This window comes from Melospiza melodia, chromosome 17, assembly GCF_035770615.1.
Source record: "Melospiza melodia melodia isolate bMelMel2 chromosome 17, bMelMel2.pri, whole genome shotgun sequence".
NCBI classification, from domain to species: domain Eukaryota; kingdom Metazoa; phylum Chordata; class Aves; order Passeriformes; family Passerellidae; genus Melospiza; species Melospiza melodia.
This window is the reverse complement of record NC_086210.1, coordinates 12,311,741-12,380,327: the sequence shown is the minus strand read 5'-3', so window position 1 is coordinate 12,380,327 and position 68,587 is coordinate 12,311,741. Positions and strand designations below refer to the sequence as shown.

Here is a 68,587-nt window from a genome sequence, read left to right as displayed (position 1 = left end):
CCGTTCCCCTTGCCTAGCCTCCAAGAAACAGTTCCCCGTTCCCCTTGCCTGGTCACAGACCCCTTGTGATACATTCCTTGGTTCACAAACAAGATCATTAATCCTCTGCTTATCTTATTCTAAGAGCATTGTATGCTGCCTCTAGACAGGTTAGCATTCTTACTTTCTTGCACTAGTTTAATTATTTATTAAATCCCTAAGACTACCTGCTAGGTTACACACAAAACTCAACACACTTTTCAACGGCTACAAAACTACTTTTTTTAACAAACCAGTTCACACACAACTCACTATAATTCAATATTTTGCTAAATTTCATTTCTTTTCCAACAAGCAGCCTAGGGCCAGGCTTCAATTCCCCCATGAGTCACGTGGCTTCCCCAGCCATGCCTGCTGGTCCCTCAGAGCCTTTGAGGCCATGGCAGTGCACTTCTCTGGGGAGCCTGGGGACATTGCTCTCTCTGGCAGCTTTCCAAGTCTCCCCGTGCCTCCTGCAGGTGCCTGCCTTGGTGAGGTACATTCACCGATGGCTCCTGGCCAACGATTCTGCCGAGCACAGACTGGACAAGGCCCTGCTGAAACTCACCAAAGCACACCCGGCTGACGCAGTCGTGACGCTCCTGCGTGTGGCCCCGTCCTGTGACAGGTATGGGGCCCACCTGCCCAGAGGGCTCAGGCCTCCCAAGCCCATCACCCTGTACCGCCTGGCCCAGCTGTCTGAGCAACAGAGAGTTCCAGAACCCTCTGGCTGCTGCCTTTCCCAGCCCTGGCATGTCAGCCCCTGAGCCTGCTGCCATGCTGCCTTGCTGCCCCTCAGGGCCTGTCCTCACAGAGCTGGGCTGCCTGGCTGCTACCAGCAAGGGCCAGTGGGCAGAGGCAGAGCCGGCGGTCAGCCCGGGCCCCTAGGGATGCCAAGGCCACGATGCTGTGTCTGAGACCCCCCATGAGACAGAGCTCTAACCCCGCAGAGCTGCCATCTCCATGTGGAAGACCATCATGTGCTCGTCCAGGACTGCCGAGCCAGTGCAGCTGATCCTCCTGGATGTGCTAGGGAGCTGGCCAGAGTACAGCACGTGCACCTCGGATGGGGACAAAACGGCTGTCTTTGCCCTGGCTGTGAGTTTCCGCAACTGGCCTTTGCTGGCCCCAAGGCCGCCTCTCCAGCAGCTCTCCATCCTCCTTCCCCCACTGCATCTGCCTGCCTCAGGCGCTGGCCAGAAACCTGGCCCAGGGGCAGCTTCAGGCCCACCAGGCCCCGTGCTCCCCCTGCCTCTCTTCGGGCCTCTCCCTGCCACGCTCGGGCCCTGCCACACGGACACCTCGGCACTGAGCGCTGTCTCGGGGGCCTTTGTCCTTTGCAGGCAACCGTGGTGATGTGGAAGATCCTCCAGGAGTCCTCTGTCCCATGTGTAGTGAGGCCATATTTCCCCCGCCTTTTTGTTCATCTGCTCTTCCAAGTGTTCTCCAGCACAGAAGAGATGCCACTGGAGGTCCAAACCTTCTGGAAGGATTGCCTGGAAGAGCACGGTCTTGCCACCAGCCCCAACAGGTGCTCCATCCCACTCCTCCTGTCCTTGACACGTGGCCTGCAAAGGAGCCAGTGCTGCCAGTATGACCCGGGCTTTGCTGTGCACACAGGTTTGCAGTGCAGACTCTGAAGTCCCTGCTCTGCCAAAAGCACTACAAGGATGTGGAGGTGTCAGTGGAACGCAAGCGTGGCTGGGACATGCTGCTCTGTGCTGACACCCGCCACTATGCTGTGGGTCTGCTGGCCAGGTGAGACTCTCTTTCTCCCCATTGATTCTGCCATTTGTGCTCTGTGCCCGAGCTGTCCCACACATTCCCCAAGGCCCTGGGACACACTGAGGGACGGCTAACGACACACTGAGGGACGGCCAAGCAGACTGGAAAAGGCTGGGAAGGGAGAGAGCACAGGAGGAGACACCTCCTAAAGGGCCCACGTCCCCTTGCAGGGTGGTGGTAAAAGACCACCAGGCTCTGTAAGCCTGTCCTTGGAGAGATTTGCTCAGCTTCCTGGTCCCTTTTTTGCCCTCCTAGAGAGATGCGCCATGCTTGTCATCGGTTGTGTTCCAGTATTGCACTCCACCTCCTCTGGCTGCTCAGCACACAGGAGCCACACTGGGATCTGCCCGCCCTGGCATTCCTTGTGGAGGTGAGCCGGGTGTCCAGCGCTGCCTGGCTGAGCAGCCTCCCAGCTCTCTGCCCTCTCGTGGCAGCAGCCGCCTGGGACGGTGCCCGCAGCCTGTGCTGCTGCTGCTGCTGCTGCGTCCTGGGCCCAGCCCTGTGCAGCTGCGGGCTCCTGCCGGCCGGCTCCCCCGTCACTGGCCTGTGCCTTTCAGGTCCTCGTGTGCCTGGATTCTAATGAATGTGGCGACAGTGTTGTGAAGGTCTCTTCAAGGTACCTGCAGAGCGAGTGCAGGGAGAGGCGTTGCCTGGCGCTCAGGGCCCTTCTCGAGCTCATTGATGATCCCTCAATGGTGAGAAGGGGGCAGTGGCTGAAGCTGCGCTGGGAACTCAGTCACTTGGCCTGACCTGGGCTTTGGGCACTGGGGCAGCTGCTCCCAGCTCTCCTGCCTCCTGCTTCAGCTGCCCCAGTGCTTCAGGACAGTCCTTTGGCCTCTGGGCCCTGTGGCAGTAGGGTGGGACTTCACAGACTTGTGTTCCGCACAGGCCGAAAGAATGTGGAGCTTGACCAAAAGCCTCATGCACCTACTGGGGGACAATGATGCAGAGATAGCTGGGATGACACTCCTCACACTCAGCTTTATACTCCTGCACAAACACATTCTGCTGTCAACCCCCATTGCCATGCAGCTGGCTGAGGCACTCCTGCCACTCTTTGACCACGTAAGGCTCCGTGCCCCCAGCTACAGCCACAGGCTGCTGCCTGGAAACTGTGTGCCCTGTGCATTTCCAGCCCTGTGCCCAGGGCGCCCTGGAGGAGCCAATGCTGAAGTGTTTTTTCTTTTTTTTTTCATCTAGGATAATAGCCAGGTACAGCTGCTCTCCATAAAACTCTTCCAAGACATGATGGAGTATTTGGAAGAGAGAGAAAAACCTTTGGAAAGCCCTGTGCAACAGAGCCTGCTTCCACTCTTCTTCCACTGCAATGATGAGAATCAGCATGTGGCAGAGGTGAGGACTCCTGGGCTGCTGCTGTCCGCCTGGCAGGGGGCTCGGCTGCCTCCTGCCCTGCGCCTGCTGGACCGCAGCCTCCTCCAGGCCATGGCAGGGGGAGGCGGGTCCCGTGCCCTGGGCTGCGGGGCCATCTCCGCGTCTCTGCTGCTCTCCAGGCTTCTCGGGAAACGCTGCTTTATGTGGTCAAGTTCATGAAGAAGAGGGATCTCAAAAAGCTGCTGAAGGAGTAGAAACTGTGGAAGTTCAGCAAGTGCCTGGTAAGGATGGCCCGGAATCCCCAACTCAGCCAGGAGAAGGCCCCTGAGGGCGGTGCTCAGTGTGCGGGCTGGGCAGCTGTGCCCATGCGCACTGCTGCAGCCAGAGGCCGCGCGGGCTCTTCTCCAGGCTCCCGTGGGCCCGAGCCGTGTGCCCATGGAGCCCCGGCCCAGCGGGGCTGCGGGGCAGGGGCGGCACCGCGGCTCCCCGGGCAGCAGCCGGCTCCCTTCCCCTCCCCTCGGGAGCCCGGCGCCAGCGGCTGCTGGCCGCGCCTCGGGGCTGTGCGGGCAGGGGAGGCCGGGGCGAAGCGCAGGCAGCGCCCGGCCCAGGGGCTGAGCCCGCGCCAACCCTTCCCTCCTGCCACTCTCTGCAGCTGGCAGAGGACAGGAGCAGAGCGGCCGAGCACCTGCGCCGGGCCCTGCGCTACCTGGAGAGCCCACAGGAGCCCCTGCGAGAGGCGGCCATCAGGTTCATGGGTGAGTTACGAGCCCGGGCTCCCTCCCCAGCCTGCCGCAGCTCGGCCCCAGCCCCGCCTGCTGCCCCGGCAGCGCCAGCCGGGCCCGGCGCCGTGGAGCCCCGCCTGGCCTGGGCATTGCTGCTGCCGCCCTCTGACAGCCGTGCCCTGGGGCGACAGCGCGCTGCATGGGCTGAGCTGAGCGCTGCCGGGCCAGCAGCCCGTGTGGCCACAGTGCCGGCAGCGCCGCTGGCAGGGAGCTGTGCCGCTGGGGCCGTGACAGACTCTGTGTTCACAGGCATGGCCGGGCGGCACCTGAGGGGGCAGCAGCAAGAGCTGCAGCGGATCTGCACTGGTGAGTGAGGGCAGCGGGCTGACAGCGGGGGCTGCCGGGGGGAGCTGCAAGCCCTGCCCCGGCTGCGGAGGGCTCTGCTCCCGTGGGCAGAGCACACGGAGATTTCAGGGCCACGTGGGCCATTCGTGGCCAGCAGCTTCGGGCTGATCCCCTTGCTCCCTTTGCTCCCTCCTGGCCATGGCAAGAGCCGGCTTGGGATGGCACTTGCAGGGGGCTCTTCCTTGGCTCCCTGCAGCTCCAGCTTCTGACCGTGCCCCTGTTCCTCTCTCTCGCAGCCCTGGAAGACAAAACGAATGACGTCAGCCTCGCCGTCGGAAGCCTGGCAATTCAAACGCTGTGCATCCTCAGGTCAGGAGAGCGGGCTCCCATCTCCATGTTCCAGTGGCTCCAAAATCACCTGCGCAGGGCGTGAAAGACATGGCCCCGTCTGTCACAGCTCGGCTGCCTGCCCTGCCAGAGCTCTGTGGAGAGCTGATCCCAGAAGCTCTTTTTGTTGGGGCCACCTGAGTCAGGTTTTATTTTGTTTTTCATCAAGAATTTTCTTTTCATGCGGATTTCTAGTCTATAGCAGCAACACGGGGAGAAAAGTTGAAGTGGAGGAAAGTTTAGTGTTTTCGAGTTCAAGATCTAGGAAGAAATCAAAGTAGTTACAATGCTAAACAAGAAGATTAGGATGCAGTGCTGTAGGTTTGTGTGTCATAGCATGATTGGCTAAGGAAGCTTACACTGTTAGCATGATGTGGGGACCCAGGAAATTCCTCTGGCTGCCCTGCAGGACTCGAGAGCCTGTCAGAGGGCTCAGAGACCTTGGCACAGAGCCCAAGACCCCCGTGCCTTTGATTTAGCACTTGGAAAAAACAATCACCAACCTTGTATGAAGAATGACCAGCCACAAAAAATGAAGTAGAATGATAGTGAATTTATCCCAGAGTGGAACAATAGATTTTGAGGGTTTTTAGAATGGGGCTTCAGGGGGCAAGATGGAGGAATCTGGGCATGTCCAGCCTTTCTCCTTCTTCTTCTTCTTGGCCTCCATCTTCTGGTTGATGTTGGCACTTTGAGATTGGTCTAGAGTAGAAGATCACTGTCTAACATAGATGATAGGGATTGGAAAGTAATTGTAAATATTGTACAGGTAGTTTTTAGTATAAAAAGATAACACCACCACAGGGGAGGCAGAGTGCCTTAGACTGTCTTGCTGAGCAGACCTCAGCAGGACAGGAGAAAGAATTTTATAGATAAGATACAATAAACAACCTTGAGACTGAGAAATTAAGAGCTCTGACTCCTTCTTCAACCACCGGGCTGGGACAAGAGACTTTTTAACTTATCTCAGGGTCACTCTGACCAGCTAGAGACCCCGAGAGCATGAGTCCGTAAGATGAAATCTTGAAGACTGGGTCCAAAACATAAATATCCTTGTTGGCCGTGTCTTCTTGGCCAAGAAATCCTTCAAAGCTCTTGTAACTACAAGTCTTGCGGCCCTGTGAGCCATGCGGTGGAGATGTGAGCCCAACTCAACCTTCCTGCCTATGTAGAAGAGAAAAAAAAGCAATGGCATCATCTAAAAAACTCAGAGGTCCACTCTCTAGCTTGTTCCAAACCCCTTCCAATCCCCCAAAGTGTGATTTAGCTACAAATAGATGACAAGGACTCTTAGGGCTGCCTCTTTGACTCCAGAGCGGCTGCTTTAGAATCTTTCACATAACCCTGTGTACTTAGGTGCCAGAAATGGATAATTTGAAGAAACTTTCCCAACTGACTTGCATGGAGGCTTGTTTGAAGGGTGTTTGAATGGAAAGCCTCCCAGCAGAGGTCTGGGCTTTGGCCTAGCTGTGTCCCCTGCTGATTGTGAAGTGTGTCATCAGCTGAAGTGCTATCTGGGCTAAAAATATCATCCAGTCAATTGGACTTGCTCTTTTTGGCCTATAAAAGCTGGACCCACTTTTGGGGCAAATTTGGAGACCTCATCTATGGGTGGATGGAGCACCTAGGATTTTCCCAGTTGTTGGGAATGGTTCTCCAGGTCCCTGGAGTAAAACGGGGCTGCCCAGCAACTGCGCATCTGCAAGATGACAAACAATTGTCTTGGTTTGAAGAGAGAGGTGTCTGCTAAGGAAGGCAGAAGTCTTCTCTGAAATGGAAAATGTAAATCCCCTGCCTTCAAATGATTCTCATTTAGAAATTCAAATGCTCTCAGGGAAAGATATGGGGATAGGCCTGAGCCCGCAGAGCAGGGCGGCCTTTGCTTATGGTCTGAGCCCTTCCTAAAGATCCTGTCAGGCTGTCTTAGACACCTGGGGCCAGGGATTCCTTCCAAGCTGGGCCACTTTGGCTGGCCCGGGGCCAGCCCCAGGGCAGGAGGCAGTGTGTGCAAGGCCCCTGGGTGGCACGCTGCAGCACGGTCACCGTGCCATGGAACGCAACCCGGTCACCAAGGTCCCTTTGTGACACGTGGGAAATAGAAGTCTGCCCGGGTGCTGGGAACAGGCAACGGGGCACAACGGGACAGAGCAGTGCTGTGAGGAGCCCCCACACAGCGCACTCATTCCCGTCTGACCAGGAGCTTTTCTGCAGCCTTGTTCCTGCAGCTGAGCTCGAGGCCAGAGCACAGGACTCGGTGACCCGTGGCCTTCCGAGGCTTCTCTTCTGCAGCTGCCCTCAAGGGCAGAGCGTGGGACTTGGTGCCCCAGAGCTTTCCCAAGGCGTCTCTCCTGCAAGTAGCTCCTGTCACAGACATGGAGCAGAGACCCCCGAGAGTGCCCAAGATGGCCTGGGTGGAGGAGGAGGAGGAAGAAGAAGGACCTGGAGCAGCCCCAGCACAGGAGACTGAAGAGGTGGTGCCCTTCCATCCACCGCAGGAGGGTGAGTGGCAGAGCTGGGTTGCAGGGCTGGAGCCTGCAGCCAACTTGGCCCCATGCCATGCCATGCCATGCCATGCCATGCCATGCCATGCCATCCCCTGGGGAAATGCCCACAGACAGGTGGGAAGAGGGGCCGGGCAGACACCCCACAGCTCCCTCGCTCCATCCCCCTGGGTTGTCGGTTTCTTGGCTGTTTAGGTGGCCTGGAAAGGCCCAGAGTGGCCTTGGGCAGCCCGGCGCTTCAAAGGACGAGGAGAGACTTCTGATCTTGTTTCGGTCTCAGTGTTTATTAATTGTTTATCTAAAAGATTTTCTTTCAGCCCAACAGAGGTCTGCACAGCAAGTCAGCCATGGGCACACTCCCCAGCCTCTGGGGCGGTCACTTATCTTTATACTCGAAGTTACGTGTACAATATTTATAATTTTTCTCCAATACCTTCTACTCTTATTAACCGGTGCACTTTTAGTAAAGACCAATCCCAAAGTGCCACCATCACCACAGAAGATGGAGGCCAAGAAGAAGAAGAAGAAGGACAGGACACGCCCCAATTCCTCCATCTTACTTCTCTAGACCCCCCTGTACAGAAATCCTAAACCCTGTGTATTATACTCTAACTAACTTATCCCTTCACCATTCACCCCAGTGAAATCCTCCCAGTCCTCATACAGATGTTATCTCCTGTGTAGGATCAAAGTCCAGCCACCAGACACTTCTGGCAACATTCCAGGACTCCCGAGCCCCCCAAGGGTGGTCTCGGTCTCTGCACCTCAGTCCTGAGGTGCTGAGATCCCACATCTCCCCCTTCTGTTTGCACCAGGAAAACTTCTTTTGCTATCCGATTCATAGTGTGTTTTAAACATGCAAATATGCATGGGATAACAAGTATGAGGACTGGTAGAATTATTAAAACATAGAACTCTACCCTTAAAATTCCTCTCCAAATGGGAGAGATGTCAAAGAACTCTGCCCTTAAAATTCCTCTCCAAATGGGAGAGATGTCAAAGAATTCTACCATACATTTTGCTTTTGCTGACTAATAGGTATATTACCCCCATTGCTTACTGCAATGAATGAAAGAATGATGCAGATAAGCATCATGAAACTCATGGCTTCGCTTCTATGTGAAATCATTGTTCGCTTTTCATTCAGGACCTTAACAGAGAATTCCCCCAAAGTCCTTAGTTTCTTTTTATTTCTCTTCCGAGTTGTCTTGTGCAGTCTGAGTCTCGACTCCTGTCTGAGTACTCGTCTCTTTGTTTCTTGGATCTTGTTTCTCGGATCCGCGTTTTCATGTTCTCGCACTTGAAATGGTTTCACGTGTCGTACCGACACCCACGTCAGATCTCGATCTGTGGAGACACAAGCGAAAGCCTTGCCCCCCACTAGGTGGCGCTGTCACCGGCCTCCCCAGGTCGGACGACAGCATGGGCTCGACTGCCCCTCGTCCTGTCGACTGCCGTGTTCGTGATCTCGTTTGAGACCGTGTCTGCCTGGCTTTTAATTCAGCTGGAAATGGAGCTTGAATACCAGAACGTCCCACTTGAAGGGAAGGGACTGGGACTCCGAGAGTTTTCATCCAGAGGTACCAAGTCTGAAGAGGGTGTGGAGCCACTGGGACATAGGAACCCGAGCACGGCCTCTCCTCGCCCGAGACGTCACGGGCCCGCCCCCGCCCGCGCTCTACTCTCTGCGCATGCGTGCTCTCCGAGCCTCTCCCCGTCTCTCCTGGGCTGACGTCACTCTCCCCTCCTTGTTCCACCTCCCAGGTCTCCTCCCTCCGTCTGCCCCTGACTCTGTCTCTGTGTCCATTCCTCCTGCCGGTGTGTACGGTCTGCCCCCCGCCGGCACCCGGGCCCGCCCCGCCCCGCAATTCGAGCCGAATTTGTCCTGCGGGTTTTTGCGAGTTCTGCCCGCCGCGCGCGTCTCCGGGACGGCCGCCACCCCCCGGCGCCGTGCTGACAAAAGCCGCACCGGGACATGTGTCTCCCGGTATCTCTTCACCCACGCTGCCCGTCTGCTCCGCCGCTACTGCGCCGTGCCCCCGCGAGGAAGCGTCCCCCCCCGATCCCTTCTCTGTCCCCCTTCACCCCCCCCTCCGATCCTGACTCCCCTGTACTCTCCGGAGTTTCAGGACGCTTTAGGAGTTTCCTGGGGTTTCTGGGTTTTGGGACCGGGGGCTTTAATATTATTTCTTGCTCTCTTTCTTCGAGAGCCCTTTCCCCCTGGCTTCTTAAGGCCAGAAATAATTTTTTTCCGGAGCTTTGCTCCCCCACCCTTCTGCTGAGGATGCCGCAACTTTTCGTTGCTCTCCCAGTCTTTTCGACTGAACCGATATGCTTTTTTCTAACATTACTCTTGCCGGCGAGAGCAGCTTTGACGCTGTCTCGTCTTTTTTGTCATTAAGAAATATCAGTGCCTATTGATTTCCTGCCAAAATCCCACTTTGAATAGCAGGCATGTTTCGGCCAGTGGGTAATTAAGCCTTGCCCACAACAATAGCTGTTTTAATACTTTCTTTGGGATCTCTTCTGTGTGTGTTTGAGCCACGCCTTGTAAGGCGGACAAAATTTCCCGTTGTTCTTGGGAGAGTGTGCAATTATGTTCTTATATTTTGACCTTCTCACCGAATCTGTCGTCAGAGCTGTCCGAAGCCTCCCGTCTCTGTCCAGCAGGTCACAGGAGGAGGATCCGGAGGCGCCTTCCGGTTCCGATCCGGGCTGCTCTGCTACGAACTGTCTTCGGTAGAAGCTGAGAGATGTAATTCTCAGTGACTGCTGTTTTTTGCAGACTCTTCTGGCTGTTTTTTTTTTTTTTCCTTCTTCTTTTCCTTTTTTCTTCTTTTTCTTTTTTCTTCAGGCTTCCCTCCTCAGGAGCTATCAGTGCTCTCCTGAGAACTCGTCCTAGATCGAGGCTGCCCTCTTTGCTTTTCAGCTCTTTAGCTCTTCAGCTCTTCAGGGCTGATCCCCCCCCGAAAGGGTTAGTGGGGAGTAACCCACGCAGCGAACGCCACTTGTCTGATTTCTTTGTTTTTCTCTTTTCTCGTTGACCTCTTAGGCTGATTTATGCTTGATTTAGGCTTTTCGGTTTTCTGTTTCTCCCGGCTGTTTTATGTCCGGAGATAGCTCAGGAATGCCACTTGCTCGGTTTCTCGGCTGTTTCAAAGACCTGGAATTCTCAGAGTGGCCTTGGACAGCCCGCGCTTCAAAGGACGAGGAGAGACTTCTGATCTTGTTTCGGTCTCAGTGTTTATTAATTGTTTATCTAAAAGATTTTCTTTCAGCCCAACAGAGGTCTGCACAGCAAGTCAGCCATGGGCACACTCCCCAGCCTCTGGGGCGGTCACTTATCTTTATACTCGAAGTTACGTGTACAATATTTATAATTTTTCTCCAATACCTTCTACTCTTATTAACCGGTGCACTTTTAGTAAAGACCAATCCCAAAGTGCCACCATCACCACAGAAGATGGAGGCCAAGAAGAAGAAGAAGAAGGACAGGACACGCCCCAATTCCTCCATCTTACTTCTCTAGACCCCCCTGTACAGAAATCCTAAACCCTGTGTATTATACTCTAACTAACTTATCCCTTCACCATTCACCCCAGTGAAATCCTCCCAGTCCTCATACAGATGTTATCTCCTGTGTAGGATCAAAGTCCAGCCATCAGACACTTCTGGCAACATTCCAGGACTCCCGAGCCCCCCAAGGGTGGTCTCGGTCTCTGCACCTCAGTCCTGAGGTGCTGAGATCCCACACTGGGTTATCCCAGGGCTCTGCCTGCCTGGGGAGAGCAGGGCTGGGCTGTGTTCTCCGGCCTCTCCCGCAGCCCCTCAGCTCTGGCTGCGCTCCCTCTTTGCCAGATGAAGCTGTGGAGCGCACACAAGAGCAGGAATCCAGCCGTGGCCGCTTCCACAGAACAGCGCAGGTACCTGCAGCCACCTCCACCTGGGCTGGGCCTGCTGTCCCTGCTCAGCCCAGCACCGTGTGTGCAGCACGCCATGCAACATCCCCGGCTTCTTGCCCTTCTCCTACAGCTCGTTTGCGACTTCATCCGGAGCATTCGGCAGGAGAAGACCCGCACCATGGGCACTGGGCTCAGAGCTCACTGTGAGCTCCTCAAGCATGAGACCAGTGCCGCCCTGCTGGATTTGCTCCTGGAGAAGGGTGTTGCCAGGCCAGAACAAGTAAGCAGCCTGGGGCCAGGCTTCAATTCCCCCATGAGTCACGTGGCTTCCCCAGCCATGCCTGCTGGTCCCTCAGAGCCTTTGAGGCCATGGCAGTGCACTTCTCTGGGGAGCCTGGGGACATTGCTCTCTCTGGCAGCTTTCCAAGTCTCCCCGTGCCTCCTGCAGGTGCCTGCCTTGGTGAGGTACATTCACCGATGGCTCCTGGCCAACGATTCTGCCGAGCACAGGCTGGACAAGGCCCTGCTGAAACTCACCAAAGCACACCCGGCTGACGCAGTCGTGACGCTCCTGCGTGTGGCCCCGTCCTGTGACAGGTATGGGGCCCACCTGCCCAGAGGGCTTAGGCCTCCCAAGCCCATCACCCTGTACCGCCTGGCCCAGCTGTCTGAGCAACAGAGAGTTCCAGAACCCTCTGGCTGCTGCCTTTCCCAGCCCTGGCATGTCAGCCCCTGAGCCTGCTGCCATGCTGCCTTGCTGCCCCTCAGGGCCTGTCCTCACAGAGCTGGGCTGCTTGGCTGCTGCCAGCAAGGGCCAGTGGGCAGAGGCAGAGCCGGCGGTCAGCCTGGGCCCCTAGGGATGCCCAGGCCATGATGCTGTGTCTGAGACCCCCCATGAGACAGAGCTCTAACCCCGCAGAGCTGCCATCTCCATGTGGAAGACCATCATGTGCTCGTCCAGGACTGCCGAGCCAGTGCAGCTGGTCCTCCTGGATGTGCTAGGGAGCTGGCCAGAGTACAGCACGTGCACCTCGGATGGGGACAAAACGGCTGTCTTTGCCCTGGCTGTGAGTTTCCGCAACTGGCCTTTGCTGGCCCTAAGGCCGCCTCTCCAGCAGCTCTCCATCCTCCTTCCCCCACTGCATCTGCCTGCCTCAGGCGCTGGCCGGAAACCTGGCCCAGGGGCAGCTTCAGGCCCACCAGGCCCCGCGCTCCCCCTGCCTCTCTTTGGGCCTCTCCCTGCCACGCTCGGGCCCTGCCACACGGACACCTCGGCACTGAGCGCTGTCTCGGGGGCCTTTGTCCTTTGCAGGCAACCGTGGTGATGTGGAAGATCCTCCAGGAGTCCTCTGTCCCACGTGTAGTGAGGCCATATTTCCCCCGTCTTTTTGTTCATCTGCTCTTCCAAGTGTTCTCCAGCACAGAAGAGATGCCACAGGAGGTCCAAACCTTCTGGTAGGATTGCCTGGAAGAGCACGGTCTTGCCACCAGCCCCAACAGGTGCTCCATCCCACTCCTCCTGTCCTTGACACGTGGCCTGCAAATGAGCCAGTGCTGCCAGTATGACCCGGGCTTTGCTGTGCGCACAGGTTTGCAGTGCAGACTCTGAAGTCCCTGCTCTGCCAAAAGCACTACAAGGATGTGGTGGTGTCAGTGGAACGCAAGCGTGGCTGGGACACGCTGCTCTGTGCTGACACCCGCCACTATGCTGTGGATCTGCTGGCCAGGTGAGACTCTCTTTCTCCCCATTGATCCTGCCATTTGTGCTCTGTGCCCGAGCTGTCCCACACATTCCCCAAGGCCCTGGGATACACGGAGGGACGGCTAACGACACACTGAGGGATGGCCAAGCAGACTGGAAAAGGCTGGGAAGGGAGAGAGCACAGGAGGAGACACCTCCTAAAGGGCCCAGGTCCCCTTGCAGGGTGGTGGTAAAAGACCACCAGGCTCTGTAAGCCTGTCCTTGGAGAGATCTGCTCAGCTTCCTGGTCCCTTTTTTGCCCTCCTAGAGAGATGCGCCATGCTTGTCATCGGTTGTGTTCCAGTATTGCACTCCACCTCCTCTGGCTGCTCAGCACACAGGAGCCACACTGGGATCTGCCCGCCCTGGCATTCCTTGTGGAGGTGAGCCGGGTGTCCAGCGCTCCCTGGCTGAGCAGCCTCCCAGCTCTCTGCCCTCTCGTGGCAGCAGCCGCCTGGGACGGTGCCCGCACCCTGTGCTGCTGCTGCTGCTGCGTCCTGGGCCCAGCCCTGTGTGGCTGTGGGCTCCTGCCGGCCGGCTACCCCGGTCACTCGCCTGTGCCTTTCAGGTCCTCGTGTGCCTGGATTCTAATGAATGTGGCGACAGTGTTGTGAAGGTCTCTTCAAGGTACCTGCAGAGCGAGCGCAGGGAGAGGCGTTGCCTGGCGCTCAGGGCCCTTCTTGAGCTCATTGATGATCCCTCAATGGTGAGAAGGGGGCAGTGGCTGAAGCTGCGCTGGGAACTCAGTCACTTGGCCAGACCTGGGCTTTGGGCACTGGGGCAGCTGCTCCCAGCTCTCCTGCCTCCTGCTTCAGCTGCCCCAGTGCTTCAGGACAGTCCTTTGGCCTCTGGGCCCTGTGGCAGTAGGGTGGGACTTCACAGACTTGTGTTCCGCACAGGCCGAAAGAATGTGGAGCTTGACCAAAAGCCTCATGCACCTACTGGGGGACAATGATGCAGAGATAGCTGGGATGACACTCCTCACACTCAGCTTTATACTCCTGCACAAACACATTCTGCTGTCAACCCCCATTGCCATGCAGCTGGCTGAGGCACTCCTGCCACTCTTTGACCATGTAAGGCTCCGTGCCCCCAGCTACAGCCACTGGCTGCTGCCTGGAAACTGTGTGCCCTGTGCATTTCCAGCCCTGTGCCCAGGGTGCCCTGGAGGAGCCAATGCTGAAGTGTTTTTTCTTTTTTTTTTCATCTAGGATAATAGCCAGGTACAGCTGCTCTCCATAAAACTCTTCCAAGACATGATGGAGTATTTGGAAGAGAGAGAAAAACCTTTGGAAAGCCCTGTGCAACAGAGCCTGCTTCCACTCTTCTTCCACTGCAATGATGAGAATCAGCATGTGGCAGAGGTGAGGACTCCTGGGCTGCTGCTGTCCGCCTGGCAGGGGGCTCGGCTGCCTCCTGCCCTGCGCCTGCTGGACCGCAGCCTCCTCCAGGCCATGGCAGGGGGAGGCGGGTCCCGTGCCCTGGGCTGCGGGGCCATCTCCGCGTCTCTGCTGCTCTCCAGGCTTCTCGGGAAACGCTGCTTTATGCGGTCAAGTTCATGAAGAGGAGCGATCTCAAAAAGCTGCTGAAGGGGCAGAAACTGTGGAAGTTCAGCAAGTGCCTGGTAAGGACGGCCCGGAATCCCCAACTCAGCCAGGAGAAGGCCCCTGAGGGCGGTGCTCAGTGTGCGGGCCGGGCAGCTATGCCCCTGCGCGCTGCTGCAGCCAGAGGCCGCGCGGGCTCTTCTCCAGGCTCCCGTGGGCCCGAGCCGGGTGCCCATGAAACCCCGGCCCGGCGGGGCTGCGGGGCAGGGGCGGCACCGCGGCTCCCCGGGCAGCAGCCGGCCCCCTCCCCCTCCCCTCGGGAGCCCGGCGCCAGCGGCTGCTGGCCGCGCCTCGGGGCTGTGCGGGCAGGGGAGGCCGGGGCGGGGCGCAGGCAGCGCCCGGCCCAGGGGCTGAGCCCGCGCCAACCCTTCCCTCCTGCCACTCTCTGCAGCTGGCAGAGGACAGGAGCAGAGCGGCCGAGCGCCTGCGCCGGGCCCTGCGCTACGTGGAGAGCCCACAGGAGCCCCTGCGAGAGGCGGCCATCAGGTTCATGGGTGAGTTACGAGCCCGGGCTCCCTCCCCAGCCCGCCGCAGCTCGGCCCCAGCCCCGCCTGCTGCCCCGGCAGCGCCAGCCGGGCCCGGCGCCGTGGAGCCCCGCCTGGCCTGGGCATTGCTGCTGCCGCCCTCTGACAGCCGTGCCCTGGGGCGACAGCGCGCTGCATGGGCTGAGCTGAGCGCTGCCGGGCCAGCAGCCCGTGTGGCCACAGCGCCGGCAGCGCCGCTGGCAGGGAGCTGTGCGGCTGGGGCCGTGACAGGCTCTGTGTTCACAGGCATGGCCGGGCGGCACCTGAGGGGGCAGCAGCAAGAGCTGCAGCGGATCTGCACTGGTGAGTGAGGGCAGCGGGCTGACAGCGGGGGCTGCCGGGGGGAGCTGCAAGCCCTGCCCCGGCTGCGGAGGGCTCTGCTCCCGTGGGCAGAGCACACGGAGATTTCAGGGCCACGTGGGCCATTCGTGGCCAGCAGCTTCGGGCTGATCCCCTTGCTCCCTTTGCTCCCTCCTGGCCATGGCAAGAGCCGGCTTGGGGTGGCACTTGCAGGGGGCTCTTCCTCGGCTCCCTGCAGCTCCAGCTTCTGACCGTGCCTCTGTTCCTCTCTCTCGCAGCCCTGGAAGACAAAACAAATGACGTCAGCCTCGCCGTCGGAAGCCTGGCAATTCAAACGCTGTGCATCCTCAGGTCAGGAGAGCGGGCTCCCATCTCCATGTTCCAGTGGCTCCAAAATCACCTGCGCAGGGCGTGGAAGACATGGCCCCGTCTGTCACAGCTCGGCTGCCTGCCATGCCAGAGCTCTGTGGAGAGCTGATCCCAGAAGCTCTTTTTGTTGGGGCCACCTGAGTCGGGTTTTATTTTGTTGACTCCCAGCATTTTTCTTTTGCTGCCCAGGGTCCGTAGGGCATAGGGGAGGAGGGGGAAATGGGTGCTCGCGCTCAGCCAGTTGCCCAGGCGTGCAGTGGGCCAGGTGAAATGGCCAGAAGCCCCTTGGCCTTTGGTGGTTCTGCTGAAGCCTTTGTGCTGCCCAGAGAGCGGCTGGGCAGGGGCCGGAGCTGCGGGGATCCCTGCCAGAGCGGTGCGTGGAGATGGTCACAAGCCCTGTGCCAGGCAGGAAGCGCCAGCCGTGTCCTCCTGCCCGTGTGCTGCTGGCTGCCTTGCTGAGGGCTCCCAGGTGCCTCTGGATGGGGCTGCTCTGGAGCTGCTGTGGGGCTGCGGCGCTGCTGCCGGGCGGCTTGGCCGGGCTGGGGCAGCCCCTGAGGGGCTGGGGCGCTGGCAAGCCCCGGGCAATGGGCTGTCAGAGGCCACAAGCAGCCGCCTTGTTCCTGCCAGAGTTGACTTGCAAGACGCATCCTTGGCACTCTGCAAGTAACAGCATCAGTGTTGTTGGAAACCCAAATGCAGAGAAATCTCAGACCTTTGGTCTTGTCAGCAAAGCTTAGAATTAAACACAGGATTTGATCTGAGACCTAGGAAAGGGCTCCCAAACTTAGGTGCTAGAAGCGAGAATGCGGATTTCTAGTCTATAGCAGCAACACGGGGAGAAAAGTTGAAGTGGAGGAAAGTTTAGAGTTTTCGAGTTCAAGATCTAGGAAGAAATCAAAGTAGTTACAATGCTAAACAAGAAGATTAGGATGCAGTGCTGTAGGTTTGTGTGTCATAGCATGATTGGCTAAGGAAGCTTACACTGTTAGCATGATGTGGGGACCCAGGAAATTCCTCTGGCTGCCCTGCAGGACTCGAGAGCCTGTCAGAGGGCTCAGAGACCTTGGCACAGAGCCCAAGACCCCCGTGCCTTTGATTTAGCACTTGGAAAAAGCAATCACCAACCTTGTATGAAGAATGACCAGCCACAAAAAATGAAGTAGAATGATAGTGAATTTATCCCAGAGTGGAACAATAGATTTTGAGGGTTTTTAGAATGGGGCTTCAGGGGGCAAGATGGAGGAATCTGGGCATGTCCAGCCTTTCTCCTTCTTCTTCTTGGCCTCCATCTTCTGGTTGATGTTGGCACTTTGGGATTGGTCTAGAGTAGAAGCTCACTGTCTAACATAGATGATAGGGATTGGAAAGTAATTGTAAATATTGTACAGGTAGTTTTTAGTATAAAAAGATAACACCACCCCAGGGGAGGCAGAGTGCCTTAGACTGTCTTGCTGAGCAGACCTCGGCAGGACAGGAGAAAGAATTTTATAGATAAGATACAATGAACAACCTTGAGACTGAGAAATTAAGAGCTCTGACTCCTTCTTCAACCACCGGGCTGGGACAAGAGACTTTTTAACTTATCTCAGGGTCACTCTGACCAGCTAGAGACCCCGAGAGCATGAGTCCGTAAGATGAAATCTTGAAGACTGGGTCCAAAACATAAATACCCTTGTTGGCCATGTCTTCTTGGCCAAGAAATCCTTCAAAGCTCTTGTAACTACAAGTCTTGCGGCCCTGTGAGCCATGCGGTGGAGATGTGAGCCCAACTCAACCTTCCTGCCTATGCAGAAGAGAAAAAAAAGCAATGGCATCATCTAAAAAACTCAGAGGTCCACTCTCTAGCTTGTTCCAAACCCCTTCCAATCCCCCAAAGTGTGATTTAGCTACAAATAGATGACAAGGACTCTTAGGGCTGCCTCTTTGACTCCAGAGCGGCTGCTTTAGAATCTTTCACATAACCCTGTGTAGTTAGGTGCCAGAAATGGATCATTTGAAGAAACTTTCCCAACTGACTTGCATGGAGGCTTGTTTGAAGGGTGTTTGAATGGAAAGCCTCCCAGCAGAGGTCTGGGCTTTGGCCTAGCTGTGTCCCCTGCTGATTGTGAAGTGTGTCATCAGCTGAAGTGCTATCTGGGCTAAAAATATCATCCAGTCAATTGGACTTGCTCTTTTTGGCCTATAAAAGCTGGAGCCACTTTTGGGGCAAATTTGGAGACCTCATCTATGGGTGGATGGAGCACCTAGGATTTTCCCAGTTGTTGGGAATGGTTCTCCAGGTCCCTGGAGTAAAACGGGGCTGCCCAGCTACTGCGCATCTGCAAGATGACAAACAATTGTCTTGGTTTGAAGAGAGAGGTGTCTGCTAAGGAAGGCAGAAGTCTTCTCTGAAATGGAAAATGTAAATCCCCTGCCTTCAAATGATTCTCATTTAGAAATTCAAATGCTCTCAGGGAAAGATATGGGGATAGGCCTGAGCCCGCAGAGCAGGGCGGCCTTTGCTTATGGTCTGAGCCCTTCCTAAAGATCCTGTCAGGCCGTCTTAGACACCTGGGGCCAGGGATTCCTTCCAAGCTGGGCCACTTTGGCTGGCCCGGGGCCAGCCCCAGGGCAGGAGGCAGTGTGTGCAAGGCCCCTGGGTGGCACGCTGCAGCACGGTCACCGTGCCATGGAACGCAACCCGGTCACCAAGGTCCCTTTGTGACACGTGGGAAATAGAAGCTTGCCCGGGTGCTGGGAACAGGCAACGGGGCACAACGGGACAGAGCAGTGCTGTGAGGAGCCCCCACACAGCGCACTCATTCCCGTCTGACCAGGAGCTTTTCTGCAGCCTTGTTCCTGCAGCTGAGCTCGAGGCCAGAGCACAGGACTCGGTGACCCGTGGCCTTCCGAGGCTTCTCTTCTGCAGCTGCCCTCAAGGGCAGAGCGTGGGACTTGGTGCCCCAGAGCTTTCCCAAGGCATCTCTCCTGTAAGTAGCTCCTGTCACAGACATGGAGCAGAGACCCCCGAGAGTTCCCAAGATGGCTTGGGTGGAGGAGGAGGAGGAAGAAGAAGGACCTGGAGCAGCCCCAGCACAGGAGACTGAAGAGGTGGTGCCCTTCCATCCACCGCAGGAGGGTGAGTGGCAGAGCTGGGTTGCAGGGCTGGAGCCTGCAGCCAACTTGGCCCCATGCCATGCCATGCCATGCCATGCCATGCCATGCCATGCCATGCCATGCCATGCCATGCCATGCCATGCCATGCCATGCCATGCCATCCCCTGGGGAAATGCCCATGGACAGGTGGGAAGAGGGGCCAGGCAGACACCCCACAGCTCCCTCGCTCCATCCCCCTAGGGTATCCCCAGGCTCTGCCTGCCTGGGGAGCGCAGGGCTGGGCTGTGTTCTCCGGCCTCTCCCGCAGCCCCTCAGCTCTGGCTGCGCTCCCTCTTTGCCAGATGAAGCTGTGGAGCGCACACAAGAGCAGGAATCCAGCCGTGGCCGCTTCCACAGAACAGCGCAGGTACCTGCAGCCACCTCCACCTGGGCTGGGCCTGCTGTCCCTGCTCAGCCCAGCACCGTGTGTGCAGCACGCCATGCAACATCCCCGGCTTCTTGCCCTTCTCCTACAGCTCGTTTGTGACTTCATCCGGAGCATCCCGTAGGAGGAGGCCCGCACTATGGGCACTGGGCTCAGAGCTCACTGCGAGCTCCTCAAGCATGAGACCAGTGCCGCCCTGCTGGATTTGCTCCTGGAGAAGGGTGTTGCCAGGCCAGAACAAGTAAGCAGCCTGGGGCCAGGCTTCAATTCCCCCATGAGTCACGTGGCTTCCCCAGCCATGCCTGCTGGTCCCTCAGAGCCTTTGAGGCCATGGCAGTGCACTTCTCTGGGGAGCCTGGGGACATTGCTCTCTCTGGCAGCTTTCCAAGTCTCCCCGTGCCTCCTGCAGGTGCCTGCCTTGGTGAGGTACATTCACCGATGGCTCCTGGCCAACGATTCTGCCAAGCACAGGCTGGACAAGGCCCTGCTGAAACTCACCAAAGCACACCCGGCTGACGCAGTCGTGACGCTCCTGCGTGTGGCCCCGTCCTGTGACAGGTATGGGGCCCACCTGCCCAGAGGGCTCAGGCCTCCCAAGCCCATCACCCTGTACTGCCTGGCCCAGGTGTCTGAGCAACAGAGAGTTCCAGAACCCTCTGGCTGCTGCCTTTCCCAGCCCTGGCATGTCTGCCCCTGAGCCTGCTGCCATGCTGCCTTGCTGCCCCTCAGGGCCTGTCCTCACAGAGCTGGGCTGCTTGGCTGCTGCCAGCAAGGGCCAGTGGGCAGAGGCAGAGCCGGCAGTCAGCCCGGGCCCCTAGGGATGCCCAGGCCACGATGCTGTGTCTGAGACCCCCCATGAGACAGAGCTCTAACCCCGCAGAGCTGCCATCTCCATGTGGAAGACCATCATGTGCTCGTCCAGGACTCCCGAGCCAGTGCAGCTGATCCTCCTGGATGTGCTAGGGAGCTGGCCAGAGTACAGCACGTGCACCTCGGGTGGGGACAAAACGGCTGTCTTTGCCCTGGCTGTGAGTTTCCGCAACAGGCCTTTGCTGGCCCCAAGGCCGCCTCTCCAGCAGCTCTCCATCCTCCTTCCCCCACTGCATCTGCCTGCCTCAGGCGCTGGCCGGAAACCTGGCCCAGGGGCAGCTTCAGGCCCACCAGGCCCCGCGCTCCCCCTGCCTCTCTCCGGGCCTCTCCCTGCCACGCTCGGGCCCTGCCACACGGACACCTCGGCACTGAGCGCTTTCTCGGGGGCCTTTGTCCTTTGCAGGCAACCGTGGTGATGTGGAAGATCCTCCAGGAGTCCTCTGTCCCACGTGTAGTGAGGCCATATTTCCCCCGCCTTTTTGTTCATCTGCTCTTCCAAGTGTTCTCCAGCACAGAAGAGATGCCGCAGGGGGTCCAAACCTTCTGGTAGGATTGCCTGGAAGAGCACGGTCTTGCCACCAGCCCCAACAGGTGCTCCATCCCACTCCTCCTGTCCTTGACACGTGGCCTGCAAAGGAGCCAGTGCTGCCAGTGTGATCTGGGCTTTGGTGTGCGCACAGGTTTGCAGTGCAGACTCTGAAGTCCCTGCTCTGCCAAAAGCACTACAAGGATGTGGTGGTGTCAGTGGAACGCAAGCGTGGCTGGGACATGCTGCTCTGTGCTGACACCCGCCACTATGCTGTGGGTCTGCTGGCCAGGTGAGACTCTCTTTCTCCCCATTGATCCTGCCATTTGTGCTCTGTGCCCGAGCTGTCCCACACATTCCCCAAGGCCCTGGGACACACTGAGGGACGCCTAACGACACACTGAGGGACGGCCAAGCAGACTGGAAAAGGCTGGGAAGGGAGAGAGCACAGGAGGAGACACCTCCTAAAGGGCCCAGGTCCCCTTGCAGGGTGGTGGTAAAAGACCACCAGGCTCTGTAAGCCTGTCCTTGGAGAGATCTGCTCAGCTTCCTGGTCCCTTTTTTGCCCTCCTAGAGAGATGCGCCATGCTTGTCATCGGTTGTGTTCCAGTATTGCACTCCACCTCCTCTGGCTGCTCAGCACACAGGAGCCACACTGGGATCTGCCGGCCCTGGCATTCCTTGTGGAGGTGAGCCGGGTGTCCAGCGCTGCCTGGCTGAGCAGCCTCCCAGCTCTCTGCCCTCTCGTGCCTGCACCCTTTGCTGCTGCTGCTGCTGCATCCTGGGCCCAGCCCTGTGCGGCTGTGGGCTCCTGCCGGCCGGCTCCCCCGGTCACTGGCCTGTGCCTTTCAAGGCCTCATGTGCCTGGATTCTAGTGAATGTGGTGACAGTGTTGTGAAGGTCTCTTCAAGGTACCTGCAGAGCGAGTGCAGGGAGAGGCGTCACCTGGCGCTCAGGGCCCTTCTCGAGCTCATTGATGATCCCTCAATGGTGAGAAGGGGGCAGTGGCTGAAGCTGTGCTGGGAACTCAGTCACTTGGCCTGACCTGGGGTTTGGGCACTGGGGCAGCTGCTCCCAGCTCCCCTGCCTCCTGCTTCAGCTGCCCCAGTGCTTCAGGACAGTCCTTTGGCCTCTGGGCCCTGTGGCAGTAGGGTGGGACTTCACAGACTTGTGTTCCGCACAGGCCGAAAGAATGTGGAGCTTGACCAAAAGCCTCATGCACCTACTGGGGGACAATGATGCAGAGATAGCTGGGATGACACTCATCACACTCAGCTTTATACTCCTGCACAAACACATTCTGCTGTCAACCCCCATTGCCATGCAGCTGGCTGAGGCACTCCTGCCACTCTTTGACCACGTAAGGCTCCGTGCCCCCAGCTACAGCCACAGGCTGTAGCCGCCTGGAAACTGTGTGCCCTGTGCATTTCCAGCCCTGTGCCCAGGGCAGGTACAGCTGCTCTCCATAAAACTCTTCCGAGACATGATGGAGTATTTGGAAGAGAGAGAAAAACCTTTGGAAAGCCCTGTGCAACAGAGCCTGCTTCCACTCTTCTTCCACTGCAATGATGAGAATCAGCATGTGGCAGAGGTGAGGACTCCTGGGCTGCTGCTGTCCGCCTGGCAGGGGGCTCAGCTGCCTCCTGCCCTGCGCCTGCTGGACTGCAGCCTCCTCCAGGCCATGGCAGGGGGAGGCGGGTCCCGTGCCCTGTTGCCTTCTGGATCAAGGCAGGCGACCTGGTTCTGAGGTACAGCACGACGGCCGACTTTCCAGGGCCGTTCGGGCCAATGACACATGCAGACACCAATATGGTGGATGGTCAAAAGGCATTTATTACTTCTTCTCATGGGTTCTTATAATCTTAGGGGTCTCTTCATCAAAAGGGGGTTTGTTCTTCTTATCTATGGTTTGTAGGGAATGGAAAGTACTGGGTAAGGGATGGAAAGTTACTGGCATTACTGTTAGTGGGGCAACATTCCTACTGTTAGTGGGGCCACATTCCTAGAGTAATCTCTTATCTTAGAGGAACAAAGGGTCCTGGCTTTCCGTGACATCGCGTGATCTTCCGCAGCACCTTCTCCCTATATACCACATCTACCCCCCGCTTTTCACAAATGAATGTGGTAGTCTTATACATAGGTACTAAAATGAGGTTTGAGGTTGTAACTTGACAAGGGAAAGGGGTTTTGGGAAACCTGAGTAAGCTTTTGCCAGACAAGTCTGGAAAATCTTGTGACTGGCAGTGTTTCTTGGTTGAATTCACAGCAATTGTCGTCGGCCTATGAACAGGATGTTGGTCCGTTCCAGGCGACTCTGAACGAACGAGACCAGCTTGTTCAGCAGGCATGGTCCGAAGGTAACTGTTAGAAACAGCATCGCCAATGGACCTATCAGGGCAGAAATCAGAGTGGTTAGCCAATGTGATTGACTGAACCAGGACTCGTACCAGCCCTGCTGGGCTTCCCTGTCTTTCTGTCTCTGAGCCAGTCGGTTACGGAGTTCTGCCATGGAGTCTCTCACTACTCCCGTGTGGTCTGCATAGAAACAACACTCCTCTTTCAAGGCGGCACACAGGCCCCCTTGCTGCATGAACAGGAGGTCCAGGCCTCGTCTGTTCTGCAAGACCACTTCTGAGAGTGAGGATACTGACTTCTCTAGAAAGGAGATGGATTTCTCGATCCTTTGCAGGTCCTCGTCAATCGTTGCCTGCAGCTGTGACAGTCCTTGGTGCTGGGTCGCTAGGGCTGAGACACCCGTGGCCGTTCCGGCTGCTCCCAGGCCGAGCAGCATTGCGATAGTTATACCTGTCATTATTTCTCTTTTGTGGATCCAGCTGGTTCCCTCAAGAAGACGGTACATCTCTTCGTCTGAGTGGTACAGGACCCTAGGAACAATCAGAACTTGGACACAAAAGTCGTTAGAGTCATCGAATTTGGCAAGGAACACACAGGGACTCACTCCAGATTGCTGGCAAACCCACATCCCAGATGCGGATGGGACTGCCCACTTATTGTTTTTCCTGTTAGGCTTGACAATTTTGGTGCAGACGTTGCCTTTCCACCTAGCTAGGGCTGCATTGCCAAAGAATCTGCCTCGGCCTGTGACTTGACTCAGGGTGATTCCTTTGCGAGGGGTATCCCATCTGCACTGGTGAGGGGCGTCGGCTGAGGAATAACTGAAGGGAGTGTTTAAAGCGACTCCTTCGTAAAAGGGGGGTTTGACATGGTAACAAAGCCAGCAGGATTCGGTTAGGTTAGGGTTGGATTCGTTCAGGGATACAAAGGTAGCTTCTAACATACGAAGGATTGGGTCTGAGTCTGACTCAGTTAAGCAGCTCATCTGAAAGGTTTCCGCTTGACCGGTCGGGACATTGCTGACCCCCGTGGGTAAGGTTTTGGGGTAGGTTACGTTTCTCCCTTTCGGCACGCTTTTAATCGCTTTGTTGGGTCCGACCGCTCCGGGTGCTGACGGCTGGAGCCTGATAATTTGCACGTTCACCCTCTCTTTTGACCCTTGAAGACCACTGTCCACATCTTGCCTGTGGCCCAGCTAGGGTGATCTGGCTGCAAGACCGTCATGTTGTAATCAGTGCATGCCCGAAATCTAGGGATTTTATGTTGGTTCCGATGGAAGTTTCCGTGAGAGAAGAAGGGTGTTTTGCAGCCGATGGGTGCCCAGGTGAACTGTAAGAATTTGTCGGGCTCTTGTGGATCCCACCCAGGCCCCAACGGCCTGGCATCTGTAACTATGGTTTTGCAGCCCCAGTGCCCACAATATCCCCACTCTGGGTGATTGCAGTAGCTTTTCCCAGGGTTTGAATCTGGGCACCAGTAGGATAGGTACGAGTGTGTGATGTGTGGGGAATAGGGGTTTACCCTTGGCTGTCCTGGAAACAGGTCGGTGATGCAGAGCACGAAGGATGGGGTGTTTGGTGTGGTGATTTCTCTGAGCACCTTGTCACTACTAAGGTGTTGCATGACCCACCTGAAGGGCCGATGGGGGTAGTGGTCTGGGCTGGCTTGCCCTCTGGCAACGAGCCCCAACAGCAAAATCACACAGAAGCACCCTTGGTGTTTGGGTCTCACCCGTGCGGGTCTCTCGGGTGCTGCCTGATGGCTTGGTGGTCTGTCACTTTCGTCTGGAACCGGGATGTACGCGTCACGAGGACGTCCCACGAGCAGGTCCTGTAAACAAAGACTCGCAATTCTCGTCAGTCTCATTCTGCTCGCTATGAAGCTCCGGTTTAATCAACTTAAGTGGACACCACCTGATTTTGCCGTCCTTTTTGACAGCTGTGTACCCTCGCCCCGTGAGCATCAGCCGCCAACCCCGTTCCCACTCGCCTAGCTCATTTCTATTTACCACCTGTGGGCCCTCTTCTAGCGTTCGAGTGGCCCAGTGTTTTTGGACGGGACTTTGTTTCATCTTCCCTAGGGAATTGATTCAGTGCCAGCAGAGCGGTTGCCAGCATATGTGCCTGATCTCCTGGGGGAATGGCATTGGCAAAGCCCTCTGCTTTTGCCAACACTTCTATCTTGGTTTTCAGGGTCTGGTTTGCTTTCTCAACTATGGTCTGTCCGGTGCTGTTATATGGGATGCCTTGCACTAACGTGATGCCCCATTTCGAGGCGAATTCCTGTACTTGTTTGGAGGTGAAATTGGAGCCATTGTCTGTTTTGATCTGCTTGGGGATACCAAGCCAAGCCATGGCTGTCAGCCAGTGCTGAATTGTGGTTTTGGAGTTAGTTTTGGGGTGCTGTGTGGCTATGATCGTTCCGCTATAAGTGTCCACTGTCACTGCAAGCCATGCTCGGGGCTTCAGCAGTTCGCACCAGGTGAAGTCTGACTGCCAGATTTCTGAGGGCTTGAGACCTCTCGGGTTGACCCCGTAGGTCCAAAGGGGTGACTTCTGGCAATAAGGGCAAGTGGCTACCACATGTTTTGCGTCCACCGTCGAGATTTCGCATCTCTTCGCCAGTGCTTTGACTCCAATGTGGAGCGACTCATGCAGTTGACGAGCTCTTTGCAAGGTCCAAACGCCTTTTGCTGCGGCGTCCGCTTTGTCGTTGCCGATCTGGAAGAAGCCTTTGACTGGGTCATGGCTGTTGATGTGGATGACTGACACGGTGCCCTGTCGCGAGGAGAGTGCTTCTTCCAGCATTAGGGCTGCTGCTGATGTTGACACTCCTGGTCCTGCCATGGCTAGGCAGAGCCTTGCCACGAATATAGAGTCCGTTACGATGTTGAGGTGTTCGTCTTGGAAGAGTCCGCACACCAAAACCACGGCTGCTGCCTCCAGCTGTTGCACTGACAGTGTGGGGTCACACGCTTTGACGGAGTGCCATTGCTCTCCTGCCTGCCACACTGCTGCTGCGGTTGAAGTCGTAGAGGAAGCGTCTGTGAAGACCGTTAGTCCTGGCTGCGGTTTGTGCTTGACCTTTGGTGGCATGTCCATGTTGACTATGGTCAGCAGCTTAGTCCAGGGTGGCTTGGAGGAGTAGGAGATTTCTCCTCCGAAGCCGGAGAGAGCAAGGGCCAGGTACTCCGATATTGTGGCTGACTCCGAGGTCGGCTGCTTGCGAAACGGAAGGTGGATGCTTGTTGGCTCTGTCCCTAGGTGTTTCAAGGTGAGTCTCCTGCCTTTCATGATGAGGTTAGCAATGCATTCGATTCCTGGGGAAAATGCACAAGCGGGTCTTCCGAGGACCACCCATTGGATCGGTCGGGCCTTTTCAGCAGGTCCTTGGGCCAGTGCTCCCACTCCCCCCTTCGGTGTAAAGTGGACGTACAAGTCCAGGGGGATGGCTGGGTTCCACCTGGCAAGTGTGCCAGTGGACATCTGGTTTTCGATGAAGTCGAGGGAGCTCGTTGCTTGCGGTGTCAGCTCCTTGGGTTGCCAGGGGTGCTTTCCTTTCAGGAGGTCGTACAGAGGGTCCATGACGTCGGGAGGAATCAAGACGATGTTGCGAAGCCACTGCAGCGATTCCACCAGGCGTTGCACGTCGTGGAGCGTCTCGACGTCTCGGTTGATCTTCATCTTGGGGGGTGTCACGTAGGAGCTTGTAATTCCTACTCCCAGGAAGGTCACGCAGGGTCCTCTCTTGATCTTTGCGCTCACGATCTCGAAGCTGTTGGCCTGAAGGGTCTCCGTGATTGTGGACACCAGGTGATCTACCTGGCTTGTTGATGGTGCTGCGACCAGGATGTCGTCCATGTACTGGATGATGGTTGCGGTGGGATTGGAGTGTCGGACTGACATCAGTGCTTTGTCCACAGTGATTTGGCATATGGTCGGGCTGTCGACTAGGCCTTGTAGAAGCACTCTCCATTGGAAGCGAAGGTTGGGCCGCTCGCCGTTCCGAAATGCCACGGAAAAGGCGAATCGTTCTCTGTCCTCAGGGTGCAGGGGTATTGAAAAGAAACAGTCCTTGATATCCAGTACTGTGCACGGCTGCCCTGCGGCGATGGCTGAGTTCGTGGGTAGCAGTGTCTGGACTGGACCCATGGGTCGGATCGTCCTGTTCACTTCTCTCAGGTCGTGGACGAGACGATAGCCTTGTCCGGACCTTTTGGGATCACGAATACAGGGGTGTTCCATGGGCTGGTGGAGGGTTCTGTGTGACCCTTTTGCAGTTCGCAGTCGACCAGTTCCAGCAAGGCTGCCATTCGAGGCTCTGTCAGGGGCCACTGCTCAACCCATACGGGGTCTGATGATTTCCAAGTCAATTTGATTGGCAGCGGAGGGTGTACGGCAGTGGCCCTCAGGATAAATTTGTAATCCGAAATCCGAGCATGGAAAGGACGTCCCTTCCTAACAGGGGTGGACAATTTTGCAAAATGTAGGGGTAGATTGCTACTGTCTGTTCTGGTCCCTTTTTCGTGTGAAGTGTTATAGCCACCAGCGGGGTGCTTTTCCATGCCCGGGACTGCCCCCCCACTCCGTTCACTGGGGGGACTTCCTTGAATTGCCAATGTCCGGGCCAATGTGCTTGGGGAAAAACCGTGCAGTCTGATCCCGTGTCTGCCCGAAAACAGAAACCCTATGACGTGGGGATCCTGGCTGCCGTAAAGGTGGCATGTCCCCCACACCATCAGGGGCTCCTTCCCTGTTTTCATGGCCAGGGCCACCCAGGGATCCCACTCTGGGGCGTCCCCTGCTGTTCCTGTGACTCCGGTGCGGCTTGTGGCGTTGGGGGGTGCGAAGGTATTGAGGGTGCTGCACAACTCTGCCATTGTATTGCTGGGGGGGATGCAAAGGTGACTGCTCCCTGTGGGGCCATAGGGTATGAGGGTCCCCTGCCCCACTGGGGGTTGCTGTAGCTGGGCCGCTGCATATTCCAGGTGGGAGGGGGCTGGCTGCGGCCCAGGTGCCCCCTCCCTCTCCTGTTTCCCTGGGGCCTGAATCTGCATTCCTTAGCTAAATGCCCCTTCCTTCCACACACCCAGCACGGCCCCCTACCTCCCCCTTGGCGTGGTGGAGCAGCTGCTGATAGGCGCCTTGGCTGGGGGCAGTTTACTGCCAAGTGGCCTGCCTGGCCACACTTTAGGCATGCCATCACACTGGTTATTGCAGTGTGAACTGCTGCTTGAATGGGAGCTAGATGTTCCTCCTTTGCAACGTGGCTGATCATGGCAGCTATATTAGACCCTTGTGGCAGTGACCTTAAAATGTCCTTGGTGGCTGAGTTGCATTGCTGGCGTAGGCATTCTGCCAGCACGGGACCCTTCGCCTCTGAGGGTAACGCAGAGGAATCTAATGCGGCCTGAAGTTTGTCCACAAACTGAGTGAAACTCTCACTCTCACCCTGCTTTATGGAAAACCACGGCGATGGTCTGGCTACCACTTTGGAAGCATTACGGATGGCTTCTCGGGCAGCACGGGTTGTTGTCATAACCTCATGGGCCCGCAAGCCCTCAGCCTGTAGCTGGAGGGTGATCATAGTGGGGTCTGTGCCCATTAGCCTCTGTATGCTGGAGCCGTGCAGTGGATGGTCTGCCCCTGTTACCAAGGCTAGCTGTTTGATTGTCCTCCCATTCTTGTTTAAAAACGATCATCCCTACACCATCAAATATCATTCTACATGTCTGCTTAATATCAAAGGGAAGCATATCGTCCCCACCAAAAAGGCCGTCAATAAATGTGCAAACCATGGCAGAATTAATTCCCTTATCCGCAATCGCTTTAACAATTGCCTGCACATCTTTCGGATTGACCGGTGAATAAGTCCTTTGGTTTCTGCCTGCCCCCCCTCCACGGACCGGGAACACCAGAGTGGCAGACGGAGCCCATTCCGCGCAGTCATTTTTATTTTCCGCCAGTTTGTAAGTGGGGCTCAGTTTTTCTCTGGTAACCCCTTCACCCATGCGGGGGCGCTGTGGCTAGTGACCTTACATGCCACTGCTCTCTCTCTGTTAAAGCTAGAATCTGAGTCGGAATCCTCCGACCCTATCTCGGGCTCAGAGCTCGAGTCCGAGTCCGAGCCGGAAGTCGAGTAAAGAAACGCTTCCGGGCTGCTCTGCCTTTTCTTCGGGCTCCGACCCTGCCCCTTCCTGCGGGGGTCGGGCCGTTCCCTCCCCCTGGGGTCCCCCCGCCTCCTGCTGGGGGAGGTCCTCACCCTACAAGGACTTAATTTGAGTAAAGCGCTCTGATTGGTCTTACGTGCCTCTGCGGGGGCCACCCTGTCTCCCCGCTCGCCCGCGCATGCGTTGTTAAGCGGGCTGACTGCGTTTCCGCCCCCCTCCTCCTCCTTTCCACCCTGACCACGCGGTCCGGCGCCATTTTCAAACGCATATGGTGGGGGGGCGTTTCTATCGGTCCCTATGGGGTCCGACATTCTGGCCGCGTTCCGCGCCTCCTCCGCGAGCCCCCGCCAGAACGCCCGCGTGTGCTCCCCCCCCTCCGATGGTGAGTCCGCTGGCTGAGAAGGATCTGGCGTTCGCGCCTCCGCGCAACCGCCCGGGTCAGGCACCTCCGCGGTTTGTGTCACCGTGGCCACCCCCAACTGCGGCACAGCTAATAAACAAGTTCAAGCAGCTATCCAGGTTTCTTGCTCTTGTCGAGCATTTTGCAGAGCCTGGACAATTCTGCCCCACGATTTTAGGGCTTTCCCTGAGCCCGAGGACATAGTGTCCTCCGCCAGAGCTTTTGTACAATTATCCCACACGTCCGAATGTAGGACATCCACAGGGCTTTCAATAGCCCAAAGCTTAGTCAATCTCGTCAATCCGAGAGTTAAATCTCTAAGTTTACATTCTATACCCCATTGTGCATGCATCTCTGTTACAACCTTCGCTATGGCTTCCATGGTCCACACTGGTCCGGAGGCGTCCCTCCCGCTGTGGTCAGACCTGCTGCCGTAGCCGCCGTCCTCTTTCCAGGAGAATCCCCGTTACCTGGGCGCAAGTCGCTTCCCAGGTCTTGACGCCAAGTGTTGCCTTCTGGATCAAGGCAGGCGACCTGGTTCTGAGGTACAGCACAACGACCCACTCTCCAGGGCCGTTCGGGCCAATGACACACGCAGACACAAATATGGTGGAGGGTCAAAAGGCATTTATTACTTCTTCTCATGGGGTCTTATAGTGTTAGGGGTCTCTACATCAAAAGGGGGTTTGTCCTTCTTATATATGGTTAGTAGCGAATGGAAAAGTACTGGGAAAGGGATGGGAAGTTACTGGCATTACAGTTAGTGGGGCAACATTCCTACTGTTAGTGGGGCCACATTCCTAGGGTAATCTCTTATCATAGAGGAACAAAGGATCCTGGCTTTCCGTGACATTGCGTGATCTTAGGCAGCGCCTTCTCCCTATCTACCACAGTGCCCTGGGCAGCGGGGCAATCTCCGCGTCTCTGCTGCTCTCCAGGCTTCTCGGGAAACGCTGCTTTATGCGGTCAAGTTCATGAAGAGGAGCGATCTCAAAAAGCTGCTGAAGGAGCAGAAACTGTGGAAGTTCAGCAAGTGCCTGGTAAGGACGGCCCGGAATCCCCAACTCAGCCAGGAGAAGGCCCCTGAGGGCATGCTCAATGTGCAGGCTGGGCAGCTGTGCCCCTGCGCGCTGCTGCAGCCAGAGGGCGCGCGGGCTCTTCTCCAGGCTCCCGTGGGCCCGAGCCGGGTGCCCATGAAACCCCGGCCCGGCGGGGCTGCGGGGCAGGGGCGGCACCGCGGCTCCCCGGGCAGCAGCCGGCCCCCTCCCCCTCCCCTCGGGAGCCCGGCACCAGTGGCTGCTGGCCGCGCCTCGGGGCTGTGCGGGCAGGGGAGGCCGGGGCGGGGCGCAGGCAGCGCCCGGCCCAGGGGCTGAGCCCGCGCCAACCCTTCCCTCCTGCCGCTCTCTGCAGCTGGCAGAGGACAGGAGCAGAGCGGCTGAGCACCTGCGCCGGGCCCTGCGCTACCTGGAGAGCCCACAGGAGCCCCTGCGAGAGGCGGCCATCAGGTTCATGGGTGAGTTACGAGCCCGGGCTCCCTCCCCAGCCCGCCGCAGCTCGGCCCCAGCCCCGCCTGTTGCCCCGGCAGCGCCAGCCGGGCCCGGCGCCGGGGAGCCCCGCCTGGCCTGGGCATTGCTGCTGCCGCCCTCTGACAGCCGTGCCCTGGGGCGACAGCGCGCTGCATGGGCTGAGCTGAGCGCTGCCGGGCCAGCAGCCCGTGTGGCCACAGCGCCGGCAGCGCCGCTGGCAGGGAGCTGTGCCGCTGGGGCCGTGACAGACTCTGTGTTCACAGGCATCGCCGGGCGACGCCTGAGGGGGCAGCAGCAAGAGCTGCAGCGGATCTGCACTGGTGAGTGAGGGCAGCGGGCTGACAGCGGGGGCTGCCGGGGGGAGCTGCAAGCCCTGCCCCGGCTGCGGAGGGCTCTGCTCCCGTGGGCAGAGCACACGGAGATTTCAGGGCCACGTGGGCCATTCGTGGCCAGCAGCTTCGGGCTGATCCCCTTGCTCCCTTTGCTCCCTCCTGGCCATGGCAAGAGCCGGCTTGGGGTGGCACTTGCAGGGGGCTCTTCCTCGGCTCCCTGCAGCTCCAGCTTCTGACCGTGCCTCTGTTCCTCTCTCTCGCAGCCCTGGAAGACAAAACAAATGACGTCAGCCTCGCCGTCGGAAGCCTGGCAATTCAAACGCTGTGCATCCTCAGGTCAGGAGAGCGGGCTCCCATCTCCAGGTTCCAGTGGCTCCAAAATCACCTGCGCAGGGCGTGGAAGACATGGCCCCGTCTGTCACAGCTCGGCTGCCTGCCCTGCCAGAGCTCTGTGGAGAGCTGATCCCAGAAGCTCTTTTTGTTGGGGCCACCTGAGTCAGGTTTTATTTTGTTTTTCTTCAAGAATTTTCTTTTCATTGTTTTTTTTTTTTTTCTTTTACCATGTAAATATAGACTATGTTAACATACACAGACTCCCAGCATTTTTCTTTTGCTGCCCACGGTCCAAAGGGCATAGGGGAGGGGGGGGAAATGGGTGCTTGCGCTCAGCCAGCTGCCCAGGAGTGCAGTGGGCCAGGTGAAATGGCCAGAAGCCCCTTGGCCTTTGGTGGTTCTGCTGAAGCCTTTGTGCTGCCCAGAGAGCGGCTGGGCTGGGGCCGGAGCTGCGGGGATCCCTGCCAGAGCGGTGCCTGGAGATGGTCACAAGCCCTGTGCCAGGCAGGAAGCGCCAGCCGTGGCCTCCTGCCCGTGTGCTGCTGGCTGCCTTGCTGAGGGCTCCCAGGTGCCTCTGGATGGGGCTGCTCTGGAGCTGCTGTGGGGCTGCGGCGCTGCTGCCGGGCGGCTTGGCTGGGCTGGGGCAGCCCCTTAGGGGCTGGGGCGCTGACAAGCCCCGGGCAATGGGCTGTCAGAGGCCACAAGCAGCCGCCTTGTTCCTGCCAGAGTTGACTTGCAAGACGCATCCTTGGCACTCTGCAAGTAACAGCATCAGTGTTGTTGGAAACCCAAATGCAGAGAAATCTCAGACCTTTGGTCTTGTCAGCAAAGCTTAGAATTAAACACAGGATTTGATCTGAGACCTAGGAAAGGGCTCCAAAACTTAGGTGCTAGAAGCGAGAATGCGGACTTCTTGTTTATAGCAGCGACACAGGGAGAAAAGTTGAAGTGGAGGAAAGTTTAGAGTTTTCGAGTTCAAGATCTAGGAAGAAATCAAAGTAGTTACAATGCTAATCAAGAAGATTAGGATGCAGTGCTGTAGGTTTGTGTGTCATAGCATGATTGGCTAAGGAAGCTTACACTGTTAGCATGATGTGGGGACCCAGGAAATTCCTCTGGCTGCCCTGCAGGACTCGAGAGCCTGTCAGAGGGCTCAGAGACCTTGGCACAGAGCCCAAGACCCCCGTGCCTTTGATTTAGCACTTGGAAAAAACAATCACCAACCTTGTATGAAGAATGACCAGCCGCAAAAAATGAAGTAGAATGATAGTGAATTTATCCCAGAGTGGAACAATAGATTTTGAGGGTTTTTAGAATGGGGCTTCAGGGGGCAAGATGGAGGAATCTGGGCATGTCCAGCCTTTCTCCTTCTTCTTCTTGGCCTCCATCTTCTGGTTGATGTCGTGTTGTGGTTTGACCGGAAATGGGACATCTGGGATATGTTGTTTTGCTGTGCTTACCAATGGGTGTTCGGATTTTAAGAAGAGCACCTGGTTTGACCAGTGGGGTATTGTATCCACCTCTTGAGACTACAAACCCATGGAATTAAAATCAGCTCTCTTGTCCTTCAGAGTCCTCTTGGGATTTCCAGCGTGAAGGTTTGGGCCTTCTTCCCCCTGCCCAGTTGCTGCTGGGCTGGGGGAGGGGAAAGCCACGTGGGCCATCTACGGTAGGCCCGGATTCGGTGGAAGGGTGGGGGAGCATCGAGCGACCTGTTTACCTCCCCCCCACACACACACCTTTTTTGGAGACGAAGAGAATGCAGCCTGTGCTGTTATCTTGAAACTTGATATCATGTGCTGGCAGCACGGCTGGGAGGAGAAGCGGGGGGGCTGTGAGCAGCCCAGCCGCCTGGGAGAGCTTTTAACCCTTGTGGATAGTGAGAACTTCACAGAACATTACCTTTCCTCGGAAAAGGATAGGAGTGGAAGATGAAGGAAGAAACAGGCCAGTAAGGGGGTCTGGCAAAGAGAAAGAGAAATGTTGAAGGAATGGGGGAAGATGGTGTGGCAACTTTGCTGGACTCTTTTGTTGTAAATCCATGGACTGTTTCCTGGTGATACAGAGGCTGCATTGCAGGGGGAAGCGGAGGCTCGGAGCCAGGAGAGTTTGGTGTTGAGACCCCTCGGCCCCAGGGGGTATAGAAGAAATGGGGGGGACAAAGGTCCCAGAGATGAGAGTGTGCTCTGCTTGGAATGAGACAAGGCATCCTTAAAAGGCCCACCCTGAAAGCAGGCCTCTGCCTCATCCCATGCCTGGTGGTGAGAGCACCTTGGCATGGAAAGGAGATGTCACGAGATAGCAGGACTCCAGGCGGTGCTAATTGTGACAAGAAGTCCGTGGTACAAGGAAGGACTCCATCTACTCTTCATAAGCTGAAGATTTGATTTTCTAAAGGGTGATACCAGACCGAGTGTGGATAATTTTGGGAAATGAATTGTATTGGGATCTGGAAGAGGAGGGGGAAGTGTTTCTGTGTAGTTTTCATTCTCCTTGTGATTTCTTTTTTTTTGTGTGTGTGTATGTGTAGCTTAGTAATTGTGTGTAGTTTAGTAATTGTGTGTAGTTTAGTTAATAAACTTTTCTTTATGTTTAAGCTGGAGCCTGCTTTGCTTATTCCTGCTCACATCTCACAGCAGATATTAGGTAGAAGGTATACTAATGGGGGCTCTGGCTTTCCCAGGCCCAAACCATAACATGTTGGCACTTTGAGATTGGTCTAGAGTAGAAGCTCACTGTCTAACATAGATGATAGGGATTGGAAAGTAATTGTAAATATTGTACAGGTAGTTTTTAGTATAAAAAGATAACACCACCCCAGGGGAGGCAGAGTGCCTTAGACTGTCTTGCTGAGCAGACCTCGGCAGGACAGGAGAAAGAATTTTATAGATAAGATACAATAAACAACCTTGAGACTGAGAAATTAAGAGCTCTGACTCCTCCTTCGACCACCGGGCTGGGAAAAGAGACTTTCTAACTTATCTCAGGGTCACTCTGACCAGCTAGAGACCCCGAGAGCATGAGTCTGTAAGATGAAATCTTGAAGATTGGGTCCAAAACATAAATATCCTTGTTGGCCGTGTCTTCTTGGCCAAGAAATCCTTCAAAGCTCTTGTAACTACAAGTCTTGCGGCCCTGTGAGCCATGCGGTGGAGATGTGAGCCCAACTCAACCTTCCTGCCTATGTAGAAGAGAAAAAAAAGCAATGGCATCATCTAAAAAACTCAGAGGTCCACTCTCTAGCTTGTTCCAAACCCCTTCCAATCCCCCAAAGTGTGATTTAGCTACAAATAGATGACAAGGACTCTTAGGGCTGCCTCTTTGACTCCAGAGCGGCTGCTTTAGAATCTTTCACATAACCCTGTGTAGTTAGGTGCCAGAAATGGATCATTTGAAGAAACTTTCCCAACTGACTTGCATGGAAGCTTGTTTGAAAGGTGTTTGAGGAGAAAGGCTTCCAGCAGAGCTCTGGACTTTGGCCTGGCTGCGTCTCCTGCTGATTGTGAAGTGTGCCTTCAGCTGCAGCGCTCTCTGGGCTAAAAATATCATCCAGTCATTTCGACTTGCTCTTTTTTGCCTATAAAGGCTGGCGCCCCTTCTGGGGCAAATTTGGAGACCTCATCTATGGGTGGATGGACCACCTAGGATTTTCCCAGTTGTTGCAGACATGTTTTTTGAAATTTTTTCTTTAGGATTTTTTCCATTTTGAGGAGCTGAGGCCTCAGAAACAGAATGTAAACAATGGATATCTGCTGCTGTTTAATGCAAGAGGTGGATCCTTTTTTGGTCTGCTGTAATGTTTGGATGTATTGACCAGTCATGGCAGAGCTGGCTCTCCCTCTCTGTCCTAGGTGGCTGCATTTGTTATTCATTCTTTTGTATTCTTAGCTAGCTAGCTTCTGGTGAAACCTTGCGTTCTCTTTCTTCTTAGTACAGTTATAATGAAATATATAGATAATAAAAAAATAAATCAAGCCTTCTCAACATGGGGTCAACATCCTTGTCTCTCCCTTCACCTGAAAACCTCTGTGACCACTGTAACAGATGTTGACCCTCGAGTGAATGAGGAAGAAATTCATCACTTGATGAGACCACCAGATGAGCATTGCTACATTTAGGTAAACCCCGGGTATGTGGCATTGATGGTCACCTCACAAGTGACCACAGAAGTTGATTCTAGCCAGGAGCTGAAGAACTGAAGATCCTGATTTGGACAGAGTTCACAGCAAGGCTGATCACAGAGAGAACCTTTTGCAAAGCCTCCAGGAAGATGTTCGGAAAGCCTAGCAGCACCAAGCAGCTGGCCAGAGTGTGCTGGACACTGTCACAAGGTACTGTTAGCTTTTCCCTTCCTGAAGATGTTGCCATTCACAGATTGTTGCTGCACATATTGGGGACCTCTCCCACAGAGGCAGATGTTCATTTCTCCCCCTCAGAGGAGAAGCTTATTGCCCTCTGGCAAAAATGGGATGAAGAGGACAGAATTCCCCTGTTGGAGAGACACTTCTATGAGTTTTTTTGATGGGCAAAGTTCTTTGGGTTTTCAAACATATCAAGGGCATAGAATGTGCTCTATGCCCTTGATATGTTTGAATGGGAATGCATGGAATCCATTTTCCAAGCCGTTTTGAACCATGGATTCGGGTACCCCCGCATTTATTTAGTGTTCAGGGCACTCTTCCTGGTTTTGAAACAGAGAGGGGCTGCCTTTCCCTGGATTGCTGACTGCAGGAGGCAAGCCCTATTCCCCCAAATTCCCACGGGAGAAGTTCCTTTTGGGGGAGACGATCTGCTGCTTCCCAGTCTCCCTGGCTCGCAGCAGAGGGGTGAAGTCTTGCCCGCAGCCAAAGAAGTTTTTCCCCTGTGTTTTCGGAGCATGTCCAGATGGAGCCGCTTTTTCCTTCCTCCGTTGCTCTCAGAGGGGGTTTGAGTGGGCTGAGCTGTCACTGGAAGCCGTGCAGGCATCGCCCCAGCCAGCCTCTTTGAACCCGCATCGCTCAGACCTGGGGGCGGCATCGGTCCCGAGATCCCATCTCCCGAGTTTGTGGGGCTTCCCCAACCCTCCCCGCGGGTGCGGGCGCTTCCCCACATGGCCTCTCCCTTCCCTCCATCAGAGCCTGTGGGTGCGGCGGCCCGCCTGTGTCTGTGAGCTCAGACACACTGCTTTCCACTGCTTCCCACGGCTGTGCCGGTGTTTCTAGGCAACAGCGCTCAGGCACCGCTTCCACCGCTTCCCGCGGCTGCGCCTGTGTTGCTAGGCGACGCACTCAGTGACAATGGCAGTTGCTGCCAGCGTGTGTCCGAGGCTGAGCCGCCTGCGGATGCACCAAGAGCTGACCCCATGTGGGTCCCCATAGCCCTGCTCTCGGTGGCCCTGCCTTTGCCCGCAGCGCCAATGCCGGAGGTTGCAGTTGAGACCAGAGACCTGGCGCCGCTGCCCTCGTCCTCCCCTGCAGCCTGCTGCAACTGCACTCTCTCTGGCCTCGCCGCCCCCACCAGACGCCCCGGCAGTTCTGCCGCCTTCGGGAACTCCATCCTCCATGTCTGCGTCAGAGGCTGCCCTGGAACCGGCGGCATATCCGAGCTCAGACCGTCCCGGGCCGTTAGCCCTTGTGACAGCAGATTCAGCGGCCGGCCTCTCCTTCCGTGGAGAGGCGTGGCTCAACAGCTGAGTGCGGGTGCAGCCCGGCTGCCTTCTTTCTAGCTCAGCATTCTTGGTGGGTTGGGGGGTGTTTGGTCGGTTGTTTCCCCTTGGGGGGTGCGAATCTCCCTGCTGTCCTGCGCGCCCCAGTGGCGAGGGGAAGGTGGGTCCTGAAAGTTCTGCCTTTGGTTTCCAGCCAGATGGGGTGGGGGTGGTACTGGGAGGCAGATGGGGGGAACACCTTTTGCACTTGCATTGCAGAGGCAAGGGAATGGCAAAAAGCCATCATCTCGTTTGCTGTGGGGAACAAACATTCCCAGACCGAAGATGGAGAGATTCTCGGGACAGCTTCTGTCCCCCCACTGCCAGCATGCATTGGTGATTTTGGGGGAAGGAAGCGTTTGGTCACTTGCTCTGCAATTGCACTGGCACTGTGGTGCCAGGCTGTGACAACACAGAGCCCCCCTCGCAGGCCAGGCCTGGCTGTTTGGCTCGGTTCCCTGGGCCAGGGCCACTGCCCGGCCGGCTGTTGGGTTTGGGGGCTTTGCTTCCCCCGTCAGGACCTGGACCACTGTTCTGTGGGGCAGGTCTGGGGTTCCTGATCCTTCCACGGTGGCCAGGGCCCACTCAGGGCCTCTCAGGCTCCTCTCTGCTGCTGCTGCTCTTTCCAGAAAAAAAAAAAAAAAAAGTTGAAAGAGCTAGTAGCAGCTCATAAGCATTGAAGAGCCAAAAATTACAAGTGGTTCAATAAAGGGATGTGGCCAAGACATTAAAGAAATTTTCTCAAAATTGTTTGATAACTGTCAATGGATTTTTGATAATTATTGATTATTATTCTTTAGCAATTTCTTGTTTCAGGATTCTGCAAGCCTGTTTCAAGACCAAAAGGCACTTTCAGAAATGTCAAAGAGGAACATCTTCAGTCCGTGGAGTTTCTCCTGAAACTCAGCTGTTTGGAGTTGAAGCAATGAATTTCTTTGCATTGTTTTTGCATTTTCTTATATTCTAAGATTGTTTTATTGATATGGTAGAATTTTATGTTCTACAAGTGAAGAATTTCCCTGATCATTCCACATCAGCACTTGATTGAGGTTTTTCATTGGCAACAGATAACCCTTCAAGTGTTTTTTCTTTCCTCTGCATAGGTATGGCAGACAAAATTACAAATACTTTTCTTTTTAATTTAACTAAAATAAAAAGGGTGATATGTCACAGACATCTTTTATGAAAAATCCTTTCCTTAGGATTTTTCCTCCTGAGAAGCTGAGAGGCCTCAGGAACAAAATGTAAACAATGGTTATCTGCTGCTGTGGAATGCAACAGGTGGATCTTTGATTGGCCCATGTTGGTTCTTTCTAAATAATGGCCAATCACAGTGAGCTGGCTCGGACAGAGAGTTTGAGCCACATGCCTTGGTTATCATTCTTTGCTATTCTATTCTTAGCTAGCCTTCTGATGAAATCCTTTCTTTTATTCTTTTAGTATAGTTTTAATATAATATACATAATTAAATAATAAATCAAGCCTTCTGAAACATGGAGTCAGATCCTTGTCTATTCCCTCATCCTAAGACCCCTGTGAACACGGTCACGGTGACAGGCTGCCAGGGAGACAGGGTGACCGGAGCTCTGCCACCCCCACATCCCGGGCACAGGTGAACCGGGGGCATTTCTGTGGCACCCCTGCCACGCTTGCCCTCCCCCCTGCCAACCCCCCCTTTGTCACTCCCTCAGCCTGGGGGGGGGCTTGGTGGCACCACAGGACCCCTCTCTGTGCCATCCCTGAGGTGGCACCTGTGCTTTTTGTCACCGCCACCCGCCAGTGGTGGGTCACCAGTGCCCCAAAACAGGGGGTGGCCCACATCCTATGGTGGGGGGGAAGAGACAACAACATTTTTGGTGTCTCCCTCACCACTTCCATCCCCCCGAGGATGCTGTGCGACTCTGCACCACCCCCCCACACCACCTCCTCCTCCTTCACCTGTGCCCCAGGAGGTGATGCCGCTGCTCCCACTGGGGACATGCCAGTGACACCGAGGGGACACCGTGGGTCACCGCTCAAAGGGAGTGCAGGATCACAGTGGGTCCTGGAGGGACAGCTGATGGCTCCTGCAGTGACAGCTGGGTGACACCAATGCTGTGGTGACAATTTGGGGGGTGGGTGCTCTTTTTGGGGTCTCCCGGGTGGGTCCCAAAATCCCCTACCATCACCACAAAGTCACCTCCCCAGCCCTCACCTCAGTTTCCCTCTAGCTGTACAGGGACCATGTGGAGCTGATGTTATAGCATTGGGTTTATTTTGGAGAATTTTGGGTTGGGGGCTACTGGAATGGGCTGGTGGGACAGTGGGATGGGCCAGGCTGTGGCCAGGCTGGTGGTCATCTGGCCTGGGGGCAGGCTAGGCTGGGGGGCTGCAGGGTCAGGGGCTGTCCAGATCAGAATCCAGCTGGGATCCACGGCTCTGGTGTCCATCTGGACCAGGGTCCATCCAGAGTGGGATCCATGGCTCTGGTGTCCATCTGCACCAGGGTCCATCCAGAGTGGGATCCACGGTCTGGTGTCCATCTGGACCAGTGACCATCCAGAGTGGGATCCATGGTCTCATGTCCATCTGGACCAGGGTCCAACCTCTCCTGCCCCCATCCATCCCATACTCTCTGGCCAGGGCCACTCCTCACTGCAGATTGGACAAGACCCTCAGTCAGTGCCAAGATGACCCCAAACCCCGTCCCAGCAATCCCACCAGGCCACCCACTCCGAGCCCCAGTACCACTGGTGTGCCCTGGAAGCCAGGACAGCTCTGGAACTCCTGGAAAAGGAGATCCACAGTCCTGGGCTGGGGACTCAAGGGCATCCAGGATAGTGAGCACTGAGTCCATGTGGCATGGGGGGACAGTTAGGAACACAGCTGGGGACATGCCTAGGTGGACGGGGGTGGGGGTGAAGGGGGTTTAGGGGTGGGGAGAGGGTTGGAGGGCGGGGTGCACCCAGAACTTCACCAAGTCAAAGGGGAGGAGGTTCAAAACTGGGGGGGGGAAGGATGGAAATGAGGGAAAGGAGCCAAAAAGGGGGAAAAGGACCCCAAATAGGGGAAGAGTGACCCAAAATGGGGGGGAGGACCCAAATGACAGAGAAAGGATCCAAAATAGGGAGGAAAAGACAAAATAGAGAGAAAAGACACAAAAGACGGGGAAAGGATCCAAAACAGGGGGAAACGTCCAAAGTGGGGGGAAAGGACCCAAAATCAGAGGACAAAGGGTGTCATGGGAACGAAGCTCTTCCTGCACTTGGGGTACTCGCAGGGCTGCCCTTAGTGCAGGCTCTATTGGTGTCTGCTCAAGAGAGAGCTCTGACAGAAGCTCTTCCCACACTCAGAACACTCGTAGGGCCTTTCCCCGGTGTGGATGCACCAGTGGCTGATGAGAGCAGCGTTCTGCTTGAAGCCCTTCCTGCAGTCAGGGCAGCGGAAGGGCCTCTCATCTGTATGAAGCTGCTGGTGCAGGAGGAGAAAGGAGCTGATCTGAAACATCTTCATGCATTTATCACACTCATAGGGCCTCTCCCCAGTGTGGATCCTCTGGTGGTCAATCAGGTGGGACTTTGACATGAAGCTATTCCCACACCGCCCACATTTGTAGGGCTGTTCCAGCCCTGTGTGGACTTCCATGTGGTGGGTCAGGTGGCACCTCCTCTGGTAGCTGTTCCCACATTCCCCACACTCAAGGCCGTTCCCCAGTGTGGTTTCTCTGGAGGATGGTCAGTTCAGAGCTCGTCCTGAAGCTCTTCCCACACTCTGCACACTCGTAGGGCCTCTCCCCGCTGTGGATGTGCAGGCAGTGATGAGGCCGGAGTTGTTCCTGAAGCCCTTTGCACAATGGGGGCAGCAGAAGGGTCTCTCATCTGTGTGACTCTGCTGATGCCTGATGAGACAGGAACTCATCTGAAACCTCTTTCTGCATTTATCACACTTGTAGGGCCGTTCCTGTGTGGATTCTCATGTGGCGGATCAGGGAGGATCTTAGGGAGAAACTCTTCTGAGCACATTCTGAGCACTTGTGAGACTTCTCCCCATCCTGAAGCTGCTCATGGACCCCCAGCTCTGAGCTCCAGCTCCCTCCCTGGCCCAGGGTGGGTCTTTCCTCCTCAGATCCCCGTGATCTGCATTTGCAGCCCCTCCACGTGAGAGATCTCTGGGGCTTTTCTTTCCCCTTCGATTCCTGTGCTTTGGAGCTGCACAAAACGGCCTCCTCCACGAGGTTCTGCTGTGGGGATTTGTCCTCCCTGGTCTCTGGCTTTAGCTCCCTCTCTGGGGAAGGAAGGACAAGGAGAGGATGGGATTTGCCTCTGTGCCACAGGGAAGGGCAAGGAGATCCTCCCAGTGCGTTCCCAGAAGGACAGCTTTGGCAGCAGGGTTGTCCTGCAGCCGGGGGCTGTGCTGGGCTGGGAGATGGAGCAGGACAGAGGGGGAAAGGGGCACTGACTTCCTCCTCACCTGCCTGGGGCTCCCGAGCCATCTTCCTCCTCACGGCCTCCTCCTCCTCCTCCTCTATCGGGCCAAGGTTTGGGAATGGGAAATCCTGGTTTGGGGGAAAACAAGGGCTGAACGTGTTGAGTTTGATGGTCCCGCTGCCCAAGTGTAGCTGGAGAAGTCAGCGTCCCTTTCAGCCTCGGGGAGACCGGAGCCCGCTCATCCCCAGCCGCCCGCACCCCTCCAGTCAGCCGGTTTGTCCCCCGGGTCCGGGATTGCCCCTCTGCGCTCTCCCCGCTCCGGGGTTCCTGAGCTCCCCCCGGCTCTCCCGGGCATCTCCCAGCCCGAGATCGCCTCTGTGCCCGCCGGTACCGGGCGAACGTGAGACTGTTCCCTCCACGGGAAATTTACGTTTCGGCTTTGAGGTCCTGCAAGAGTCAAACATCCCCTGCCCCACGAAAAAACCTTCCCGGAGACCCCCCGATGGATCTGGTGCGAGCTCCCCCATCCCGCTCCCCTGCGGCTGCTGGAGGGGGCGATGCAGCAGAAGCCGGGGGAGCTTCGGCCTGAGCGGCGGGGGAAGGCGGCGGGGAAACCAACGTGGTTCTGCTGCTCCTCTTCCTCCCGCTCCTCCTCTTCCTCCTTGTCCTCTGTTCCGCCTCTTCCCCCTGCTTTTCTTTCGCTCCCAGCCCTGCCCGGGATATGCCGACACCCAAAAGCTGCCGCGCTATGCCCTGGGCGGGTTCCGAAACAGCACGGCACTGGGAGTGAACCTGGAAGCACCGGGAGCGATCCTGAGAGCAGCGGGAAGGAATTGGGAGCGCTTTCCCTGCCAGTCCTGCTCTTACTGGAAACACTGCGAGGGAACTGGGAGCAAACAGCGCCCGGAGGCGGCTGCAGCCGGCGGTGGGCGGGGCCAAACCGCAGGGAGTGGTTATGCAAATACGGGAGCGATCACGCGCTGGGATTGGTGGGCGGGAGCAGCGCGGGATTTGCTCGGTTGTGTGAGGGCCGGGAGGGGCCGGAGCGATGGCGGCGGCGTCCGGTGAGAGGGGACCGGCAGCGGGAATGGGGCTGGGAAATGAGAATGGGGACAGGGAGCGGGGATGGGGACAGGGAATGGAGATAGGGACCGGGAATGGCGACAGCGACCGGGGATGGGGATGGGAATGGGGACAGGGAGCGGGGATGGGGACAGGGACTGTGAATGAGACCTGGGATGGGAATGTGGGAACGGGACAGGGACCATGGAAAGAGCAACCACAGAGAGAATATGGGCTGGAGATTGGTGCTCCAAAGTGTCCCAGTGAATCCCAGCAGGGGCTGTGAGCTCTGCAGCTGGGCCTCCCCTGCGCTGCTGCGGCCCAGGGCCCAAAGGCGGGAGCTGCAGCCTCGCTCCTGTCTCAAGAACAGGAGCCTGCTCCAGGCCCATGGCCCCTGCATGGCCCCAGCGTGAGGGAGGGCTCTGAGGCACAGCGGCTGCTGGCACGAGGGGCTGCTCCGGCCACCTGGGGCCCTCTGAGAAATGCCCAAAGCCTTGTGCTCTCTGCAGCTGGCCAAGGACAGCAGCAGGGCTGAACGGTTCGTGTGGCACAGCCAGCCCGAGCTGTGCAGCCCTCAGGGCCCCATGGGAGAGGCGGACCTCGGGAATGGGACCGAGTGTACGGGACTGGGATCAATACTGGGATCGGGCATGGATACAGGGACAGGAAATACGGGACTGGGGACAAGGACATGAATGGGGACAGGGACCAGGACTAGGACCAGGAATATGGGAGAGGGACCTGGAATGGAACCAGGAATGGGAATATGGGAACGGGACAAGGAATACAGGAATGGAAATCTCAGAGCAGCATTGGGACCAGGAGTAGGAACAGGACAGGGAATGTGGGACAGAAACAGAAATTGAGACCGGGAGTGGGATTCACACTGGGATGGGAGCGCAACGTGTCCCAGAACAGGGTGACATGGGAACGGGAGGGAGAGAGGGGGGTGAAAACAAGGAGAGAGGGATCCTGCACGGGGGACACCGGGAACTGAGACGGGGGGACATGGGGACAGTCCTGGGCCAGGGGCTCCTTGATCAGCTGCCCCAGAACCTCCACCGGGGTCTCCCAGTGCAGCTGGAGCTGCTCGGCCTGGGGTGCTCAAAGGCCTGAGCAACCCCCAAGTCCCTCCCTGGAACCCTCAGCTCCCTCAAACCCAGCATCCCCCACATCCCCTGCAAGATTCCCCCATGTCCCCATCCTTGCCTTGGTTCAACATCTTTATTTTTACCCAGTTTTTGGGTTTTTTGAAAGGGCAAAGAGAAATTAAAAGAATATCAAGGGTACAGGAGCCAGGAAGAATTGGAGTCCCCCAGGCAGGTGTCTTCCCAAAATGGATCACCAGCACCAAGGATCACCGGGGCTCTGCCCACCTCGGGTCACTGGGGATCATCCAGCGTGGACTGTCCCATGGGGGATGGAGCTGGAGCAGTGCACGGAGCTCTTCCCGCACTCAGGACACTCACAGGGCTGCCCTTAGTGGTGCCTCCACTGGTGTTGGGTCAAGGCTGAGCTCTGGCAGAAGCTCTTCCCACACTTGGGACACTCATGGGCCTGTGACATCACAAGGAGCAGAGATGGATGTCAGGCACCCACCAAAGCTGCTCTCAATCCCTTCCAGAGATGGAGAGGAGAGAGAAAATAGAATGAAGTCTCCATGGGTTGAGTTAAGGACTGGGACAGATCACTCAGCAAATGCCATCATGGGCAAAACAGTTCAAAATTAGAGACATTAATTGAATTTATTACTATCAATCAGAGCAGGATAGTGAGAAGTAAAATAAAGCTTAAAAACACCTTCTGCCCATCCCTCCCTCCCTCCCTCCCTCCCTCCCAGCTCTGCCTCCTCCCCCAGTGGGTGCAGGCAGACAGGCATTGGGGGTTCTGCTCAGTTCATTCCTGTTGTTTCTCCTGCTGCTCAAGGAGAGGAGTCGTTCCCCTGCTGCACCATGGGGTCCCTCCTGGAGACACTTCTCCATGAACTTCTCCAAGGTGAGTTCTCAGGGGCAGCAGCTCTTCACAAACTGCTGCAGCGTGCCTCACTCTCCCATGGGCTCACATGGAAGGACCCTGCTCCAGTGTGGGCTCCTCTTTCCATGGGTTTGCAGGCCCCTGCCTGGTCCCTGTTCCAGCACAGGTTTGTCATGGGGTCACAGCCCCTGCTCAGGCACCCCCTGCTCCAGCAAGGGCTCCTCCAGGTGCTGCAGGTGCATCTCTGCTCTCCGTGCCCTCCATGGGCTGCAGGGGCCCAGCTGCCTCCCCAGGGGCTGCCCCAGGGAATCTCCGGGCAATCAGCTCCAGTCCCTGGAGCAGCTCCTGCCCCTTGTCCTGCCCTGCCCTGGGGTGTGCAGAGTTGTTCCTCTCTCACATGTTCTCACCCTGGTCACAGCTACAACTACACGATAACTGATTTTCATAAATCTCTTATCCCAAAGTGTCGGAACTCAGTACATCCCTCCAGGTGTCCAGAGTTGCCAGAGACCCTGTCGGGGGGCTTGGAGACCCTGGCATGCAGCCCAGAACACCTGGGGATTTGATTATGACCTGTGGAGCAAATTACCAGCTTTGTATGAGGACCTGAAAGTCACAGAAGTTTAAATAGTATAATAATAAAATTATCGCAGGGTGAAAATGTAGATTTTAGGATTTTTGGAATGGGGGTTTTGGGGACAAAATGGAGGAACGTGTCTAACCTTTCTTCTTCTTGGTCTTCATCTTCTGCTGTGATGCTGGCACTTCGGGATTGGTTTAGAATAGAAGTGCACTGTCTAACATAGGTGATAGGTATTGGAAAGTAATTGTAAATATGTTATATGTAGTTTGTAGTATAAAAAGACAACACCGCCCCGGGGGCGGTCAGAGTGCCTTTGGCTGCCCTGCTGAGCAGATCTCGGCTGGGCAGAAAGAAAATTTTTTAGATAAGAATTAATAAACAACTTCAAGACCGAAAACGGAAGAGCTCTGATTCGTTCTTCGGACACACGGGCTGAAACAGAGACCTTTCACACATCTCAGGGCAGCAATTAACAACTAAACTCTGAGACCAAAGGTGTTACCACCATTTCTAACGGGCCCAGCCTTGGCCAGCAGCTGGTCTGTCCTGGAACTGTCTGGAATTGCCTCTGTGGGACATGGAGGAGCAGCTGCTTCCATCCTCCTCTCACAGAAGGTGCTCCTAGAGCCACCTCTTACCAAAACCTGGCCATGCAAACCTAGTATAAATATGGTTGGGTTTTATTACCATTATTCATTCTTATTATTGCTATTTTGGCTACTTTTGCTCTTAATATTACAGTTATTACTAGTATTTTTTAATCTTTTTGACTCTATATTAAGAGTGTCTTTAGTAGAACTTGAAACAAGAGTTCTTAATTGCAAGTAGAAGTTATCATTTTTCCAGCCTCTTGTCCTGCCCTGTTCTGTGTCATTGCTGTGTGTGAAGCTGCTGCTGCCAGGGCTCCCCATTTCCCTGCTTTGGGAAATTCGATGGCATTGCTCACATGTCAGAAAGAGAGGGGTCATTCCAATCAAATGCATTGCCTGAACTCTTCTAGTCACACTGTTGGAACCTTGTTTTGTAATGTTGCTGACTTTCTCAGCACCTGTTAATATTTGTGATTTTATGACAAAATGTTCTGGAATGGGATTTTGCAAGATTCTATAATCAGTGTTCAGTTCTGCTCTTGGATTTCTTAATGGTGTGTCAGAACTGAATGCAGCATTTTGGGTGGGAAGCCTTCAGTCGGAGCTAGGATTGTCTCAGCAGCAGCTGGTTTTGCACATGTAAGCAGAGATAACAAAGATTCCATGAACTGAATATTCAGCCTTGCGGAAGAATCCACAGTGCCTGGGTGGCACCGGAGCTGGGGGAGCCTCTGCAGCCTGCGGGGTCGGACATCCCGATAAGGGGGACCCCGGGAGCCTGGAACGTGGAGCCTGGATTGGGGGGACCCTCTGCAGCCTGGAGATGTTGGGACCATGGACAAGAGAGACCCATGGGTACCCCGGGGCCCTGAAACGGGGACCCACACAGCTGGTACCCCTGGAGCCCCTCTGACACCCACCTGGGAGCCCAGGGAAGGGAACCTCTGGGATTGCCAGGAGCCCCTGCAGCCCAGAGAGAGGGGACGCCAATACGCACTGGAGCTGCAGAAGGCCAGGCAGGAGGGACCCCTGAACCCCAAAGTGGAGAGACCAGAGCGGGGGAACTCCTGGGTGAATGGTTGTTTGGTGAATCCTGGTGGTTTGGGTTTTTATGAGGGTGGCTGAACCTTGGTGGTCTGGAGGTTTTTATGGACACCAGACACCTGGTGACTTCTGGAGATGAAATTGGGCAGGAGGAACACCCAAGCCAACACACTCACACCTTGTTTTTTCCCCAGAAAAGGAATTTCAGTTCCCGAAGTTTGACCTGATGGAGGAGGAGACCATGAGGAAGATGAAGATGCCCTGGCAGCCCCAGGCAGGTGAGGAAGAAGTCAGTGCCCGTTTCCCCCTCTCTCCTGCTCCATCTCCCAGCCAAGCAGGACAACCCTACTGCCAACACCGTCCTGCCAGGACTGGATGGGAGAAATCTCTTTCTCTTTCCCTGTGGCACAAAAGTAAATCCCTTCCCTTCCCTTCCCTTCCCTTCCCTTCCCTTCCCTTCCCTTCCCTTCCCTTCCCTTCCCTTCCCTTCCCTTCCCTTCCCTTCCCTTCCCTTCCCTTCCCTTCCCTTCCCTTCCCTTCCCTTCCCTTCCCTTCCCTTCCCTTCCCTTCCCTTCCCTTCCCTTCCCTTCCCTTCCCTTCCTCTCCTTCCTCCCGCAGGAGCCAGAGAGGACAAATCCCCACTGCAGAACCTCGTGGAAGAGGCTGTTTTGAGAGGCTTGACAGTGCAGGAATTCACTGGGGACAAAAAGCCCCGGAGATCCCACATGAAGAGGGGCTGCAAACCCAGCCCAGGAAGCCGTGAGGGGGAAAGACCCACCCTGTGCTGGGAAAGCAGCCGGAGATCCAGATGCAGCTTGGAGCCGGTGGTTCCTGAGCACCTTCATGGCAGGGAGAAGCCCTACAAGTGCTTGGAATGTGGGAAGAGCTTCAGGCAGTGCTCCAGCCTCCTCACCCACCTTTGCATGCACCTGGCTGGGACCCGCTTTGAGCAGGGCCAGATTTGAGCCAGAATATTGGGAGTCCCAGAGCCAGCCTGGTGAGTGCACCCAGCACATCCCCCACTGACCCGGAGCTGCTGCAAGTCCAGAACAGTCAGAGCAGGGCTGAGCTGGGGGAGCTAGGGGCTGGGGGGATCCACAGCAAGAGAGGTTATTTGTGGGGCTGGCATGAGAGTTGTCCTCCTGCTCCTCACCATCCTGTGCTTCCCAGAGCCCAGTCACTCCCAGTATGATCCCTGTTGCCCTCAGCATGGCTCCAACTGCTCCCTGTTGCTCCCAGGGTGATACCAGTGGCCTCCAGTATAGTCGCAGTCACTCCCTGTATGATCCCAGTCTCTTCCACCAGGGTCCCAGTCATGCCCAGTTGCCCTCAGTGTAGACCCAGTCACTCCCACTTGCTCCCAGTTGCCTCCAGCATGGTCCCTGTTGTCTCCAGCATGGTCCCTGTTGTTCCCAGTGTGGTCTCTGTCACTCCCAATAGGGTTACAGACACTCCCAGTATATCTCAGTTGCCCTCAGCATGCTCGGAGTCTTTCCCAGTCACTCCCAGTATGATCTCCGTATGATCCCAGGAGAGCCCAGTCACTTGCAGTAGGAGCTCATGGAGCAAAGCTCATGGAACGCCTGGAGGACCCAGCCAGAGGAGAGTCCCTCCAAGTTCTCTGGCTGCAGGAAGAGCCCCAAGGAGCAGAGGTCCCCCCAGAGCCACCACCCCAAGTAGGAGGTGGTGACAGCTCTGCAGCCTGGTGCTCAGGACCACCAGGGGGGTCTCCAGATGGACCCCCGAGCAAGTGGCTCACACAGCCCCTCCTCCTGTGCCCAAAACCCCACCCTTGGCATCCCTCATCTCTCCCTGCAGTCCCCTCTCCAACATCTGCAGGCCTCTGGGAAGAGCCCAAAGGGATGGAAGTGCCTAAAACACTGATGAAGTGCCTGAGTTGCTCCCAGCTGTGGATGTTGCGGTGCACAGACCTCCCCTGGTCAGTGCCAATGGGGGGCAGGGAAGGGGTTTAGGGGATCCTGAGGGGATTGGAAAGGGCTTTTGGTGGCTCTTGGGGGCATTTCTGGTGCTGGGAGGGTGTAGGGGGCTTTTGAGGGGCCTGTGGGGGAGTTTTGGGAGTTCTGGAAGGGCTGTGCAGCTTGGAAAGAATTTGAGTGGGTCTTTGGAGGGGTGGAAAAGAGTTTTGATGATCTCGGGGCCATTTCTGTTGCATGGAGTGGTTTGGGGAGTGAGCAGAGATCTGTGGGGTGGTTTGAGGGGGCTGGGAGGGGGTTTTAGGCAGTCATGACCCCCCAGACCCCCCCAGAGCTGCCACCCGACCCTGCCCACAAGGTGCTGCTGGAGGACAGGGGCTCCATGTAGGGGTTTGTCTTCCTGGCACCCTGGGAGTGAGGGGGGATCCCCCTGGGCCGTGTGTGACCCTCCCATCCTGGTGTCACCCCCTTGTCCCTCCCCACAGGACTCCTGCCCCAGCTCCTGCTCCCCCAGGAGGGAATCTGGGGAGGGGGCACAGGGAGTGCACAGCCCCCACCAGGGGATGACCCCGGCCCAGCCCCTTTGTTCAGCACCAAGCTGGGCTGGGGCCGCAGGAGGAAGAGGCTGATGGGAAGCAGATCCTGCAGCTGGGACAGTGCTTGGGGTCAGGGCAAGGTCCTGCCCTGCACACCTGGCTCACGTGTGACTCTGCCCCGGGACATTCCCATCCCCACGGATCCCATCCCCAAAATCTCACTCCTGGGATCCCTCATCCGTCTCTGCAGTCCCTGCTCCAACACCTCCAGGCCTTTGGGAAGGGCCCTGATGCTGACAGAACTTAGATCAAAGTTACAAAGTGATGATGTTGCTTGAGTTCTATCAGTATAACCTGATAGATCTGTATAACCTGGTATCAATAGAACCTAAATCATGACTTTTTATATATCTAGATAAATATACCTAGATAACCTGAATCATACATTTTTTGTGCCTATATAACCTGATATAAATAACTTTGTACAGTGCAATGGCTTTTGTATTATTAACTAGTTGCTTAATGCTGAATAGACAGAAAAAAGAAGGGAAAAAACTCACCAGGTGGAGAGCTTCAGAGATAGATAGGGATAGTACTACTGAGAAATTGTGCAAAGCCAATGAGCCACAAAACAAAGAATTTAGGCTGGTTAGGACCAGACACACCGAGGAACACCATAGCTGCACATGCTCCAAAGACAAAGTTGAAAATTTCAGATGCAAAGGCCTTGGAAGCCTTTCCTAAAATGCCCCCCTGCAAAACCAGGACAATCACAGACTCCTGACAGATCCCAAATTAGGAAAGTGCAAGTGCAGTGCAGAAGAACTATCTAATAGCCATGAGACCATACAATGTAAATGAGTTCTGGCAGGTAGGTGATGATGTTGTAGTGACACAGTGACACTGAGCAACACCTACTGCATGAATATACCACAGCACGTGACATCTAAAAACACTGCTTCGTGGGGATTTATTTCCAGCTTATATTTCAGGCATCAGCCCAAAGGGATGGAATTTCCCACCTAGGGTCCCCACCAAGCCCAAGTGTGGATTTGCAGCCCACAGATTTCCCAGTTTGCCTCTCCTTTTCCCCAAGTCAGATTCCCCGCGCCCCCATCAGATGGGAGCAGCTGAGAGCCCCACGCTGCCCATCCCGGCCTCTCCCAGCTCAATCCCTGCTCCTGTGACTTCTAGAGATGGGCTTGGGCAGGAGGAATCCTCAGCTCTCACACCTTGTTTTCACCCCCAAACCAGGATTTCCCATTGCCAAACCTTGGCCCGATGCAGGAAGAGGAGGAGGCTGCGAGGAAGAGGAAGATGGCCTGGGAGCCCCAGGCAGGTGAGGAGGAAGTCAGTGCCCCTTTCCCCCTCTCTCCTGCTCCATCTCCCAGCCCAGCACGGCCCCTGGCTGCAGGACAACCCTGCTGCCAAAGCTGTCCTGCTGGGGATGCACTGGGGGCATCTCCTTGCCCTTCCCTGTGGCACAGAGGCAAATCCCATCCTCTCCTTGTCCTTCCTCCCCCAGACCAGGAGCTGAGGATGGGGACCAGGGAGGACAAATCCCCACTAGAGAACCAGAAGAGGCTGTTCTGAGGAGCTCCATGGCACAGGAACCCAACGGGGAGGAAAAGCCCCGGACATCCGGCACATGGAGAGGTTGCAGACACAGATCATGGGGATCTGAGGGGGAAAGACCCACCCGAGGCTTGGGAGGCGGCTGGAGCTCAGAGCTGGGAGCAACTTCATGATGAGGAAAAGCTCCATGAGCGCTTGGAATGTGGGAAGAGCTTCAGCCAGAGCTTCAATCTCCTCACCCACCTTTGGGTGCACACGGGGGAGCGGCACTGGGAGTGTAGGGAATATGGCAAGAGGTACAGGCACAGCTCCCACCTCTACCACCAGTGGGTGCACACCACAGAACGGCCCTACACGTGCTTGGAATGTGGGGAGAGCTTCAGTGTTCAATCCACTCTGACCTCCCACCAGAAGGTCCACACTGGGGAACAGCCCCACGAGTGTTCCGAGCGTGGGAAAAAGACTCGGAGCAGTTTGGATCTCCTCAAGCACAGCACACCAGTGTGCCGAGTGTGGGAATACCTTCAGGCACAGCTGTAGCTCGACCCAACACAAACAGAGCCACCACTAAGAGAAGCCCTGAGAGTGCCCTGAGTGCGGGAAGAGTTTCCTATGCTGCTCCAGCTCCAAGCCCCATGGGAGGATCCACGCTGGATGGTCCCCAGTGACCCCCGGTGGGCAGAGCCCAGTGATCCATGTTGGGAAGGCACCTGCCTGCGGGCTCCACATCCTCCTGGGTCCCCATGGCCTGGGTTTTCTTTTCATTTCTCTTTGTCCCTTCAAAACACCCAAAACTGGAGTAAAAAAATAAAGACATTGAACTAAGACATTGATTGGAACATGGGGGGATCTTCCAGGAGATGTGGGGGATGCTGGGTCCAAGGGATTTGAGGGTTCCTGGGAGGGATTTGGGGGTTGCTCAGGGCTTTGGGCACCCCAGGCTGAGTGGCTCCAGCTGTGCTGGGAGGCCCTGGTCGCGGTTCTGGCACAGCTGATCAAGGCCCCCCTGCCCTGGGACTGTTCCCATCTCCCCCATCCTGGTTCCCGGTGTTCCCTGTGCAGGATCCCCCTCTCCCTGCTGTCACCCTCCTTTCCTCTGGCCCATTCCCATGTCACCCCACTCTTGGGCCCATTCTGCTTCCATCCCAGTCTGCATCCCATCCCCAGTCTCATTCCCTGTCCTCTACTGTCTGTCTGGTTGTATTGCACTAAGTTGTTTCTTTAGTTATCGTTCTGCACTGGCTGGTCTTGTTATTTTGCAGGGAATAGTTGATGTTGTATCACATGGTTTGTCCCGCAGACAGCCCTCTCCCCCAAAGCCCCGGTGCTGCTCTTGCCCTGGGTTACTCCTCCCCTCGCGCCTCCCATCAGTTGTATCCCATTGGCCGTGGCCTCTCTCCTCCGCCCCCTTTCCCTGGGGTTGAAATCACCCGCGATCAGACACTTGATCTCTTTTCCCCTCCTGGACCTCCCTGGAGTGATTCCACAATTAAGGTGGGATTTCTGGTCCCGAGGAGAAGAGCGCCTCCCGTCCTTTACTTTGGTCCTTTTGAGATAGTGAGGCCTGGGGTCCAGAGCGGCCGAACCAGACCCCCACAAAGGTCCTGGGTCAACCTTACATTGCCGTTCCCATATTCCAAATCCCATAATCCCTGTCCTGTTCCCGTATTCCCGATCCTACTACTGGTCCTGCATTTCCATTTCTGTATTCCCTGTCTCACTCCCATATTCCCATTCCCACTCTCACTCCTCTATTCCTGTTCCCAATCCCAATACCATCTTCCTAATCCCTGTCCCATATTCTCTGTCTGGTTCCTGTTTCCATATTCCCTGTCCCCTTCCAATATTCTCGTCCCCAGTCCCATTCCAGGTCCCTCTCCCATTTTCTCAATCCCATTCCCAGTCCCTGTCCTCATTCCTGTCCCTGTTCCCATTTCTGGTTGCAGTTCCAATATCCTGGTCCTTGTTCTGGTCCCTGTCCCTGTCTCCTATTTCCAGTCTCATTCCTGGTTCTATTCCCAGTCCCTGTCCCCATTCCTGGCCCTGTTCCCAATCCCGGTCCTGTCCTGGTCCCATTCCTGAGGGCTGCAGAGCTCGGGCTGGCTGTGCCACACGAACCGTTCAGCCCTGCTGCTGTCCTTGGCCAGCTGCAGAGAGCACAAGGCTTTGGGCATTTCTCAGAGGCCCCCAGGTGGCCGGAGCAGCCCCTCGTGCCAGCAGCCGCTGTGCCTCAGAGCCCTCCCTCACGCTGGGGCCATGCAGGGGCCATGGGCCTGGAGCAGGCTCCTGTTCTTGAGACAGGAGCGAGGCTGCAGCTCCCGCCTTTGGGCCCTGGGCCGCAGCAGCGCAGGGGAGGCCCAGCTGCAGAGCTCACAGCCCCTGCTGGGATTCACTGGGACACTTTGGAGCACCAATCTCCAGCCCATATTCTCTCTGCGGTTGCTGTTTCCATGTTCCCCGTCCCGTTCCCTCCTTGGTCCTTGTCTCCATTTGCGGACCCTGTCCCCATCTCTGGTCTCATTCCTGGTCCCTATTTCCCTTCCCCGGTCCCATTCCCGGCCCCCATTCTCGGCTCCTGTCCCTATTCCCGGTGCCATTTCTGGTCCCTGTCCGCATTCCCGGTGCCATTCCCGGTCTCCATTCCCAGTCTCTGTCCCTAGTCCCTGTTCCCTTCCCCGGTCCCATTCTTGGTCCCTATCTCCATTCTTGGTCCCATTCCCGGTCCGTCTCCCTACTCCCGTTCCCGCTCCCTGTCCCCTCTCACCGGACGCCGCCGCCATCGCTCCGGCCCCCCCAGCCCTCACGTAAGAGAGGAGACCCGGCACTGCTCCCGCCCACCAATCCCAGCGCGCGAACGCTCCCGTATTTGCATAACCACACCCTGCGGTTTGGCCCCGCCCACCGCCGGCTGCAGCCGCCTCCGGGCGCTGTTTGCTCCCAGTTCCCTCCCAGTGTTTCCAGTAAGAGCGGCACTGGCAGGGAAAGCGCTCCCAATTCCTTCCCGCTGCTCTCAGGATCGCTCCCGGTGCTCCCAGGATCTCTCCCAGTGCCGCGCGGGACGGGGTTGTTTCGGAACCCGCCCAGGGCAGAGCGCGGCTGCTTTTGGGAGTCGGCACTGCCCGGGCCGAGCTGGGAGCGGAGGAGGAGCGGGAGGAAGAGGAGGGACAGAGGAGGAGGAGGAAGAGGAGGAGCGGAAGGAAGAGGAGCGGGAGCAAAAGGACCTGCAGAACCGCGCTGGTTTCCCCGCCGCCTTCCCCCGCCGCTCAGGCCGAAGCTCCCCCGGCTTCTGCTGCATCGCCCCCTCCAGGAGCCACAGGTGAGCGGGGATGGGGGAGCTCGCACCAGATTCATCGGGGGGTCTCCGGGGGGGGGGGGGGGGGGGGGGTTTCGTGGGGCAGGGGATGTTTGGATCTTGCAGGACCCCGAACCGTAAATTTCCCCTGGAGTGAGCATGGGGGCGTCTCACGTTCGCCCGTGTCAGGATCCGTCCTATTGAACCAGATGACCTGATGGTTCGTAGGAGTGATCTCAGAGTGCAAAAACCAACACGGTACAAGGAGGTTTGCAGTGATAATCAAAACAGATGCAGTTTTATTGAAATAACTAGAGCAAAATGCGATAGAGGGATTAAGGGAAAGGAAAAGATAAAGAGAGAGGAGAGAGAGAGAGAGAGGGGGGATATAGCTACCAACGCAGAGACAAAGTCCTTTGGTCCAGTCCAGTCGAGGATCCGTTTGTTACGCTGGGGAGATCTCAAAGGCTCTGGCTAACTCAGAGGTTTTTATTACTGAAAACTGTGAGGGGGGGTGAACAGGTACAATAGGGAACAGATGTAACAGGTAGTCCATGTTCTCAGCAGTAAGCGAGAGCCATTGTTTTCTTGGTTCAGTGGTCACAACCTGCAGGCAAACATCTCGCTTTGGTCAGCTTGCCTCCCCCACACACCTCCCCCGGGCTGGGGGTTTCAGTCCCAGTCCTTGGAAGGAGCAGAGGGGCCTTTTAGGAGTTTCACGTCTCAGTCCTTGATGGAGAAGCTTCTTACATCTCAGTCTGTCTGTCACGGTGGTTGTAAAACAGGTGAGGGTCTTCTGTGGGAGACCACCCGAAACTCAGGAGAAGTCCAGCCAGGCCAAGAGGTGGGACAGATTCCAAAGCTGCTATTGTTGAAAACGGGGTACCGTGCCCCCTTTCTTAGCATACAGCAAACACACCTGGGAAAACAAAAGCTTAACACTGAGTTTTCAGGTCTCAGGGCCTTTGGCATGTGACTTTTCTCCTTCAGAGCCAGATATTTTAGACAGGAGGCGTCTTCTCTTCAGTGGTCTCCCAAGGACAATCGTGAGGCAGATGAGGGAAAATTCGGACAGACTCTCACAGCCCGGTACCGGCGGGCACAGGGGCGATCTTGGGTTTGGGGATGCCCGGGAGAGCCGGGGGGAGCTCAGACACCCCGGAGCGGGGAGAGCGCAGAGGGGGATATCCCGGACCCGGGGGACAAACCGGCTGACTGGAGGGGTGCGGGAGGCTGGGGATGAGCGGGCTCCGGGCTCCCGAGGCTGAAAGGGGTGCTGACTTCTCCAGCTGCTCTTGGGCAGAGGGACCATCAAACCCAACACGCTCATCCCTTGTTTTTCCCCAAACCAGGATTTCCCATTCACAAAACTTGGCCCGATGCAGGAGGCCGTGAGGAAGAGGAAGATGGCCTGGGAGCCCCAGGCAGGTGAGGAGAAAGTCAGTGCCCCTTTCCCCCTCTCTCCTGCTCCATCTCCCAGCCCAGCACGGCCCCTGACTGCAGGACAACCCTGCTGCCAAAGCTGTCCTGCTGGTGATGCCGAATTTTGCCCCAAAAGGCGAGAATAACTGCTTAAGAGACTCAGCCTAAGTCAGATAAGCAGGAGGTATTTTATTGCGATGCGTCGGAGAAATCACAAAATGGATTTCTGAGTTTCCCGTAACAAAGGCAGGCCTTTTATACAGTTTTTGGATATAAAATTACATCAGATCATATACATAATCATATCTTTGCATGAATATTCATATGGGGCGTGGTGTAGGCGGAGCGTGGGCGGGGACACCTCTTTTGAGGATCATCTTGGTGGTCGTTCCGGTTGCCTTCATCATGGGCTGGGGTCTCTTGATGAGTCTTCCTCCTTAAACTTTTGAACTTCTTTCCTAATTTGGTCAATTCCCGGTGTACTTGGCTCGGTCCCTATGGCTTGGCAAATCTCTTAGGGTCAGTTTGACATTGCTGGCTCTGAACATGCTTAGCCCATCAGTTCTCCTATACCTATCTCTCTTTCCTGTCATTGTGTTTCATACTTTAGCTGATTTATTGCTTTATGTGTTTCCTAATGCTAGGCTTTCTTCAAATGCCTCACATTCTACGTTTTAACTCATTATTTCTTGAAGGCTATCTGTTTTGGGGTTTCATTCCCCCCTTTTTCTTATAACTTACGAATTCTTTCTTCAAATTTTAAAACTTTTTAGCCATTCATCGATTCTTAGCTCTTCTTTTCCTTCAACTTGTGGAGTCTTCTTCGAATGTCCCTAATCTTGCTGTGAATCAAAACAGAATGATCAGAGAGACTCATGCAACACGTTCCCATGCAGCACATTTTTCGAACTCTTCACAATCATGGCCTTGCGCTAAAGCAAAAGTCTATAGCTGCTCTATTTTGTAATACGGCATGATTAACACTTTGTACACCTGTAATTAATAAGTTTAAAATTTCTTTCTTTTATTTGGCCCATTTTATTTGGCCCATTTTTGGCCCTACATCCCAATTGTTTAGCTCACTAGCAATAATATAACAGCAGCAATGAAATGCATCTCGTGTAGCTTTCACTTCTTTTCTCCCTTCTTTCTTTTGAGTTTTGCTGTTCCCCACTTTCCTACCTTCAATCTCTGAAGGTTCTCGATGCACTGATCCAATGCTTGGTCAGGATCCCCCTCAAAGGGCCCTACCACAGATGTTTGGGTCAGTGGGACTTGTTGTCTACACCGGGCAGCTACAATGTGAGAATTTCTCCTTATTTCTAGTCCCTTTAGTTCATGATTCAAACGCCACCTCACAAAAGCAGTAATTATTTGTTCTGCACTCTCATACAAATTAAGTCCCTCTCTTCCTGACAAACCTGTAAATTTACTTAACGCTCTAATCCAGCTACGTTCTCTTACCCATTGGCCACGAGACCTCCAAAACCAAATTTGCCACACAAGTGCCTGATCATACCAGTAAGTATACCCGCACCCAGCACACTTTAGAGCAACCGAAGCACAGCAAAACATATTACTACAAGCACAACAGGTTGTACTATTCAGTGGTTTGGATTCATTAAATTGCGTGGTAAGAACCCAGTTTATCTAATCTTGCGGTGGGTTCGTTAGGGCTCTGGCAGCTGGTTCACTATATTGCGCGAGACGCTGGAGGTCCTGCTGTACATTAAAGAAAAGCTTTCTCAGCAGTCGCCGTCCTTCATCTCCTGCTGTTATTCTACCCCACCACCCGACATCCCAGATACGTAAGGCTTCACCCATTCAGCAGGTATCCAGAGAGTCCCTCGAGAACTCAATGATCAGAGTTGTAAAGGTTTGAGGTGGAGTCAGAATTATGATGTCTGCTTTTCTTGTTTGTTCTCCGGAGCTTTCTTGACCCGCGAATAATGGATCCACGTGGGTTGCTCCTTGATCCGAACCGCAGTGAAGGTAGTCAGCAGCACTTGGAAAGGTTCCTCCCACTTTTCTTGTAGGGGTTCTCCTAAAAGATTCTTAACATACCCAATCACCGGGATTAAACGGATGCAATTTGCAATCAGGTTGCTTAGGTTGGTGCTCTATCATCACAGTAGCATTTTTATCAAACTGTTTCCCCACCGTAATTACATAATCATAAATGTATTGATTACCGATTTGGTCTATGGCGTACCCATTTACAACTTGCATAGCATAAGGTCTACCATACAAAATTTTAAATGGGCTTAACCTTTCTTTTGATCTTGGTTTGACTCTCAGCCTCAGAAGAGCAATAGGCAAAGCTTGATACCACTGCAAATTAGTCTCCTGGCATATTTTGGCAGTTTGCTGTTTGATGAGATGATTCATTTTTTCCACTTGCCCACTGGCCTGTGGACGGTAAGGCGTGTGTAATTGCCATTTGATTTGTAATGCTTTACTTATTGCTCTCACTATTTTTGCACAGAAATGTGTACCCCTATCCGAAGAAATGCTCTTCGGTACCCCAAACCGTGGAATAATTTCATTCAACAGTATTTTAGTTACCTCCCTTTCCTTATTTGTCCTACAAGGGAATGCTTCAGGCCACCCAAAAAATGTATCAGTTAATACCAACAAATACCGAAACCCCCCTCTTCTTGGGAGTTCAGAAAAATCAATTTGCCATACTTCACCTGGGAATTTACCTCGATTCTTGGCTCCTTGGTGTACCTTGGTTCCCGTATTCGGGTTGCTTTTCAGACACCGCTCACACTGGGACGTAACGTGTTTTGCAGTAGTAAATAATTTCGGTCCTGCTATCCTAGTTTGCAAATATTGGTAAAGCGGATTTAGACCCCAGTGGGCCTTCTCATGTTCTGCTTTTACAAACTGCCACATCACATTTCCTGGTACTACTAACTGTCCTGTTTCCAATTGACCTCAACCATTTTCTAATATTTTTGCCCTTATTTCTTTGAATCCATCTATGATCTGATTCCTGGTAATCTGGCTGGATATTGGTATCCAGCTCTCCTGGTATTAGGGCCACTATTTCCACTTCCCTAGTTCTTGTGGCAGCCAATTTAGCTTCTGTATCTGCCTTCCTGTTCGCTATTTCTGGAATAGTGTTACCTTTCAGATGTCCCTTACAATGCATTATGGCCACTTGTGCTGGGAGTTGGACCGCCTCTAGCAATCGCAGAACCTCCTCTGCATGTTTGACTGGTTTTTTTTTGTTTTTTTTTTTTTTTCTTCTCTGTGTAGTCAACAGTCCTCTTTCTTTCCAGATTGCTCCATGAGCATGTACAACGGAAAAGGCATATTTAGAGTCTGTCCATATATTAATTTGCATGTTCTCCGCCAATTCCAGGGCTCGGGTCAGAGCTACCAGCTCTGCCTTTTGAGCTGAAGTCCCTGCAGGCAAGGGGTTTGACTCAATTACCCTTTCTGCAGTAGTGACTGCACAGCCAGCCATCCTTACAACTCGCTTCACGAAGCTGCTGCCATCCGAGAACCAGTTGTCCGCATCTTCGAGCGGCTCTTCTTTGAGATCTGGGTGACTGGAGTAGACGGCTTCAATTGTTTCCAGGCAGTCGTGTTCGATGGGTTCTGCTGGGGCTCTCCCTTCTAGAAATGAAGCTGGGTTCACAGTGTTAATTACCTGAATGGTTACGTTGTCTGATTCAGCCAGGATGGCCTGGTATTTTAAAAATCTGGGAGGCGACAACCAATGGTTGCCTTTCTGTTCCAGCACAGCCGACACAGTGTGAGATACTAACACAGTCATCTTTTGGCCCAGCGTGAGCTTCCTGGCCTCCTCCATGTTAATTATCACTGCGGCCACTGCCCTCAGACAGCCTGGCCATCCTTTACTTACTTCATCCAATCGCTTGGAGAAGTAGGCCACAGCCCTCTTGTGTGGTCCCAACTGCTGTGCTAGGACTCCTAGGGCCATCCCTTGTCGTTCATGGGAGAACAGCCAGAATGGTTTTGATACATCTGGGAGATGAAGCCATTTATTATAATGAACAATAGTTTTTGAGGAATAAAAGAATTACAAGACACTTAAAAATATATCAAGGGAATCGCAGAAGTTAATAAATAACCTAAAATACACTATTAGGAAGAACTTTGATCAGATATCTAGATACGTTAATAAATAATCTAAAATACACTCACAGAAGAAACTTTGGAATTAAAATATTTGAAGAAGCAGAAGTGGAAGCCAATAAGTTAAAGTGACCTGCCAAGCCGTTAGAATCAAGCCAAGTACAACAGTAACTTCAGCCAAGCCATGGAAAAACATGCCAAAGATAACAGGAAGAAGTCCAAATTAGGAAAAGCTTAAAATTTAACTAAGGAAGACCAGGAATTCCCGGAAGACCCCGCCTGCCTATGAATATGCATGTAATAAATGATGTAATCCTCGTTTAAAATTGTATAAAAACCCGCTTTTGCTGTACATAATTTAGAAATCCATTTTGTGATTTCTCTGACGCGTCGCAATAAAATACCTGCTGCTTATCTGACTTAGGCTGAGTCTCTTAAGCAGTTATTCTCGCCTTTTGGGGCAAAATTCGGCATCAGAGACCTAAGGCCGGTGCTCTCATTAGCTCCAGCTTCAACTTCTTGAAGGCCCCTTCTGCCTCGGGAGTCCAAACTAGAACATCCTTAGTTTCCTTCAATAAATCATACAGTGGTTTAGCGAGTATCCCGTACTGGTAGATCCATAGCCGACACCAACCTGTCATCCCCAGAAAGGCACGCAGATCTTTCACAGTCTCTGGTTTAGACATCTGGCAGATGGCCTCTTTCCTAGCTGCTCCCAGGGATCGCTGTCCTCTGGAGACTTCGTATCCCAGGTACACCACTTCTTTTTGCATCAGCTGTGCTTTCTGTTGAGAGACTCAATATCCACTTAAACCCAGGAAATTTAACAAGGAAATAGTCTATTCAATGCATTCTTCCTCTGCCACTGTTGCTATTAGGAGGTCGTCTACGTACTGCAGAAGGGTGCCATCTCCCAGCAGCCTTTCCCACTGTTCTAAGGCAAAAATCTTTTGACTCTTGGGAGCTAAGAGAAGGCAGAAGAAGGCGTCTTACAAATCTAATACGGTGAACCAGGCCAAGTTGTCCTTCAGTCTAGTTAAAAGCGTGTATGGATTAGCAACTACCAGATGTAAGGTCTTGGTTATTTCGTTTACTGCTCTCAGATCCTGAACTAGTCTATAAGTTCCATTAGGTTTCTTTACTGGCAGGATTGGTGTATTAAAATCCGATTCGCATTCTATCAATAACCCCAGTTCCAAAAACCTTTTGATTATGGGCTCAATCCCCTTCCTTTCTTCTATCTTCAGAGGGTATTGTTTTCTTACCACCGATTTTGCCCCAATTTTAAGTTCAACAACAATCGGTGTTGCTCGTTTCGACTTCAGGGGGAATTGTGAAAGGGGCTAGCAGTGGGCCTGTTAGCTAAAGGAGCGAGAAGTAAGAAGAAGAAACTGATAAGGAGCTTTCTCCAAGGACTTGGCAGGTTTCCCAGAAGCCTTGGCACCCAGCCTAGAAGCTCTGGCAGCCTTCCCGGAAGCTTTGGCAGCTTTCCCAGAAGCTCTGGTAGCATGCCAGGTAACTCCCATGGCATCCGAACTTTCTTCACCAAGTTCCCCATCAGAGCCCCCTTCTACCTCAGCCCTCCCCCCCCACCCCCCGTCAGGTATCAGCCCCGACTCTTCGTCCGCATCTTACTCCGTTTCTCTCTCAATTCTCCATTCCTTTAAAGCCTCAAAGAGCGAGTTCCAGGTTACTGCTAAATCAACAGCTGTTTTATCTCCCGCTCGAGCAGTAGCCCAGACTAATGGGTGAGTCTCGCTCAGGATTCGCTCGAAATTGTGATTCTCAGGTTAAGGTTCCACACAACTGATTGTTAGGCTTAGAGCTGTAATCAGTTGTTCTTTATTTACTTGAAACTTCAGTTTGTCCTTGTTGAACTTTATTATGGCTCCCAAGTTCTCCAATAGGTCTCTTCCCAATAAGGGATTTGGTGAATTTAGTAAATACAAAAACTGATGAATTCCCACTTGTTTCCCAATATTGTATTTAATGGGTTTCAAAAAGTAAGCCTTTTCTGGTTGGCCTGTTGCTCCCACAAATTGTTCAGATTCATCTCTTTTAGGTACCAATTCTTGATTTAAAACCGAAAAAGTTGCTCCCGTATCAATCAAAAAGTACTGTTTGAACTGTAGTCCAAGCTGCTGGAAATGGCTTTAACCCACTGAGTTAATTGATCTATTATAATTAACAAATATTTCTACCGACCTACTTTAAGCAAGTCTACAAAATCAACCTGGATCTTTTGAGATAGCCGCTAGGCTGTTTTGCATCCTCCAGAGGGAGGGCTTTTAAACACCTTCTTATTTACCTTTTAACAGGTGAGACACCCCTGGGTAATTTGCTTTTTAATTTCAAATATCCTCATACACCCAAAGAAGTTTTAAAAAGTGATCACAAAAGGCTCTTGTTTCCCAGTATGTCCGACTATACAAGTTATTTAAGATTTAATGTGCCACTGGTTTTGGCATCATAATTTTATCATCAGGAAAAACTCACTTTTCCTCCTTAAATGTTGCTCCTAATTTCTTTATAGCTGCTGATTTTACTAGCGGAAGGGAAAGAGTCTCCTGCTGAATTTCTGTTTTTTGTAAGGTCATGATTTCAGCATCTCCCTTTCTTAAGGTCGCTCTTTTTGCTTCTTTGTCAGTCAAATTATTTTTCTGACTCTAATATCCCTCCCCCTCTGGTGTTCCTTTATATGAACTATCGCTTTTTTTTTTTTTTTTTTTTTCCTTCAAAATTATCAATCCCCCATATATTAACCCCTTCCTTTGAGTGTTTATAAGTCCCCTTTCCTTCCAAATTTCTCTAAAAGTATATACTACACTAAAAGCATATTTGGAGTCTGTATAAATAGTCCCTTCTTGCCTTTTTAAAAATTCACAGGCTTGCGCTGACTAGGAGGGACTAAGGGGACCAGACTCTTTCACCCTAAACTTTTTCCACTTCACCTGAATGCCAACCCGTGCCATTAATTTCTAAATTATCTTCTTCAGGTAAAGAATAAATTTCAGGTTTTCCTTCGCAGGGTTTTATCTGTAAATTTAGGGCTATTATTAGATCTCTGCCTAACATATTCTCCTCGGCCTCTGGTATCAACAATAAATCGTTTACTCTAAATCTGTCATTTGTTTCAATTTTTGCTCCTTTTATTACAGGAACAGGGAAAGCTTCTCCTGTAATTCCGATTACTAAAACTCGCTCACAACTTATCTTACATCCCTGGGGTAATTTTGTCACTGTTGACCGAGAAACTCCTGTATTTACTAAAAATACAAATTCTTCACTCTGAGGACCTACTCTTAGCTTTATTATCAAGGGCTCTTCTAGGTGTAGTTCGGTCCTCTTCGTTAAACAAAACTCTTGCCCTCTCTGATTTTTCTGAGAAGTTTTCTCATCTTGCTGTTTCTTTCTGCAATTTTTTGCAGGTGCCCCTTTTTATGACAATAAAAACAGGTAGGTCCTGCACCCTTCTTTTTCTCATTTCTACTACATGCATCACAGCAACGTTCCTTAGGCTTTGGACCCTTCTTATCCCTTTCCAGGGCTAGTAGAACAGACACATGAAGACCACCAACTAACAGACCAGACAGACACATGAAAACCACCAACTAACAGACCTCTCTCCCGTTCTCAGAAAGCAATCTTAGTTCTTGACCCTTAATTCACAGTGTTATAACATTAAACACAATGTTAAAACAGTTTCCCACACAGTAAAAACAGACCAAAGATACCAAGATAAACAAATACTCCTTCCAGCAGGACTTTAACCTGCGTTTTCTCTTTTTCTTTTTCTTTTTTTTTTCTTTTTTTTTTCTTTTTTTTTTTTTTTTTTCCTGCGTTCACAAAACCAAATGCCGGGACTCTAACCCAGTAGCAGGACTTTAACCTGCGTTTTTATTACCGGGACTCTAACCCAGTAGCAGGACTTTAACCTGCGTTTCTATTACCGGGACTGTAACCCAGTAGCAGGACTTGTACCTGCGTTTCTATTACCGGGACTCTAACCCAGTAGCAGGACTTTAACCTGCGTTTCTATTACCGGGACTCTAACCCAGCTGGGATTCTTCACCGGGGCGTCCCCCAGCTTTCCCTTCGGGCGGTCACGTCTGACCCCCGTTTCCCAACAAAGTGCTTTATCCCAAAACCAATAAACAATTAAAATACCTCTTAATTGGAGCAGGAGATGCAGGGGACCCTTCATCCACCAAAAGCACTGGTCCGGGGGGGAGTCTCTTCTGACAAAAATTCGTCAGGGGCGCCCAGAGGATCCTGACCCCGGACTCGGCTTGGGAGGACCCCTCAAGGCCTGAATCTCCTGTCTGGTCCCATCTGGGTCGCCAGAAAATGATGCCGAATTTTGCCCCAAAAGGCGAGAATAACTGCTTAAGAGACTCAGCCTAAGTCAGATAAGCAGGAGGTATTTTATTGCGATGCGTCGGAGAAATCACAAAATGGATTTCTGAGTTTCCCGTAACAAAGGCAGGCCTTTTATACAGTTTTTGGATATAAAATTACATCAGATCATATACATAATCATATCTTTGCATGAATATTCATATGGGGCGTGGTGTAGGCGGAGCGTGGGCGGGGACACCTCTTTTGAGGATCATCTTGGTGGTCGTTCCGGTTGCCTTCATCATGGGCTGGGGTCTCTTGATGAGTCTTCCTCCTTAAACTTTTGAACTTCTTTCCTAATTTGGTCAATTCCCGGTGTACTTGGCTCGGTCCCTATGGCTTGGCAAATCTCTTAGGGTCAGTTTGACATTGCTGGCTCTGAACATGCTTAGCCCATCAGTTCTCCTATACCTATCTCTCTTTCCTGTCATTGTGTTTCATACTTTAGCTGATTTATTGCTTTATGTGTTTCCTAATGCTAGGCTTTCTTCAAATGCCTCACATTCTATGTTTTAACTCATTATTTCTTGAAGGCTATCTGTTTTGGGGCTTCACTGGGGACGCACTGGGGGCATCTCCTTGCCCTTCCCTGTGGCACAGAGGCAAATCCCATCCTCTCCTTGTCCTTCCTCCCCCAGACCAGGAGCTGAGCATGGAGACCACAGAGGACAAATCCCCACAGCAGAACCTTTTGGAAGAGACTGTTTTGAGCAACTCCACAGCGCAGGAATCCAATGGGGAGGAAAAGTCTTGGAGAACCCGCACGAGGAGGGGCTGCAAACGCAGATCTCGGGGATCTGAGGAGGAAAGTCCCACCCTGGGCCGGGAAGGTGGCCGGAGCTCAGAGCTGGGGGTCCATGAGCAGATTCAGGATGGGGAGAAGCCCCACAAGTGCTCGGAATGTGGGAAGAGCTTCAGCAAGAGATCCTACCTGATCCGCCATTGGAGAATCCACACAGAGGTTCGGCCATACGAGTGTCCTGAGTGTGGGAAGAGCTTCAGGAGGAGCTGCTACCTGCCTGTCCACCAGCGGATCCACACTGGAGAGAGACCCTACGAGTGTGATAAATGCAGGAAGAGGTTTCAGACCAGTTCTCATCTCCGCCAGCACCAGCGCATTCACTCAGATGAGAGGCCCTTCCGCTGCCCTGACTGCAGGAAGGGCTTCAAGGACAGGTCTACCCTCTTCAAGCACCGGCACATCCACACCGGAGAGAGGCCTGGGGCGAGGCCGTACGAGTGTGATCAATGTTCGAAGGCTTTTAAGACCAGCTCCCATCTCCTGCTGCACCTGCGCACTCACACAGACGAGAGGCCCTTCCTCTGCCCCGACTGCGGGAAGGGCTTCCAGCGCAACACCCACCTCACCAGCCACCGGCGCATCCACACCAGGGAGATGCCCTATGAGTGTCCCGAGTGTGGGAAGAGATTCCGGCAAAGCTCAGCCGCGACCCACCATCAACGGAGGCACCACTAAGGGCAGCCCTGTGAGTGCCCTGAGTGCAGGAAGAGCTTCCTGTGCTGCTCCAGCTCCATCCCCTATGGAAGATCCACCCTGGATGATCCCCAGTGGTCCCCAGTGATCCGTGGTGCCAGTGATCCCTGTTGGGAAGACACCTGGCTGGGGGGCTTCACATCCTCCTGGCTGCCTGTGGATACCTGCACACGTCCACGGACCAACATCCAAAATCCATTTTGTAGAGCTGGTTTGTCCACTCCTGACCCCAGAAAAAAATCACTTTTTGCCTCTTTTGGTGGCCTTAACAACACTGGATAGTCTTGGAGGTCTTCTCCAACATAAATCCATCGTTTTAATTCTCTCTGGCCCACGGGCATCTTCCACAGCCAAATGGGGAGAAAACTCTCAATGGGTTTTTGCCAATGGGACAAAACTCTCAATTTTGGACACAGTTGGGTGGAAACCCCTCCAAAAAAGGTTCTTCCCACCCGCCAAGCACGTGGTTGCTCTGCCAGCAGGGAAATATAAATAGTTTGGTTTTTTTTTTTTTGCCTTGAAATGAAAAGGTTTCTGTTCATTCCTTTCAAAGTCCTGAAACTGGGGTAGAAATAAAGGCGTTGAACTAAGGCGTGCATGGGGACATGTGGGGGACAATTGTTGTGGTGTGCTGTAATGTCCCATTTTGGCCTTCCAGGTCATTTCCCCAAGTGTGCCTATACCTCTCTCCCTTCCCCCTTGCCCCCATGCTGAGTGAGTCCTGTCAATCAGGCTTAACATTCCAGCAAGGCGTCGTGTGGTTGGTCAAGTTCAAAGGATGCCCCTATTCCCAGAGGTCATTGGCCTGTCTGGGTGTCATCTTCCCCTGAGACCCTGCCCCTCTCACCTGGTTGGTGGCTCACCTGTACCTCCCCTCCCCCTATCCCTGAGCTTAAAAGGGTGATCAGACCATGCGGCTGTGTTCTGTTGGAGCCGTTCCTCACGTTCAGACCTCTGTAACCATGGAATAAACCTCTGGACATTAAACCCTCCAGCAGAATCCTCTCCTTTTTCTCTTCACCATTGCCTGAAGCTATTCCTCCTGAGGTAAACGGGGTTCCTTACAAGCCTGGACTTGTTCAGTGCCCAGCTGCAACCACCAGCAAGCCAAGGTATCTCTGGGGTGATACACCGCAGTTGCTGCCTTTGGCCCAGCAGCGAGAGTCAGACTGGCCCAGGCACAATCTAACTGGTAATATTGGGAGCCTTTTTCCAATAGTCAGTGGCATGTGTAGGGCCATGGGGGGACATGGACATAGACAGGACCATGTGGGACATGGCGGAACACAGACATGGATGGGAACATGGCAAACATGCATGGGGACATGAACTGGGACAGCGTCAATTCTGCCACCACAGTGCCACCAGCACCTTCATCTGGGCCATGGCAAAGCGCTGCTTGATGCAGTTCCTGCCACCACATCCCCACTGTCACCACTGCAGTGTCCCAGCTGAATGTCACCACCCATCAGTGTCCCGTTCTCGGCTGTTTTTGATGGCCTGGAAAGGCTCGGGATGGCCTTGGGATAGCCCGCGCTCCAAAGGACGAAAAGAGTCTTCACGTTTTTTCTCAGACTTCAGTGTTTATTAGTTTTTATCTACAAGATTTTCTCTCGGCCCGACAGAGGTCTGCACAGCACGCCAGCCATGAGCACACTGAGAGCCCTCGGGGTGGTCACTTATCTTTATACCCGAAACTACGTAAAAGATATTTGCCTTTTTTCCCCAATACCTTTCACCCTTATTGACAAGTGCACTTTTAGTAAGAACCAATCCCAAAGTGCCACCACCACCACAGAAGATGGAGGCCAAGAAGAAGAAGAAGAAGGACAGGACACGCCCCAATTCCTCCATCTTACTTCTCTAGACCCCCCTGTACCGAAATTCTAAAACCTGTGTTTCACACTATAATTAACCTATCCCTTCACCATTTATCCCAGTGAGATCCTCCCATCCTCATACAGGTGTCGTCTCCTGTGCAGGATCAAAGTCCAGCCACCAGACACTTCTGGTGACATTCCAGGACCTCCGAGCCCCCCAAGGGTTATCTCGGTGACTCTGCACATCAGTCCTGATGTGCTGAGATCCCACACATCAGGGCGGGGTGGGGACATTGTTCAGCTGGTGACAAGTGGCCCGGAAGCGAGTGACAGCCACCAGGGTGTCCCAGGACCACCACACTTAGGGGACCTCAACTGCCCCAGGGACAGGCTGGGGACAGGGGAAAAGGTCAGTGTCACCTGGCACGTCAGGTTGCCCTGCACTGGGTGTCACCAGAGGCGTCCTGGTGGCAGCATTCACACAGGTGAGGCAACATTGTCCCCTGATGTTTGTCATGGTTGCATCGTGTCCCCTCCCCTCTGTATGTCCCTGTGCCCCACCATGGCTCCCTGTCACCCCTCTGTGTGTCCCCGTCCTGTCCCGTGTGTCCCTGTCACCCCTCTTTGTGTCCCCATCCTGTCCCGTGTGTCCCTGTCCCCCTCTGTGTGTCCCTGTCCCTCCCCCTGTGTCCCTGTCCCCACCCCTGGTGGGGCTGCAGTCCCTGAGGTCTTGGGGTTGTGTCCTGCAGGGTTTCTTTGTGTCCTGCAGGGTGTCCCCGTGTCCTTCAGGATGTTCCCATGGCTGCTTCTGGCACTGAGTGTCTGCGCCCACCCTGGCACAGGCAGAGTCCTGCCATGACACCTGTGACACCCCACGACATCCCATGACACCCTTTGATTTTGAGTCCTTCCCCCTCCATTTTGGGTCTATTCCCCGTGCTATGGGTCTCACTTCAAACCAGCCCAGAACTCCCCAAAATTCCTCACCCATGATGTCCATGCATCCCCCTGGAAGTCCCCCCAGGCTCTTGGCCACAGAACTGTTGCTGGTGACACTGAGCCACAGGATCCACAGGCTGTCCCCAAGGGTGGCCCCTCCAGT

At 54.4% G+C, this 68,587-nt stretch overlaps 3 protein-coding genes across 9 annotated transcripts; 2 read left to right on the top strand and 1 right to left on the bottom strand.

The window, feature by feature from the left end:
• Positions 1 to 42,610: 42,610 nt before the first annotated feature.
• LOC134426013 (zinc finger protein 551-like) lies at positions 42,611 to 51,773 on the top strand. 4 transcript variants are annotated; one of them, XM_063171010.1, is made up of 7 exons: positions 42,611 to 42,714; positions 44,639 to 44,707; positions 47,098 to 47,181; positions 47,522 to 47,900; positions 48,743 to 48,842; positions 50,628 to 50,712; positions 50,899 to 51,773. In XM_063171010.1, the coding sequence occupies exons 1-4, from the start codon at positions 42,699 to 42,701 to the stop codon at positions 47,866 to 47,868; spliced, it is 516 nt and encodes a 171-aa protein (XP_063027080.1). In that variant the 5' UTR covers positions 42,611 to 42,698; the 3' UTR covers positions 47,869 to 47,900; positions 48,743 to 48,842; positions 50,628 to 50,712; positions 50,899 to 51,773. The 4 variants fall into 4 exon arrangements, with proteins under 4 accessions (XP_063027080.1, XP_063027079.1, XP_063027081.1 ...); XM_063171009.1 differs by having other exon boundaries at positions 48,722 to 48,842; XM_063171011.1 differs by lacking the exon at positions 48,743 to 48,842.
• Positions 51,774 to 53,840: 2,067 nt separating this feature from the next.
• On the top strand, positions 53,841 to 66,659 carry LOC134426012 (zinc finger protein 239-like). Of its 3 annotated transcripts, XM_063171005.1 has the most exons (3): positions 53,841 to 54,264; positions 55,593 to 55,668; positions 64,809 to 66,659. In XM_063171005.1, the coding sequence occupies exons 2-3, from the start codon at positions 55,620 to 55,622 to the stop codon at positions 65,645 to 65,647; spliced, it is 888 nt and encodes a 295-aa protein (XP_063027075.1). In that variant the 5' UTR covers positions 53,841 to 54,264; positions 55,593 to 55,619; the 3' UTR covers positions 65,648 to 66,659. The 3 variants fall into 3 exon arrangements, with proteins under 3 accessions (XP_063027075.1, XP_063027076.1, XP_063027077.1); XM_063171006.1 differs by lacking the exon at positions 55,593 to 55,668; XM_063171007.1 differs by lacking the exon at positions 53,841 to 54,264 and having other exon boundaries at positions 55,657 to 55,679.
• Positions 55,832 to 59,476, bottom strand: LOC134426011 (uncharacterized). 2 transcript variants are annotated; one of them, XM_063171004.1, is made up of 2 exons: positions 58,356 to 59,476; positions 55,832 to 57,716 (listed from the first exon to the last, which is right to left on the bottom strand). In XM_063171004.1, the coding sequence occupies exon 1, from the start codon at positions 59,447 to 59,449 to the stop codon at positions 58,532 to 58,534; it is 918 nt and encodes a 305-aa protein (XP_063027074.1). In that variant the 5' UTR covers positions 59,450 to 59,476; the 3' UTR covers positions 55,832 to 57,716; positions 58,356 to 58,531. The 2 variants fall into 2 exon arrangements, with proteins under 2 accessions (XP_063027074.1, XP_063027071.1); XM_063171001.1 differs by having other exon boundaries at positions 58,368 to 59,476.
• Positions 66,660 to 68,587: the final 1,928 nt, after the last annotated feature.

Excerpts from the sequence above, each read along its gene's own strand:
- LOC134426013 (XM_063171011.1), top strand. Across the intron at positions 44,708-47,097 it reads TCTCCATGAACTTCTCCAAG|AAAAGGAATTTCAGTTCCCG; the intron begins GTGAGTTCTCAG and ends TTTTTTCCCCAG. Across the intron at positions 47,182-47,521 it reads GCCCTGGCAGCCCCAGGCAG|GAGCCAGAGAGGACAAATCC; the intron begins GTGAGGAAGAAG and ends TTCCTCCCGCAG.
- LOC134426012 (XM_063171005.1), top strand. The coding sequence starts at position 55,620 with ATGCAGGAGGCCGTGAGGAAGAGGAAGATGGCCTGGGAGCCCCAGGCA. Across the intron at positions 55,669-64,808 it reads GGCCTGGGAGCCCCAGGCAG|ACCAGGAGCTGAGCATGGAG; the intron begins GTGAGGAGAAAG and ends TTCCTCCCCCAG.
- LOC134426011 (XM_063171004.1), bottom strand. The coding sequence starts at position 59,449 with ATGACTGTGTTAGTATCTCACACTGTGTCGGCTGTGCTGGAACAGAAA.